This window comes from Equus przewalskii, chromosome 11 (assembly GCF_037783145.1).
Source record: "Equus przewalskii isolate Varuska chromosome 11, EquPr2, whole genome shotgun sequence".
NCBI lineage: Eukaryota > Metazoa > Chordata > Mammalia > Perissodactyla > Equidae > Equus > Equus przewalskii.
This window is the reverse complement of record NC_091841.1, coordinates 19,907,876-19,979,964: the sequence shown is the minus strand read 5'-3', so window position 1 is coordinate 19,979,964 and position 72,089 is coordinate 19,907,876. Positions and strand designations below refer to the sequence as shown.

The 72,089-nt window shown below is 37.6% G+C and overlaps 3 protein-coding genes and 1 pseudogene across 3 annotated transcripts in view; 3 read left to right on the top strand and 1 right to left on the bottom strand.

The window, feature by feature from the left end:
* The window catches only part of LOC103567027 (olfactory receptor 9Q2-like), a 945-nt gene extending 704 nt beyond the window's left edge, over positions 1-241 (top strand). Inside the window, exon 1 of the mRNA XM_008543621.2 lies at positions 1-241. This exon is cut by the window's left edge and continues 704 nt beyond it. Coding sequence (XP_008541843.2) covers positions 1-241 — 241 coding nt within the window.
* Positions 242-21,927: 21,686 nt separating this feature from the next.
* On the top strand, positions 21,928-23,031 carry LOC139074646 (olfactory receptor 10Q1-like; annotated as a pseudogene).
* Positions 23,032-31,423: 8,392 nt separating this feature from the next.
* LOC103560507 (olfactory receptor 1S1-like) lies at positions 31,424-32,428 on the top strand. Its single transcript, XM_008534637.2, has one exon. The coding sequence runs from the start codon at positions 31,424-31,426 to the stop codon at positions 32,426-32,428; it is 1,005 nt and encodes a 334-aa protein (XP_008532859.2).
* Positions 32,429-48,485: 16,057 nt separating this feature from the next.
* LOC139074595 (olfactory receptor 10W1-like) lies at positions 48,486-49,430 on the bottom strand. The gene has a single exon (XM_070566052.1). The coding sequence runs from the start codon at positions 49,428-49,430 to the stop codon at positions 48,486-48,488; it is 945 nt and encodes a 314-aa protein (XP_070422153.1).
* Between the last annotated feature and the right edge of the window lie 22,659 nt (positions 49,431-72,089).

Genomic DNA, 72,089 nt, shown 5'->3' with positions numbered 1-72,089 from the left:
CAAGACCTTCTCGACCTGTGCCTCCCACCTCACTGCTGTGGCTCTCTTTTTTGGGACCCTTATCTTCATGTATCTGCGAGATAACTCAGGCCAGTCCTCAGAGGAAGACCGAGTAGTGTCGGTGCTGTATACAGTGGTGACGCCAATGCTCAATCCCCTCATATATAGTCTGAGGAATAAGGAGGTAAAAGAGGCTGTTAGGAAAGCCCTGAGCAGGTCAAAAACTTCTGGATGGCCGTAGAAGGACTCTTGTCAAATATGTCTGTCATTCCTTAATTTCCCCATCCTTTCTGTCTTTCCTCAAATATCACCTACTTGCAGAGATAAGTAGGGAGACAACCCTACTTAAAATTGCACCCGAACTCTCTAGCTCCACTTTCTGATTTATTATTCTATGTAATATTTGTCACTCTCTGATGTACTATGTTTTACGTATTTGATATTCTCTAATTCTCACCAAAAAAGTAAACTACATGAGAGTAAGCATTTTTATCTGTGAGATTCCTTTCTGTTTGCCCAATGCCTACCAAAGCACCTGGCATATAAGAAGCACTCGATAAACATTTGTTGAATGAATGAATTAATCTCAAGTTCCAGTGTCTACCTTTAAGTTCCAACTTCCCCAGTCCTCAGTTTTCCTATCTGCCAAGTAAGTTACCTACCCTATAGGACTATATTTTTGAGAATCCAATGCGTGAATGGGCAGAGACCATGTCTGTCTTGTTCACTAGTATCTGTTGAAGGTAGTGCATTGTCCAGCATAACAAATACTTGATGAGTGATACAAAAATACTTATAAAATCAAAAAGCTGTCTACAAATGCAACTAATGTTTTGATCCAAATGGATTTTCTAAATCCCATCATTATTTATTCTTTCATTGTTTCCCTTTTTATTGTTTCTGTATTTTTTTTTAAGATTTTATTTTTTCCTTTTTCTCCCCAAAGCCCCCCGGTACACAGTTGTGTATTCTTCGTTGTGGGTTCCTCTAGTCGTGGCATGTGGGACGCTGCCTCAGCGTGGTCTGACGAGCAGTGCCATGTCCACGCCCAGGATTCGAACCGACGAAACACTGGGCCGCCTGCAGCGGAGCGCGCGAACTTAACCACTCCGCCACGGGGCCAGCCCTGTATTGTTTCCGTATTTTTTAAATTAATGATAATTATAATAGATAGAAACATTTATTATGAACTTATCACCTTCTAGGAATTGGGATGTTCACTACAGGAATTATCTGATTTAATTCTCACAGCCCTATGAGGCATGTTCTCTTATTATCCCTGCTTTACAGGTAGATGAGGCACCTGAGACTTAGAGAGGTTGAGTAATTTTCCCAAGATCAGCATGCAAGTGGCAGAGTCAGGCTTCTACCCTACTTGAGCCTGAGCTCATAATTGCCATACACACAGTCAGTCTCCTGCTGCCCACTACATATAATCACTCAGTCTGGAATTTATTGTTGTTGCACTTTTATTTTTCCTTTTACCTGGTGAAGAAAAGATAAAAGTGCAATCTGTAAAGGTAGGAGATAGTCAACAATAATTATTTTATGCACCTGATGCACTAGTATTGTGTAATGTGAGAGTTAGTGTCAGTGTGTGTGTTCATATAGTTGTGTGTGAGAAAATGAGGTGTGTAGATTAAATCAACGGCAGCATCTGAACTCTAGGAATTTTCATTTTAAGGACATATGACAAAAATTTTAGAAAAGAGTCGAGTGGGCTTGTTTAGGAAAAGATATAGGGATAAAACATCACTTATGGCCAAGAGATTTGGGTTCACACATCAGCCTTTGTTTGTGTTTGTACAAATCACTTAAAAACTACAGAACAGGGTGAAGCAACTCCACAGAGTGCATCTTTGGGGCCATTTTTCAAATATTAACTACCATGAAAATGTTCCCCTGACAGATCAACTTCTGTAGTAGGTGATAGAGGCATTTGTTGTGTAGAAAGAGCTGAGAATTTGGTACCAAAGTGTCCAGTCTGTCACTTCTTAGCTGCATGGCTTCAGGTTTGTTGGCCTATCAGCTTGCTTTCTCAACTGTGAAATAAAACTTATAGAGCATTTACTCTTGGCCAGATTTTATATGTATCTCATTCATTCTCATGATAATTTGGTGCACATGGGAAATGGAAGATGCTAGGTGAAGTTCTCTGAACATTAATTAGTGCTATTATGGTGGTTGTCACAGGCTCCATGGCCCAGTGAGCATCAATGGCCAGAGGGACCCATAGCTGATCAGTAAATCTCTTCATTTCAGAACTGTCTGGAATAGCCTCTCCTGGGCTGAGATCAGCCTTGATCCAGACACCTCCAGTAATGGAGAGTTCACTAATAATTTTTAAACTTAACTCAAATTAATGTAAACTTAAATGTACACTTAAACTAACATCAGGCCCTATGCTAAAACCTTTACATGAATCATTTATTTTAGTCCTCCTGACAACTTAAGTTGAAAGTAATTATTATTGACCTCATTTATCAAAAGTAAGAAATAAGACCCAGGGAGGTTATGTAACTTGCCCAAGTTATACAGCAACAAAGTGGTAGACAAGGCAAGATTTAAAGTGTGTACTCTTAAATAATATACACTCTTCTGCATTTTTCCCTATTTCTCCCAGGCCCATTCTCAGGTGCAATTTGCTTCAGAAGTGTCTGGATTTTGGCTGCCTTCTTGGTCTCAATGTTGGATATGTCTGTGCTTGAGTGGGTGCATCTTCTGGCCTGACATAAATATGAAGTTCATGAAACTCACCTTTGCCCTCTTGTAGGTCAATGAGGAGGATCCAGGAGAATTCCCAGTTCCCACAGAAACAGCAAGATAGGTTAAGATGAACTATTGCCTTCTGAAGATCTTCCAGAGCACTCTTGAGTCAAACCTTCCTCCAGTACGTAGTTCATCAGTATAGTGTTCCAAGTAGTCATAAATCTTGTCTTCATGTCTTCTTTTCAATTTTCAGTGATCACCTAAGAATGCAAAATTCCTTTCCAAATGCTGATCATTGTTATTTCTTACCATCTAATAGCATTAAAACATATATTGTATTATTTTGTGCTATCATCTATCAGTTATTTAAAAAAAATTTTTTTTGAGGAAGATTAGCCCTGAGCTAACTGCTGCCAATCCTCCCACTTTTGCTGAAGAATACTGGCCCTGAGCTAACATCCGTGCCCATGTTCCTCTACTTTATATGTGGGATGCCTACCACAGCATGGCTTGCCAAGTGGTGCCATGTCCGCAACTGGGGTCTGAACCATCGAACCTGGGCCGCCAAAGCGGAACATGTGCACTTAACCACTGTGCCATCAGGCCATCCCCAATCAGTCATTTTTATATTATTTATCATCTCATAAGATACCACTCAAAGGATGTGTCTGAAGTCCCTCCTGATTTGCTAAGACTTTTTAAAAACAGTCCTTGACTTTTAATTTTTGAGACATGTTTGACTACTGTTCAATCTCTTTGCTTGTGATTGGTCTATTCAGAGTCTCTATTTCTTCTTGGGTCAGTTTTGGGAGGTTGTATAAGTCTAATAATTTATCTGTTTCTCCTAGATTGTCCCATTTGTTGGCATATAGTTTTTATTTGTACTTCTTATAATCCTTTGTATTTCTGTGGTGTCTGTTGCAATTTCTCCTCTTTTCTAATTTCATTTATTTGAGCCTTCTCTCTTTTTCTTAGTGAGTCTGACTAAAGGTTTGTCAATTTTGTTTATCTTCTCCAAGAACCAGCTCTTAGTTTCGTTGCTTCTTTCTACTGTTTTTTTGTGTTTCAATTTCATTTATTTCTGCTCAATTTTTATCTCCCTTCTTCTGCTGACTTTGGGCTTTCTTTGTTCTTCTTTTTCTAGTTCTCTTAGCTGTAGTTTAAGATTGCTTATTTGAGATTTTTCTTGTTTGTTAAGGTGAGCCTGTATCACTATGAATTTCCTTCTTAGGGCCACTTTTACTGCATCCTGTATGAGTTGGTATAGTGTATTTTCATTTTCTCTTGTCTTCCGTTACTCTTTGATTTCTGCTTTAATTTCTTCAGTGATCCATTTGTTGTTCAGTAGCATGTTGTTTAGTCTCCACATATTTGTGACTTTCCCAGCTTTTTTTTGTAGTTGATTTCTAGTTTCATAGCATTATGGTGAGAAGTGATGCTTGATATTATTTCAGTCTTCTTAAACTTATTAAGGCTTGACTTCTTTCCCAACACATGGTCTATCTTTGAGAACGTTCCATGTGCACTTGAGAAGAATGTGTATTCTGGAGATTTTGGATGGAGTATTCTATATAGACTAAGCCCATCTGGACTAGTTTTTCATTTAGTCACCATTTCTTTGATGACTTTCTGTCTTGTTGATCAATCCATTGATGAAAGTGGGTGTTAAGGTCCCCTAGTATTATTGTATTGTTGTTAATGTCTCCTTTTAGATCAATTAATTGTTGCTTTGTGTACTTTCATGCTCCTGTGTTAGGTGCATATATAAGTGTTATGTCCTTTCAGTGGAGCGTTCCTTTTATCATTATATACTGCACCCCTTTGTCTCTCTTTGTCTCTTTTATCTTGAGGTCTACTTTGTCTGATGTAAGTATGGCAACCCTTGATTTCTTTCATTTGCCATTAGCTTGGAGTATCATCTTCCACGCCTTCACTCTAAGCCTGTGTTTGTCTTTAGAGCAGAGATGCATTTCCTGGAGGCAGCATATTTTGGGGTCTTGTTTCTTAATTCATCCAGCCACTCTGTGTCGTTTGATTAGAGAATTCAATCCATTTGCATTTAGAGTGATTATTGATATATCAGGGCTTAATGCTGCCACTTTATCACTTGTTTTCTGGTTGTTCCGTATTTCCCTTGTTTCTCGTCCTGCATATCTCAGACTGCCAATTCAGTTTGGTGGCTCTCTAGGACAGTTTTCTCAGTTTTCTCTGTATTTATCATTTGTGTGTCTGTTCTGATTTTTTTTCTTTAGTGGTTACCATGAGGTTTGTATAAAAGATCTCGTAGATGAGATAGTCCATTCTCTGATAATCTCTTATTCCCTTTTCTAAGCAGGTTTCATACCTTTCCTCTTACCCTTCTAAGTTGTTGTTTTCATAACCTATTTCATTTTGTGTTGTGAATTTGTGGTTAAAATGAAGTGATTATATTTATTTTTGATGTTTTCCTTTCCTTTATCTTTAAAGTTATAATTAAGTGTTTTTGCTAGTCTGTTCTGATAGAGAGCTGCAATTTTCTGATTTTGTCAACCTATTTATCTCCTTGTTCAAGGCTTTGTAAACCCTTTCTTCATTCTTTTTCAGGTATTGTGGGCTTCTTGACAAATCTTGGTGGGGAGTGGGGGGGGTGTCTTGTGGCAGTGAACTGTCTTAGCTTTTGTTTATCTGGAAAATTTTTTATTTCTCCATCATATCTGAAGGATATTTTTGCTGGATATAGGATTCTTGGCTGAAAGCATTTGTCTTTCAGAATTTTTAATATATCATTCCATTCTTTCCTAGCCTGTAAGGTTTCTGCTGAGAATTCCACTGACAGCCTGATAAGGGTTCCTTTGTAGGTTTTCTCCTTCCTTGCTGTCCTTAATATTTTTTCCTTTTCATTGACTTTTGTCAGCTTTACTAATATATGCCTTGGAGAAGAATCTTTTACATTTATGTAATTAGGATTTCTATTGCCTTCAGTTACATGTAATTCCAGCTCCTTTTCCTGGTTTGGGAAGTTCTCAGCTATTATTTCTCTTAACAAGCTCTCTGCTCCTTTCTCCCTATCTTCTCCACCTGAGATATCTATAATCTTATGTTGCATTTCCTAATTGAGTAGGGTATGTCTCAGAGAATTTCTTCATTTCTTTTCAGTCTTAGTTCTCTCTCCTCCTCCATCTGAAGCGTTTCTGTACCCCTATCCTCTAGATTGCTAATTCTATCCTCCATAATATAAGCTCTGTTATTTAAGGACTCCAGATTTTTCTTTACCTCACCCATTGTGTTTTTCATCTCCAATATTTCTGATTTTTTTTCTTTATAGTTTCAATCTCTTTTGTGAAGAATTCCCTCTGTTCATTGATTTTGTTCCTGATTTCATTGAACTCTTTCTGAATTCTCTTGTAACTCATTGAGTGTTTTTTGTGATAGCTGTTGTGAATTCTGTGGCACTTAGATTGTAAATTTTTGTGCCAGATTGATTTCTGGCTGTTTGTCTTTTTCCTTCTAGTCTAGAGTATTAATATATTTCTTCATACCATTTGATGTAGTCAATTTGTGCTGTCACGTAGTGATAATATTTGATCTCAGGTTCCACCTGCTGCCACTGTAGGGGGGAGCTGTATAATCTGAGCCCACCATGATCCCTGTCAGCTGTGCCTGTCCAAGCCTGGGCCACTCCTTGGGACCACAGCAACCCTGTGGGGTCTCCCACCATATGTGAAAGCAATCACATGGGAGCTCAGGGCTGCTACTGTTTGCTCCCACAGTCCCACTGAGACACACTCCCCTCTTCAGGGCTGCAGGTGTACTATGAGCATTCAAGAGAGCCAGGAGCTCATTTGCCCAGACTCACAGTTCTGCCACGACTTGTTCTTAGGTTACGTGAGCCTTTGTGCTTGGTGGGCAGGGCCTCCCCACTGGGTCTGAGCCAGAGCCACTCCCTGGCACCACAGTGGGACTGTAAATGCTTCTACTGGACAAGAGAAAAATCACACGGGGGCTCATGGCTGCTGTTGCCTGCTCCCAGAGTCCTGCTTCCCCCTTCAGTGCTGCAGGGGAACTATAGGCATGTAAGGCAGCTGGGACTTTGTTCACCTGGGCTTGCAGCTCTGCCAACATGTACTCCTAGGTTTCATCAGCCTATGTGCTTAGTGGGGGGGCCTTGCTACTGGGGCCAAGCCTGAGCCATTCCCTGTTAACCTCATGGTCCTGTGGACTCTCCCACTGGATAGGGAAGTGATCATGCAGGGGTTCAGGGCTCTTTTCACCTGTTTATGCAGTCATGCCAAGGTGCAATCCTGCCCTCAGGGCCACAGCAGTGATATGAGTGCTCCAGCTGGGACAGCATTTGCACATGTCTACTGGGAGGCCTGGGGGCCAGAGAGTGCTCACTTATCTCCAACACTTCCCCAAGGGGTAGTCCATGAACCTTAAGATGTATAGCTACGCTGGCCTCTTAGGCATCCTGATGTGCTGTGTGGGTATCCTCTGCTGTTCAATGAATGTCCATTTAGTTGTAGTTCAAAGAGGGAGAGATGAAGGGAACAGCTCACTCTACCATTTGGCTGACATCCATGATGAGGACTTTTAAGATCTATTCTCTTAGCAACTTTCAAATATACCCTACAGCATTGTTAACTATATTCATCATGTTGTGCAGTATAGTCCAAGAACTTATTTATCATGCAACTGGAAGTTTTTATCTTTTGATAACGTTTACCCCATTCCCTGACAGCTCCACCCACTCTGGCAACCACAAATTTGTTCTTTGTTTCTATTAGTTTGTTTTTTTAGATTTCACATATAAGTGAGATCATACAGTACTTATTTTTCTCTGACTTATTTCCTTTCCAATACAATGTTCAATAGAAGTGATGAGAGTGTAAATTCTTGTCTTCTTCTTGATCTCAAGGGAAATTTTTTAGGCTTTCACCACTCATTATGTAGATTTTTTCATAGATGCCATTTATCAGATTAACGGATTTCCTTTTGATTCCCAATTTGTTTAGTTTTTTTTTTTTTTTAATCAGGAATGAATTTTGGATTTTCTCAAAAGATTGTTCAGCATCCACTAGGATGGTCATATAATTTTATTTTGTGTTTATTAATATGGTGATTTACATTTATTGCTTTGGGAATGTTAAAAATTCTTGTATTTCTAGGATAACTTGCACTTGGTCATAGTGTAGTATTCTTTTTATTATCAAAGAAAGTGGAAGATGTTCCTGAGCACTCTTTGTTGGTTAAAAAGTTCACAGATGTGTTGCCTACAGCTCTGCATCTGCCAGTTTTAAAAGGAATTTGTAGTTCTGAGTCATCTAAATTCCTCTATTAAAAAGATTATATACAAAGGCATAAGCAGTGGAAGGAAGATAGAGAAGGCAAAGAAGAAATTTGAGATGTTTTCATCTTCTGAGAAAAATTTTCTGAAAGAAGCAGTTTCCATTTGAATCCAACCCTCAGGATGCAGGACTGGTCAAGAGATTACTAGGGATGATAGCTGCCTGCCTGCCTTGAAGAGAAAAAATCAGAAAGTCTGAATTCAGGAGTGATGGTTTGGCGCCTGTGGTATTTGAAACAGTTGATCCCTCCTTTTTCCTGGAATAATTTTATTTTCTTCCTCAGTCTTCCTGACACTACTTTACTCTGATTTTCTACATCCTTGGCTTCTGATCCTCAGAATACATTGCTGGTCCTTATTTCTAAATGTTAGAGTCACTCAGGGCTTAATCACATGTGTTTCTCTCTCTCTCTGAAGTCACTCTTCAGGTAATTTCATCTAGACCCATGGATTTAAATACTTATTTTATTTAAATAAATACTTTGGGCCCCTGGCTACCTCCATGACTATGTCTACTTCTCCCTTCCTTCTCCCTAGTCCGATCCACTTACTATTCCTTGAGGAGGCCAAACTGCTTATTTTATTCAGTTCTCAACTCAAATACCTGAGAGAGGGCTTCCCCAACTCCTGGACCTCTCTACCTAAAATAGCTCTTCCACTCTATGTTACCGTCCATCCTCTGATGCTGCTTTACTTTTCATCATAGGACTTATTGCTGCCTCATATGATAGCCATAATTTATTTATTTGCAAGTTCATTCTCTGTCTCACACACTGTGAAGCAAGAGCCAGGCTAGAAATAATACTGTCTCATTTCCTTTTAATTCTCACTAGGTATTCAAAAAATATTTGTTTAGTGAATACATAAAAGAATATTTGCTGACACTGTATACATTAGGCATTAAAAGTCATTCTAACCCAGTGTATGGACTTTTTTGGTTTATTTTACTAGCCATGTCTCTTGCATTTGTGTCTCCTACACTTGGATGTCAGGGGTTTCTGTTAATTTATTCATAAAACCACAAACCAGCTTTTCTCAGGTATGGCTAACACAAAAGAACAAGTATAGCATAAAATTTAGCTGACTGTACTTTGCACAAAATCTTTATGCTCTCTAAATCCAATGACATTAATTATTTACTAAATATTGTCCTTGCTTAGGCAGTCTTGAAAATCACTTAAATTATTTTTGTGTCAGTTTCTGTCTTTAGTTTGTGAGTGCACAGAGGTCATGGACTGTGAATTATTCATCCTTGTAGTTCCAGGGACAGACTCAGAGCCTGGCAAGTAGAAAGTTTACAATAGTTGTTTGTTGAAAATGACAAATAGGAGAATGATTCAGAGAAATAGAAACATCTACGTACAGATTTATGCCTCTCTTCTGTGAAAACTTGTCAAGGTTTTCATAAAAGTTTGTGGTCTTCTAGTTTTTTAACCAATTGTCTTTGGTATCCCAAACTTAATCCTAATTGACTTTCCCAAACTTAATCCTAACTACCTTTCTCAGGCAAACTCCTAACTAACATACAAGCATATTCCTAGCCAAATCAGCTCCCCTTTTACTCACTGCTGATGGAGCTTTACCTTAGAATGGATATAACCTCCTGTGGAATCTACTAGTCAGAGGTAATAAAGAAGCACCGACAATCGATTTAAACCAAATGACCTGGTTCTAACCATGGCAGTTCTAATTATATCAAATATGGGCTGATGAAACCAGAATAAAGAGAGAAAAGTAAACATCTTCTCAATCAGTGTTAATGTAACTGAGAAGATTCTGGCACCATGTTAAGCATGATGGCTTAATAGGCAAGACAGGTTATTTTCCTTAAAATAGGAAAATAGAAAAATTCTTCATAAAATGACAGTTACTGTAAAATGTTAAAGCAATACAGGATATAATATGAATCACTCTATCCCATGAAAAAATCCACTATTTTGGTTATATTCCTGTGTAACAAATCACTTCAAAATGTAGGGACTTAAAACGATGAGTCATTTTATTGTTATGTCTCACAGTTCTAAGAGTTGACTGGACTTAGCTAGGCAGTCTTCACTTGGGGTCTTGTGTGCCTTCGGTCAGAACTGAGTCTGGGATCAGTTGAGCATTCACTCACTCGTATGTTGGGTGACTGGCTGGGAAGACTCAAAATCTGTGGGCTGTAACAGCTGGCCTCCTTGGGCATATCTCTTTACCTCTATGTTATCTCTCCACATGGTCTCTCCAGTATGGCAGCTTCAGAGTAGTGAGACTTCTTATATGGTAATTCAGGGTTCCAGAGGTGCATATCCTGAGAGAAAAATGCCAGAGGAAAGCTGTATCGGATTTTCTTAGATAGGCTTGGAGATCATGTAACACCATTTCTGGGCTATGCTATTCGTCAAAGCAGTCCCCAAAGCCCTTCAGGTTCAAGGGCAAAGACATGGATTCCATTTCTTCATGGGGAAGTGGCAATTTTCTTCAAAAGTGTGTGGAAGGGAAAATATTGTGTCCATTTTTGGAAACTATCATCTATCACAACTACTGATAATATTTTCTTGACTCTCCATCACTTTCTACATATTCTGTTTTACATAAATAGATTTTATTGAGACGTACCATTATAAAACCTTCCTTGTTCATGTGAAATCAATTGTTATATTGCAGAAAAAGAAACCGAGGTTAGTAACATGGCTTGTCACACAATGAGTTATCTGCAGAGCTGGAGCAGATACCAAGTCTCTCAATTATAAAGCTAGGAATCTGCTACTCCATGTGGAATATTGAAAGCAGACCTCTGTGATGTTTCATGTTGGAACATCATGGGTGGAATAGGGTGGATTTTGAGGCACTTGAGGAAGACATGTCTCTTAAAAGGCTAGTTTGGTAATCCATATAAAAGCAGGTGGAGTGAAAACTCAAATGAAGCATAAAGGTGTAAGAATTAACATAGAAAAAGACAGGTGGCTGATTGTATATGTCCTCTTAACAAGACTGGATTTTGTAAGTTTTGAGAAGAATAGAGGTCAGCTTAGACTGGGGACAAATAAACCTAGTTTGGTAGGGCAAGTAGATTGGTGTTGGAAACGAGAGAACAGTTACAAAAAAAGGAACACTTTTTCTTTTTTGAGTGTCTATGATATACCAGGCACTAAGGTAGTTGTCTAATATGCATGTCCATTTAGCCGCAAATAGCTTTGAGATCTGGGGATTATTATTCCTATTTCACAGAGCAAGGAGATGAGTTTCAATGTTTTAATAATTTCCCTTACATCACAAAAGTGGATCACAACATGCTGAAAAGCCAGGATCTAGAACCAGATCTTTTCTCTATGCTGAAGTGCAATTGTCAGAGAAATTAGATTCAATAAGTAGTAATAGTTTGCTCCAGGTCTGGAAAAATTTAAAAAGAGGGTTTGGACAGGGAAGAAGAATACACACTTGTGGTTAACTTCAGAGTATTTATAAGGAAGATGTCTGATTCATCAAATATATCTCCATCAATCAGTAGGCATCTAGATTCACAAAATCCCGAAGCTGGACTGGACTCACAGTTCATGCGATTCAGGGATTCTTTATGGCATCAGGGTCACCTTAGGGGTATTTACAAAATACAGTTGCCTGATTCCTTCACTAGAGTCTGAATTAGCAGATCCAGGGTAGGATTTGGAAGAAAAGTAGTCAAACCTGATTTGTAGCCTTTTCTCAGCCTCAGAGAAGTCTGAAGTTTGACCCTCAGACAAAACCCCTTTGCTACTAATTCAAGTATTGTATAGGTGTACACTGCATCCAAGATGTATGACAGTCCAACTGAAATAGCTTCGGTATGAGTCAAGCACTTGTATCTGTTTGTTTAAATTGGTTATGGAGAAATCTACAAGTGATGAATAACCTGTATTTGCTGAGATGCAGCTGCACCAGAAAATGGGTGCTAGTCACGTAGCCCTAAGGGGGCTATTGATAAGCAAGGCACGATGCCTATGGGATCCCAGAGCTGAAGTTTCCCTGAACTGAGGTGGCCCACACCCATTGAGCACTCTCTCTCTCATGACCATGCACATCCCAAGCATGGACTGACAGGATATTTAGAAGGCATGCCAATGAATCATGAGAGCTCTACCAATTGTCACTGTGTATGTTGTGGGACTGTTGAGTATCTTTTCTTAAATCTTCCTTAAAACTTGATTCTTGATGTGTCTTGTGAGTATAGTTGCCAGCCAAAACCCAAGACACCACAGCTGGTCAAGCAGAGAAGGCATTGCAGGGTCTGAGGCTGTGAATTTTGAAAAAGTTCCTCCAAGTAATTCTGATGTACATCCTCAGTTGGAAACAACTGGGATGAAGGGCTTCATTTTATAGATGGGAAAATAAGCTCATGAATCTCGGCTAACATGCCTAAAGTCTCACAGCTACCTGGGGACAGAGTCAGAACTAGAACTGATGTCCTCTATATACATACTCTCTGGTTTTCCATTGAAATACATTCCATTTATATTCATTCATTTTGGTTGTTATTTGGAGGTTGGGCGTTCTAACTAGTATCATTGATTAAAAAAAGAAAGCCCTGTGATTCAAAGCATAAACAACACACATCACATTCATTTTACTTTAAATTAAAACGTACAAATAGGCATTTATTCATCAACCTTTTGATATAAAGTCAAGAGATTTACTTTGAGTTTGTGCTGCCTGAAGTAAAAAACTTTCTTTTCATGCATCATGTATAATTTTAGTTGTAGCTTTTGTAACACAGAGTGAACATTTAGACCCATGTCAAATATGAGTGTACCATTATTCAAAATTTTATCATTTTTTTCTTGGTCTTTTATAGTGGTCTGGCTCACATCCTATTTCACAGAAATTTTTAGCAACTTGTAAGTATCAAGTATTTCTCAAACATTCAATTATTAATTTTCATTAAATACCTTTATATTCACAATAACATCGTGTCAGATTTTTAATTTATTTAATAAAATTACATAATTACAAAAATGAATACAAATAGTATAAGTAGGTTTGAGGGAAATTCAACCAATGTAAAGGCATACAACTCAACTTCTGGTTGTAGGAATGCTCAGATATTTTAGAGTATAAGCTATAGGTCTCTTGTGTATCACGAACATCATTTAGTATGTTGAACAGAGGGATTGAGGAGCAGTGATTAATCTGACACATCAGTTAGTGAGGATTAGTTAAGAGACTTTCTACTACATTTCGTTTGGAACTAACTACCTAAAGAATATCTAATTGGTCTTAATTTTTCTATTGGTTCTGTTCTGTTTTCAGTCAGACAATGAAATCTTCTGCATCCTCTTTCTGTCTTGTTGCATCGGGCACATCATGAAACACAATGCTCAACAAAAGTGATGCTAGCCTTTCTATGTCATCATGTGTACACTTGGTTGGATTTTTTTATTATGTAAATGTGAGACTCTGTCTTTAATAGAACATAAACCTCATTTAAACTTATTTTCAGAAATTAAATATATACTTTTCTCTACTTATGTTATTTTACCTTATTTGTTTGCTCACATTTTCCTTTGTTTTCAGCCTTTTGCTCTCTGTAGTAATTTGCTTTTTAAAATCCGATTTTTTGGAATGGACATGCTGAGTTTTAGTCTACTGATAATGGTTATTCATAAATAGACATTTGAATAGATATTTCTCTAATTATCCACATCTATATGAAATATTTCTTGGATCTTTCCTTACATACATTGAGGAAATCACTATTTCATTTTTCTCTTCCTTCTCTATCAATTTTCCAATGACATAATTTGTGATTTTAAATATGCATAACTAGTCTAACTTTCGTATTTTATATTTTTTTCTTCTACTTTTAACAATATTTGCATTAACTATTTAGTGTTAAGTGCATATTTTACTATTTGATTTTTCAAACCAATTTTTTGCGTTACAACTTTCCCAATCTAGAATTATATATTCTGATTAATCACCTAGGAACCCAGAGTCTTTGTTGTATAATTTTTAATTAAACTTATTTCCTAAGCCCTTGTAAATCTGAGAAAGTCTTTCTGTTGCTTTTAAACATGAATCACAAATGCTGGGCATAGATTTCTTTCACAGGAATTTGTTTTTCTTAAAACTCTGTAGACATTGCTGTGTCGTCTCTTGGGTTTTTGTATTGAAAATAAAGTTGAAGTCTAACTTGCAGAAGTGCTTAATTTTTACAAATTTTTGCTATCCCAGATGCTTAAAAAAACTGTCTTATTCACCTGATTGTTCTAATGCCTATATCAATTCTGCTATTGCATTTTTAGTTTCCTTGTTGTCTTTTCTCATCTCAGGCAGCTCCACTTTCATTTATACCTGACTCCCTTAAAAGTTCCTTTCCTGTGAATCTGTCAAAGTACTAAAGTTTAGGTTCATGTTTGAAAATTTAGAAAAACATATTCAAATGAGAGGAAATATATAAAGAGTGAACATCAGCATGGATTGGAATAAAAAGTGCCTAGGTTTTTTTTTTGCAAGACAAGCAAATGCATTTAATATAACACAGCATGAAAAAAGTTCATTGAATTGGGATTTCAGACTCCATGTGGCAATTAAAGTTTAAGAAATTTGTTGTTCAGGTGATTTTCAAAGGAGCATAGACACCATTATCTGAAAAACTATAGAGACAGAGCTCTTTCCAACTGCATATCTGTCTGAGACTGATTTGCTTCATCTTCTCCAACCAAAAGAACATATCACAGCAAATCAAATGCAGGAGCAGATATAAGAATCCAGCTCCCTTCTATTAAGCTGGACAGCAAGTAGAGTCCCATAAATGTGAAATGTTCCCCTTCTCGCAGTAATTGCTTTTGTTTCAGAAAGTAGTCATTTTTTATAAAATATGTTATTATTGTTAGAATGTAATTGTTTGACATTTTTAAATGGATTAATAAATGTTCTCACTTTTTTCTCGTTAATTACCTTATTGTGGTCATAATAGCTTATAACATAGTGAGATTTCAGTTGTACATTATTGTATGCCATACACCATATAAGTATGCCGCTTCACCCCTTGTGCCCACCCTCCACCCCCTTCCCCCCAGTAACCACTAATTTATTCTCTTTGTCTGTAAGTTTGTTTATATTCCACATATAAGTGAAATCATATGGTGTTTGTCTTTCTCTGTCTGGCTTATTTCGCTTAACATGATGCCCTCAAGGTCCATCCATGTGGTTGCAAATGGGACAATTTTGTCCTTTTTAATGGCTGAGTAGTATTCCATTCTGTATGTATACCACATCTTCTTTATCCAATCATCCATCGATGGGCACTTGGATTGCTTCCACACCTTGGCTACTGCAAATAGTGCTGCAACGAACATAGGGGTGCATAAGTCTCTTTGAATTGTTGATTTCCAGTTCTTTGGGTAAATACCAGTAGTGAGATAGCTGGGTCATATGGTAGTTCTGTTTTTAATTTTTTGAGAAATCCCCATACTGTTTCTAACGGTGGCTGCACCAGTTTTCATTCCCACCAGCAGTGAATAAGGGTTCCCTTTTCTCCACAACCTCTCCAACGTTTGTTGTTTTTTGTCTTGGTGATTATAGCCATTCTAATGGGTGTAAGATAGTATCTAAAGGTAGTTTTGATTTGCATTTCCCTGAGGACTAGTGATGTTGAGCATCTTTTCATGTGCCTATTAGACAACTGTATGTCTTCTTTGGAAAAACGTTGGTTCATATCTTCTGCCCACTTTTTGATTAAGTTGTTTGTTTTTCTGTGGTTCATTTGTGTGAGTTCTTTATGTATGATAGAGATTAATCCCTTATCGGATATATGATTTGAAAATATTTTCTCCCAGTTGGTGGGTTGTGTTTTTCATTTTGATCTTGGTTTCCTTTGCCTTCCAGAAGCTCTTTAGTCTGATGAAGTCCCACTTGTTTATTTTTTCTTTTGTTTCCCTTGTCTGAGTAGACATGATATTCAAAAAGATCCTTTTAAGTCTGATATCAAAGAGTGTACTGCCTATATTCTCCTTCAGAAGTTTTATGGTTTCAGGTCTCAACTTCAAGTCTTTGGACCATTTTGAGTCCATTTTTGTGCATGGGGAAAGATAATAGTCTACTTTCATTCTTTTGCATGTGCCTGTCCAGTTTTCCCAGCACCATTTATTAAAGGCTTTCCTTACTCCAGTGTATGTTCTTGGCTCCTTTGTCAAAGGTTACCTGTCCATAAATGTATGGTTTTATTTCTGGACTTTCAATTCTGTTCCATTGATCTGTGTGCCTCTTCTTGTACCAGTATCATGCTGTTTTGATTACCATAGCTTTGTAATATATTTTGAAGTCAGGGATAGCAATGTCACCAGCTTTCTTCTTGTTTTTCAGTCTTGCTTTGGCTATTTGGGGGTTTTTTGTTGCCCCAGATGAATTTTAATATTATTTGTTCTATCTCTGTGAAGAATGTCATTTGGACTCAGGTTGGGGTTGCAGTGAATCTGTAAATTGCTTTAGGTATTATGGACATTTTAATTATGCTTATTCTTCCAATCCATGTGCATGGAATATCTTTCCATTTCTTTATGTCATTATCAGTTTCTTTCAGTAATGTCTTATAATTTTCTTTGTATTGATCTTTGACATACTTGGTTAAATTTATTCCTAGATATTTGATTCTTTTTGTTGAAATTGTAAATGGAATTGTTTTCTTGAGTTCTTGTTCTGTTGGTTCGTTATTTGAGTATAGACATGCCACTGATTTTTATAAGTTGACATTGTACCCTGAAACTTTGCTGTAGTTGTTGATTATTTCTAATAGTTTTCCAATGGATTCTTTAGGGTTTTCTATATATAAAATCATGTCATCTGCAAACAGCAAGAATTTCACTTCTTCAGTGCCTGTTTATATTCTTTTATTTCTTTTTCTTAACTAACTGCTCTGGCTAAAAAACTCTAATACTATGTTGAATAAGAGTGGTGAGAGTGGGCACCCTTGTCTTGTTCCTGTTCTCAGAGGAATGGCTTTCAGTTTTTCCCTATTGAGTATGATGTTGGCTGTGGGTTTGTTACATGTGGCCTTTATCAAGTTGAAGTACTTTCCTTCTATACCCATTTTATTGTGAGTTTTTATCATGAATGGATGTTGGATCTTGTCAAATGCTTTCTCTGCATCTATGGAGATTATCACGTGGTTTTTGCTCCTCATTTTGCTAATGTGGTGAATCACGTTGATGGATTTGTGAACCATCTTTGTGTCCCTGATATGTATCCCACTTGATCATGGCATATGATTTTTTTCATGTATTTCTGTATTCAGTTTGTCCATATTTTGTTCAGAATTTTTGCACCTATGTTCATCAGCAATATTGGCCTGTAATTTTCCTTCTTTGTGCTGTCCTTACATGGCTTTGGTATGAGGGTTATGTTAGCCTCACAGAATGTGTTAGGAATATTTCCATCTTACTCAATATTTTGAAATAGTTTGAGAAGGATGGGAAGTAAATCTTCTTTGAATGTTTGGTAAAATTCTCCTGAGAAGCCATCTGGTCCTGGACTTTTATTTTGGGGGAGGTTTTTGATAACTGTTTCAATCTCTTTACCTGTGATTGGTCTATTTGGATTCTCTATTTCTTCTTCATTCAGTCTTGGGAAGTTGTAAGAGTCTAGGAATTTATCCATTTCTTCTAGATTTTCCCGTTTGTTGACAGTTTTTCATAACATACTCATAATCTTTTGTATTTCAGTTCTATCCATTGTAATTTCTCCTCTTTCATTTATAGTTTTATTTATTTGAGCCTCATCTCTTTTTTTCTTAGTGAGTCTGGCTAAGGGTTTGTCAATTTTGTTTATCTTCTGAAAGAACAAGCTCGTGGTTTCATGGATCATTTTTGTAGTCTTTTTTTCTCAATTTTATTTCTTTCTGCTCTAGTTTTTATTATTTCCCATCTCCACTGAGTCTGGACTTTGTTTGTTCTTCTTTTTCTAATTCTGTTAGGCGTAATTTAAAATTGTTTATTTGAACTTTTTCTTGTTTGTTAACATGGGCCTGCATTGCTATAAATTGCCCTCTTAGGACTGCCTTTTGCTGCGTCCCATATGAGTTTGTATGGTGTGTTTTTGTTCTCATTTATCTCCCAATATTTTTTGATTTCTTCTTTTATTTTTTTTGACAACCCATGGGTTGTCCAGTAGCATGTTGTTTAGTCTCCACATTTTTGTTCCTTTCCCTGCTTTTTCTTGTAGTTAATTTCTAGTTTATAGCATTATGATCAGAGAAGATAGTAGATATGATTTCAATCTTCTTAAATTTATTGATGTTTGCATTGTTTCCCAATATATGTTCTATCTTTGAGAATGCTCCATGCACACTTGAGAAGAATGTGTGCTCTGCTGTTTTTGCATGGCGTACTCTCTATATATCTAAGTTCATCTGGTCTAGCTTTTCATTTAATTTCACTATTTCCTTGTTGAATTTTGTCTGAATGATCAATACACTGATTGAGGTACCCTACTATTATTGTGTTGCTGGTAATATCTCCTTTTAGGTTTCTAATAGTTGCATTACGTATTTTGGTGCTCCTGTTTTGGGTACATATATATTTATAAGTGTTATGTCTTCGTGCTATTGAGTCCCTTTTATCATTAAATACTGCCCCTCTATGTCTCTCTTTGCCTGTTTTATCTTGAAGTCTACTTTGTCTGATATGAGTATGGCAACACCTGCTTTCTTTTGTTTGCCATTAGCTTGGAGTATTGTCTTCCATCCCTTCACTCTGAATCTATGTTTGTCTTTAGGGCTGAGATGTGTTTCCTGGAGGCAGCATATTGTTGGATCTTATTCTTTAATCCATGCTGCCATTCTGTGTGTTTTGATTGAAGAATTCATTCCATTTACATTTAGAGTGATTATTGATATATGAGGGCTGAATATTGCTATCTTATTGCATGTATTCTGGTTCTTCTGCATATCCTTTGTTTCTTGTCCCATGTATATTAGGCTATCAATTTGATTAGGTAGTTTTCTATGTTGGTTTTCTTCATTTTCTCCTTGTTTATCATATATGTCTCTATTCTAATTATTTTAGTGGTTACCATTAGGTTCACATAAAAATTGTCAAAGTGATATAGTCCATTTTCTGATTGCCTCTTATTACCTTAGACTACACTGATTCTGTCCCTTACCTCTTCCCCTTCTAATTTATTTTTGTCATATCTTATTCCATCTCATGTTGTGAGTTTGTGGTTAAGGTGATGATATAATTTTTATTTTGTTGTTTTCCTTTCCTTTATCCTTGATCTAAGAATTAAGTGTTTACCAACCTGATCTGATGGAGAGTTGCTGATTTCTGATTGTTGCATGCCTATTCATCTCCCTGCTCAGGGCTTTGTAGCCCTTTTCCTGTTTTCTTTTTTTTTCCTTTCAGGTATGAGAGCCTTCTTGAAGATTTCTTGTAGTGGGGTTCTTGTGACAATGAACTCCCTTAGCTTTTGTTTATCTGGGAAATTTTTTATTTCTCTGTCATATCTGAAGGAGATTTTCACTGGATAGAGAATTTTTGGATGGAAGTTTTTGTCTTTCAAGATTTTGAATATCTCATTCCACTCTCTCCTAGCCTGTAAAGTTTCTGCTGAGAAATCCTCTGAAAGCCTGATAGGGATTCCTTTGTAAGCTATTTTCTTCTGCCTTGCTGCCCTTAACATTTTTTCTTTGTCATTGACTTTTGCCAGCTTTACTACTACACACTTCACAGTAGTTCTTTTTACATTAACAAAGTTGGGAGTTCTGGTAGCCTCTTTTATATGGATTTCCATCTCCTTTCCCAGGTTTAGGAAATTCTCTGCTATTATTTCTTTGAACAAGCTTTCTGCTCCATTCTCCTTTTCTTGCCCCTCTGTAATACCTATAATCTTTATGTTGCATTTCCTATTGAGTCAGATATTTCTCTGAGAGCCCCTTTATTTCTTTTTAGTCTTAGTTGTCTCTTCTCCTCCCTCTGAAGCATTTCTATAGTATTGTCTTCTAAATTGCTAATTTGGTTTTCCATATTGTCAGTTTTGTTGTTTAGGGATTCCAGATTTTTTTAATCCCATCCATTACGTTTTTCGTCTCCAATAATTCTGATTGGCTCTTCTTTAAAGTTTCAATCTCTTTTGTGAAGAAGCTCCTGAATTTGTTAATTTGTCTTTCTGTCTTTTCTTGTAACTCATTGAGTTTTTTAATGATAGCTATTTTGAATAGTTTGTCATTTAGGTTATGGATTTCTGTGTCTTTGGGGTTGGCTTCTGAATACTTGTCATCTTCCTTCTGGTCTGGAGATTCTCATATTGCTTGATGGTGTGGATTTTTGTCACCACGTAGCATTATTATCTGGTTGCTGCTACCATGTGCTTCCACTGGGTGAGGATCAGGCACTGTGTAATTGGGGTCCAGCATGATCTGGGGATCCCAAGCTCCGGCCACTGGCTGCTTTTCTCACTGTGTGATGCTCAGGCTGATGGCATATCTGGAGCACTGGGCAGGGGAAGGGGTGTTCTCCTTCCCCTCTGCTTCCCTCAGCCTCTGCTTCTCACTCTGTGTGGAACTCTGAGTGATAGTAGGACTTGAGTGCCAGGTGAGGTAAGGAGCACTTTCTTATACCTGCCTGAGTCCCTCAACTGATGCCTCTATCTCTGCATGGTGTTCTGGGCACTCAAGGGGCTCCACCTGCCACTACCTCTTTCTCTGTACAGTGCTCCCCATGATCATGTGGCTAGAGTGCAGGGCTGGGGTGCTAGGTGGGACTAGAGCACCTCTCCCCAGCTGAGTCACTCCTCTAACTAGCCCCTCTCTCACCATGCTACTCTCCTGGTGAACATGGGCCTGGAGCATGGAGCTGGTGCACGGGACAGGAATAGAGTGCCCTGCCCCAGCTGAGCTGCTGATCTAACCAGCCCCTCTCTCACCACACCACTCTCACAGCGAATGGGTGGCTGAGAACAAGGCTGGAGCGGCAGGTGGGAACGGAGACCCTCTCCCCAGCTGTGCCCCTCATCTAGCTTTGGGTCACCTCTCTCCACAGAGCTCCTGCTGAGAAGCTTCACTTTCTTCTAGAGGATACAGCCTCACAACCACCACCTTCATATGGCTGCATGGGTCTCCTAAACATCTCTTGTGTTGTGTGTGTGTCCTCTGTTGGTGTTTGAATGTCCCTGTAGTTGTATTTTACAAGAGAGAGTCCAAGGGAAGAGCTCACTCCTCCATGATGCTGACATCACTCAAAAAGTGCCTAGTTTAATATGGACTAAAAACTAGCTGAAAAATAGGCAACTCATGAATAAATTATAGTATAGCCATAAACTAGGATATTACAAAACAATGGAAAGAACAAAGTCTCACTACACAAAGCAGCAAGAATAACTTTTGAAGGCATAATATTGAAGCCAGTTACAATAAAGTACGTACTTTATTGTTACACATATAAATTGAAGCTCAGTTAACCTGATCTTCAGTGATAAAAGTCAAAAGAGAGATAGAGACAGAGAAGACTTGAAAGATGCTTGTAGATTACTGCAATTGTTCTATTTCTTAATCTTTGCAGTGGTTATACTGGCATATTTACCATATAAAAAATAAATCAAGCTGTACACTTAGGATTTGTGAACTTCTCTGTATGCATGCTATATTTCAGTAAGAATGTTTACCCAAAAGGTGAACAACACATCCATTTATCTCGTTTTGAAAATATCTACCACTATACCACTCTTTAGTTTAATTAAATACAAGCAAAGGATTAGCTTTTTTCCATTGGATTTAAAATACCAGAATAAAAAATGATATTTCTCCAGGAGCATCTACATGTCTTTGTCACAGAAACTTCTATAGATGAGTGTCTATCTTATTCAAGAAGATTTCCACAGAAAAATATACCATACCTTCTATCATGAAATCATTCCAAGCACTGAGACTGGAAACTGGATACTAAATGGGTAATTCCAAATCAAAAGTAATATTTAAAATTCCTGCTACCCTTTAGGCAAGAAAATAACTCAGTAATGGAATATTCACACTTTTTTGTTCCTCTTTGGCAGGAAATATGTTAGGAGCCCTGTCTTCAATCAATCCAGCCTCACTGAGTTGTGTTCTGAGTGTTCACAGCTGTCACTGAATTCCAGGTCCTTCTCTTCTACCTACTCCTCCTCCTCTACATGATGATCTTTTATGGCAACACAGCCATCACGTGGGTGGTGTGCACACACAGCTCCCTTTGCACCCTAATGTATTTCTTATTATCCAATTTGTCTTTCCTGGACAGCTACTACACCTCTGGTGCTCTTGATGCTTTCTAACATTATTGGGGCCCAGAAGCCCATTCTGTTCACTGGTTGTGGGGCCTAAATGTTCTTTTTTGTCACCCTTGGCAGTCCTGATTGTTTTCTCTTGGCATTCATGGCGTACAATTGCTACATGGCCAATGGCCACCCACTGCACTACACCCCCATCATGACCCAGAAACTGTGAATCCAGACAGTGTACAGTGCCCTTCAGAGAAAGGAAGCTCACATCCTTAAAATGTTTACTCTGTCCTTCTGTGAGCACCACCAGGAAATCAACCACTTCCTTTGTGATGTGCCTCTGGTCCTGCAGCTGGGCTGGCCTGCCCTGAATCTGTGTGCACCAGGCCGTCCTCTATGTGGTAGGCTTCCTTGGGCTGACTTGTCCCCTTCCTGCTTATCTGTGTCTCCTACATATTCATCACCCCTGCCATCCTGTGCATCGTCTCTGCTGAGGGCCACCGCTAGGACTTCTCCACTTGCTCCTTTTACCTACTGTGGTCTTGCTGCAGTATGGCTGTTGCAGTCTGGTCTACTGTTGTCCCCAGACCGATACCTCAGGGGATAAGGACTGCCAAATAGCCTTGGTCTACACCTTTGTCACTTTTGTCAACCCCTTACTCAACCCCCTTATTTGTACTCTGTGCAACAAGGATGTTAAAGGTGCTCTGAGGAATGACTTCATCAATAAAGCAGCCTCTGACACCAGTTTAAGGCTTAGAGGGACTGGGGTGGGCGCCTGTCATTTGCCATAATAATAAATGCCAAACAACAAATACACAATTATTATACTTTATCACACTTTGCAGTTGATATTTCTCTCTACCATATTTGTCCCTTGCCCACAATTTGCACTCATTTTCTTGAAGTGCTTTGAATAAAATTTGGACAAAACATTCAATGCAGGAGCTCTGGTGTCCTAACCATACTTTAAAGATCACAGCTCACCATGGTCACACCCAGGGCAATTGTTCTATCAAGAACTTCCCCATACACTCTGGGAATAAGGGTTGATACATTTAGACATCTTGCCTCTTGAGGAGGAAATAATATTAGTTTATCCTGTGAAATGTACCTTAAACAATGACTATTAATACAGACATATGTTTTACTCAAAGAAATATATTATTGTTTTAGATTTCAATGTATGGCAAACAATAGCTTATTTAATGCATCAATTTCCTTCCTTCCATATATCCCAACTGGTCACCTTCATTTTCTTTCATTTTGCCATGGCAAGAAGTGGTCAGGAATTGGCATTCATTGACTAGTCATCTACTGTGTGCCAGTCATGCTAGAGTACAGAAAACTGCCCCTGGTTGATGCCAACCCTGCATGCATGAACCATTTATGCTTGTGACTTTCACAATGCCTCTGCTGTTCCTCCTTCCTCACCTCTTCTTGTGCCTTCATAATGGCTGCTGCTCGTAGATCCACTGAGTAGGTGGTGCCACTATTTCTCCCACCCTGTAACGATAGCTGTGACATCTTCCTATAGCTGTGCTCCAACCACAGATAAAGGCTTCTGTCTCTGGCATTCCCAGCTAAACACTTCTCATTTGTGTTAAACCTTGACATGGGTTTAAGGTGTCTCAGAATGCTAAACCTTCTCTTTTATACCCTGAGGAACAATGAGGTGAAGTTGGCTCCAGAGACAGTTCTTAACAGGAAGCACCTTTCCCAGAATGACTAGAGGAGGGGACAACCCGTTAGGCATGGGTCTGGATCCAGCCCATAAAACTGACTTTAGCAACTCCTAACTAAAGGAAGAGAGTAAGAGTGTCTGCCAGTGGATATTAAAACTGATCTAAAAAATTGGTATAACCCTTCTGAATGTCATATAGCTAAGTATATCAAAGACCTAGAAAGGTTTATGTTCTTTGATTCAATAATACTTATTCTAACCTCAAAAAATTAACAGCCAAACAAAGCTGAAAATATAAGGTTCTTATATTTATAAAATCAAACTTATTAAAATCTAACGTCCAATATCAGATATATAAAGACAACATACTTAAAATCATATTTAAATTAATATTTAATGATAAAGAGCAATATTTATCATTATAACTATACATGATAGAAGCAAGGTAGAAACATTTATTTATAATATGAGCCCAATTTTGTAAAACTACACACAAAAAAATGATGAATAGAAATATAACAAAAAGTTAATGGTTATTGTCTGTGGTTTGTCGAATTAGAATAATTGTTTTCTTCTTTATTCATTTATGAATTTTTCCATGTTTTTTCAAATAAGACTGTGTTACTTTTATAACTGGAAAATGATAATTTCTAAAAGGAATCTAAGACTCTTGTAGATTTATTTGGCACATAAATCTCCCATCTTCATGGCAGGATCCTCCTCCACTTTTCATATTTTTCCTGGATGAACACTTTTTGTTTTGGTTTCTTCTGTTTCTGTTCAAAACTATGTTTGATACTTTTAATGTTTTAAGGAATTTCACATGAGGATAGGGATAAGGAGAAGAATCACAAAGTGTTAATTGTTTTACGAATAGTCATGGGTTTAACAATGTATTTGAAATGAATTTGCTTCCACCTAAATGTTGAGGAGAGGAACAGAGCTCTCTACTTGGCAAATTGCTTATCAACATATCTAGGCCAAGTCACGTCAGAACATAATGAATCAATTAAATGTACACACTATGCTAGGCATTGTCTGGAATGCCAACAAAAGGAAAGTTTTCAAGTGCATTTTCATGCTTTCTTTCACTTCTATTTAATGTCACAAATCATACATAAAATTAACCGAGAACTCTCAAAGAAGAGAGTGAAATGTTACTCTGTTGGGAAGAAGGCTGTCAAGAGTTTATCAGTTCTTTCAACCGACTTACTGGGCTTTGCCTGGGTATATTCCTGTACATATTTTAGCTGAATAGATTGAATTCCTCCTTCTTCATGTAATTCTTAATGTAAACCCTTAATATAAGAGTCTTTCTATGTAATTATTACATTTGGGAATTAGAACATTAAGTGGAATATCAGCACATCATGAATAAAGTTTATTAAAAGTTTGTCATTTTAATCCCTGAATGGTATTCCATTGTATGAATATACCATAATTTGTTAGTCTAATTTCTTTATCCATTGTGAGCTTGATTTTATTTTCTCCTCCACACTCTTTTTTCTTGGTCTTTTTATGCTTGACATATGGAATAGGTACTCACCACTAGATGGTTTCTCTGACTGACCCCCATATTCCAGTTCTTCTCTGCTCCCATCCCTCACTGTTCTAGAGGTTAACACACCCATGTCTCAACCAAGCCTTTTTATAGGTTTATTTTTGTCAGAACCCTTGGTGATTTTATCAGTGTTTATCTCAAACCAGCTAAGAAAGGAGGTTGGGATTGTGGAGCTTCTAAATCATACTCCCTAGGATGCTGGTCCCTCTGGAGTAAACAAAAGAGAAGCTGATATCTATTGAGCCACTAACCATATTCCAGGGACAAATTCAGGTGTTTTGCGAACATCATCTCCAGTTTACTGATATGGAAACAGGAGCTCTAATGAGTTGAATGACGTGCCTAAGTTTACACATCCGTTAAGTGGCAGATCTGGGGTTCAAACTCAGGTCTGCCTCATTTCAAAGTCCCTGCTCTTTCTACTACATCAACCTGAAATAATATCAACCAGAAAGAACCGGACTAGGAATCACTCATGTGAGTTATTGTTTTGGTTATGACAAAACTAACCAACTGATGTTAACCAGTCACTCATCCCTCTGAGGATCAAGTTACTCTATTGTGCAATTAGTGATGTTCTTGTTGACCTTTGTGGTGTCCTTCAGCTCTAGATTCTATGACTCTGTTCATGGAATTACTCTACATTCTGTAATTTATGAAAGACTATGTGTGTTCAGTAAGGAACTGGTAAATGCAAATCCAAACACCTTCTCGACATTGAAAGTGTGCCAGGATCAGACCCCAAGTTACAAATTTACAACCTTCTTTCTTATTCTTTATACGAACTTTAATCTTATCAACACTGGTCTCTTTACTGAACCCAGAACTTGCCACGCATGATCCTACCACCTGGCCAGTGCTCATACCATCCACCTGCTTAGAAATCCTTCTCTGCATCTCCTCACCTATATAAATCATTTCAATTTTTGAAGCATGGCTCTATTTCACTTCTTCTGTGAAATATTTACTTGGTACCCCAGTCTACATATAGTTCTCTCTCACGTGAATTCCTGTGCTATTCTCTCTACCATGATTAATATCTGAGAGCAACCATTGCACTTGTCTCCACCTGCCATTAGAAACTATATGTTCTTTCTTCTTATTCATGTCTTATATCTTCAAGACAACTGTGAGCTTCTAGATGACAGAACCTGAACGTTAGCACTCATGAGTTCCACATAATACTTAGGCTAGAACAGGATATAGAGTTAAGACTATATAATGTTTCATAAATAAACTCTGAGCAGATAAAAATGCGGTCAGAGGCTCAAGAGAATTTTCCAAGTCCTTCTCTTTAGATAGGGCTAACACTCAAATTCTATCTCCACAATGTCACAGCATGGTAGGGAAAATGGGCTCCCCATTCTTGAAACCTTGAGCCAGAGTAATTCCAAACTCTGGAGGAAAGACTATAAAGAGCAATTACAACAACCACAGCTCAAAAGGTCAGAGTCACTAAGAATTCATTCTCCTCAGGGAAAAAGTTCTGGGTCTAACAGAAAACAACCCAGATCAGCCAAAGTGTGAGTCAAGAGTGAAGAAATCGAAGAGTGAGTGATGGGGGAGGGAGACGAAGAGTGTCAATCAGATCCTCAGAGCCAGCTAAAGACTTAAGGACTTGTTTTGCTAACACTTGTATTAGTTTTCCTAGAGATCAAGACTGGTCACCGCCTTGAAAGGGTCTCAAAAGGACAAAAAGCAGTACGGGGGGAGGGGCACTTTAGATATTTTAAAGGTTTGTGGCTCTTCAAACCTCAACCCTAAAAATCTTACTCCATCATATTTGATTTCATGGAAAATGACTGAGGATAAAAGATCCTTAAGGGGGTTCCTGGGCAACAATGAACAAAAGATTGAGCAAGAGCTGCTCTACACTGACTAGACTTCTACGTTCCTCCTCAGAGTAGTTTCATTCTCTAGGAAGAATAGAGGTGCCACACTATACTAAAGAATCTAGAGATCATGAGAGGGCATGCATAGATCTGGGTAGCACAAGAAGTAATTTGCATTGGGCACAAATCGTATATTACCTCCCTCTTTCTAATGACTGCTTACCTGCCAAACTCTGCTACCTCTTTCCAAGATCTGCCAGCTAGCAGACACTCACAATGAACATATATGCCAAACCTGCCCACACAAAGTTTCCCTCTCTTCTAGATTCAGATTAATAGCCATATTGTGGAACATGGTCCCTGAGTTCCTGTGTGGCCACCAAGGGGCCAGATGACACAACCCAGAAGTTCAGAAGAATCAAGTCTTCATGGGGTGAATTTTGACTGATGAGAAGCAAGAGATGAGAGGGAACAGGGCATATACATATCCCTTCTTATCTCCTCCCCGAGCTGCTCCTGGCTGTGATTTCTTCTTCCAGAGGAGACCCACATGTTGTGTGACCATATCTGATAAGTAATCTCTGGTTCTTCCATGCTTATGAACAATCACCTTTGCAGTAATGCATTTCTTTGCATTGTTTTGCATCTAGTCTAGCCTCAATACCCTCTATGGCCCTCCTCCTTATCTCCCTGGAGTTTTAGCTTCCAAATAAAATGTCAGGATTTAAATTCCTGCTTCAAGGTCTGCTTTTGGGAAAACCTGTGCTAAGACAGCCATTGTCTTAGTTCCTTCAAGCTGCTGTAACAATATACCATAAACTGAGTGGCTTATAGACTACAAAAATTTATTTTTCCTGGTTCTGAAAGCTGGAGCCTGAGATGAAGGTGCCAGCAGATTCGGTATCTGGTGAGAACCAGTTTGCTAGGTCAAAGATGGCCATCTTTTTGCTACGTTCTCACATGCAGAAAGTGCAAGGGAGCTCTATAAGGCTTCTTTTATAAGGGTACTAATCCCATTCTTGAGGGCTCTGTCCTCATGACCTAATCATCTCCCAAAAGCCCCACCTCCTAATACCATATGAATTGTGGGGGTGGGGTGGTGGCGACACAAAACACATTTAGACCACAGCAGTAGTAGATGAAAGAACTCATAAGTATGTTTCATGGACGAGTTTCAGGATTCTGATTCCACCCAATTTTCTTCCTAGCTGTGAATAGATATATAGATAAAATGGCTTGCCTTTTCTTTCTTCTCCATTACCCATTTATTCTAAACATTAGCTGTGAATGACTACACAGTTGGCCCATAGATTAAGCAGTTTCCTATTGAGGAGTGGGCAAGTGTTCTTGAGAAAAAACTGCACTATATTATGTGGCACATGTAAGCATTAGAAGAAGGGATCTATTGATTTTGGTTGTGTCTCTAGCTATACAGCCTCCCTTGCTCCTGTCCATCTCAAGTTCTGTTTTTCCAGCCTTCCCAATGTATCCGTGAACCACTCAATATTATTTCAATAGGTTTCATTTAAATTAAAAATCCAGAATTTATTTTTTTTGTTTGCAACTAATAGTCCTGAGTGCTGAATCACTGGATCTCCAGATTCCCTTCCAAAGCTAACATTCATTCAAGTGGTACAGAAAGCCAGGACTTATCCGCTTCCGGATGGCATCTCTTTTGAGTCATAATCCATAGTGCAGGAATTTAATTCAATTCTCAAGGTATTTACTGAGTTTTCCTCACTTCTAGTCCCTATAGCGGAAATGGAGAAGGAACTCTCAAAATGCTTACTGTCTCACTGGGAACCTAAGACACATAGCAAACAACTCACTTGCTATGAAGAACAATAACCAACTATGTTACAAAACAAGAAATCACAAGTAGGAAGAGCCACTTGAAGATGAACAAGCAAACAAAACAACAGAGCTGCCCGTCTATTCACCATTTACCCTACTGGATGTGAAAACAACTGTCTGTCTTGAGGAAAGCACTTCAGGGATATTATCCCAAAGGAGTAGCTACATGTCCCATGTGAGCCCAGCAACATGACTCTCTTAACTCTGGTGCTGCAGAAAAGAGTCTGGTTCTGAAAAATATATAAGAGCTACTCTCATTCTCCTGCCTGCTACACTATCAACAACAAGTTAAGCTATTGGATCCAAATTCCTTAGCTTCCTGAGATCTTACTGTCTTTCAGAGGTGAGCCATTTTAGACTTTAGTGCTGCTCTTAATCAGTGAGGCAGGTGACTCACAGAGAAATTTGTGTGGGACTGCTGGTGGGGAGAGAGGTAGGACAGGGAAGTGAGATTAGAGATTGTCACTCAAAAGTATACACTCTCCCATTCTGATCAATCCCAAACGACCCCATAGCTTAGAGATCACGGAACCCTCTAACATCAGTCTGTATCTCGCCCTGAGGTGTACATATAGATGCTTGCCATTCCTTTATCTCATTTTAGTTTTGCCTTGGAGTCTCCCTCTACATATAAGTTTTCCCCTCTCTCTGATTTGTAAGCCAAGATTCTCAGGGGCAAAGGGACCTCAGTGCTACCACTCCAGTCTCCACTGCCTTCAGTTTTCCAGAATGCCAGAGGTAAAGGTTTCCTGTTGTTTTGACCTCTTCTTGGAAAGAAAAGCTATTTGGGAAATTGGCAATCTCTAATCATTGAGAGACAAGTGGTTTTGGAGATAAGTAGAAGAGAGAGAAAAAAGTGAGAGGGAGATGATGCAAGGAGAGTAGAAAGACAGGAACCAAAACATCTTGACTCTCAAGCCAATATTCTTTCCAATAAGCCACAAGGAAAACCACACTCAGTCCACTATCCTTCCCTGCCTCTGGGTGACACCTTGAGTGGTCCCTATAGTTTTCCAGTCACTTTTAGTTTTAATAAGTTTTACCTTGATACTAAAGACCCACTTCCATGTATTCAAAAGCCATCACAATTTACAACTTCAATTTCACATCCTTCAAATCATGTGTTCTCCCTCCTGAGCTCAGGAATCTTGGGGATGTACAGTTGTAGAGAAGAATAATGGGAGTGGGGAAAGGGGAAAAAGTTCTTCAAGTATGTTTCCATGGAATAGTAGCAGTTGGTGAGTTATGTGTAACAGGTGTGCTCTGCCATGAAACTATTTTGGATTCTTCAGAGGCCTTCTTTCGGGGACTGTCCATTAAGCATTTCTCTGACAAGGGCAATGAATTCGCTCCCTCATCTCATTATGATCACACTTTCATAAGGGAGCCAATCTATAACCGCTTACTGCTACAGCCTCCTCCACTCTAGTAGGCTACTCCTTGGTTGGAGTCTCAAAAAGTTAGCTTGAGCACAAAGATCTCCTGTAGCATTTACTTGGTCTTTAGGAAGCTCACTTTTTCATACCATTCTATGTATGATGATGCAGGATTGCCTTACCATGCTTTCCTCATGTCCCTGCCATAATGAACTAATCCAGTGAGCCTCCCAGCTCTAAAAGTGAGAGTCAAGTACAAGTCTTTAGGTTCTTAGGTGTCTGCAAAACTTTACCCATTCACCTAATATCTAGCAGTGAATGAAATAAGATTCTTTTCTCCTTTTCCTGTACACTTTCTCCAACAGCAGTTCTTTTGGAGCTCTCCCCCCAAATTTAGTGGGAAGAAGCACTCACAAAATAGTGTATTACTATAGGCTTCCCCAAACTCATCAGTTTAATGACTCCTCAAATTTGAATCCTCTTAGATTTAAAGGATGAAGGGGAGTGGTGGGAAAGGTCTTAGGACCAGCTTGTTCATTTTTAAATAATTTCTTCAGAGGTAACTAGCATCTTTAGAATATGGAGTACATCTTGCCTTTTACCCTCAATTTGGAGCATTGCACTACATTTGGAGCCAACTATAGAAAACACATTCAGAATCATGTCAGAGTTTAAAACTTGTTCATTGAGAAGTATCTATCTTGGCTCTGTGTTTTCTTTCTAACACATTTTATGAATCTCTGCACTGCTGATGCAGTTCCTTATTAAGTGGTCCTTTTTCATTCTTCATTCCCCTTCAGCCTGGAAGGAGTGCCCATCTCCCTGCAATGGCTGTAGATAAATGGCACCGTATTGGGCTTCATGTTGGGGTATGAAGATATGTGTTCTTTTCTTCAGATCAGCAGAAACATGCATCAAGGAAACCAAACCACCATCTCTGAATTCCTCCTCCTGGGACTCTCCAACCAACCTGAGCAGCAGCAGCTCCTCTTTGTGCTTTTTCTAGGTATGTACCTGGTAACTGTGGCTGGGAATGGGCTCATCATTCTGGCCATTGGCTTGGATTCTTACCTTCACACCCCCATGTATCTTTTCCTTGCCAATCTATCCTTTGCTGATATTTCATCCATTTCTACTTCAGTCCCCAAAATGCTGATGAATATTCATACCAACAGTCAGTCCATCTCCTATGAGAGCTGCATCACACAGATGTACTTTTCTATTGTGTTTGTCAACATTGACAATTTCCTCTTGGGAGTCATGGCATATGACCGTTTTGTGGCCATCTGCCACCCTCTGAACTATTTGACCATCATGCAACTCAGGTTCTGCATTTTTCTCACAGTCGTTCCATGGGTCCTCAGTAATATTGTTGCCCTGACACACACCCTTCTGCTCCTTCACCTGATCTTCTGTGACAGCAGTACTCTCCCACACTTCTTCTGTGACTTGGCCCTTCTTCTCAAAATGTCCTGCTCAGACACAATGATAAATGAGCTTGTATTGTTCTTCGTGGGCCTATTAGTCATCACCTTCCCCATTTCCCTCATCTTTTTCTCCTACATCTGCATTATCAGAGCTGTCCTGAGAATTTCATCCACAGAGGGAAAGTGGAAAGCGTTCTCCACCTGTGGCTCTCACTTGACAGTTGTATTGCTCTTCTATGGGACTATTGTAGGGGTTTACTTTTTCCCTTCATCCATGCTCCCTGATGACAGAGATAAGATTGGCGCAGTACTATTCACTGTGGTAACACCCATGGTAAACCCTTTCATCTACAGCCTGAGAAACAAGGACATGAAAGGTGCCCTGAGAAAGCTCATCAATAGGAAGAGCTTTCTCCTTCTTATGCCCTGGGCATCTACATTTCTTTCATCCCAATAACCAGATGGGTGACTCTGCCTAGAGTTTGTGGCATAGTTGTGATGTTTCAGCTTTTGATTAATTTTCAGAAATCTGCCTCCTATTCCAACCTCTGAGAAGCTGAGGCTTTTGCACATACCTCTGGTCTGGGAAACAAGAACTCTAACCCCCATACTAAGTCACAACAATAACTCACATCTTTATAGCCTACATTACTACAAATTTTGATGCAAATTGATTATAACTTAGACAGTAATAAGTGCATGTTTTACCTACAGTCCAGCTTTTGCAGGTTTGAAGACAGGTTTTCATTGAATCTAGATTTACCTAGGTCAGATTTTCTCAAAGTTTGTTTTGCCAAGGTACTATTCTGTGAGATGTTTAATAGTTGTAAAAATGAAGGAGCCAATGTTCAAATTGTTTTGGGTAATTCTGAGTTAAATGAAGCAAAATGTCTTACCTAGACAACTTTTCAGAGCCTTTACTACAGTACAAATCTCCAGAAAGTTCAGATGGCCTGCAGCATTTCTCAAAACTAAACTTGTTCAATCATACAGAATCTGATTCATCACAGAGTGTTCATGGGTCGAGTGTTGTGCAAAACACATTTTGGAACGTATTTCAATGGAAAACCAGAAAGAATGCATATAAAGACATCAGTTCTAGTTCTGACTCTGTCCCTAAGTAGCTGTGAGACTTTAGGCATGTCAGTCCATATTCTTAAGCCTATTCTCATCTATAAAATGAAGCCATTGGTCCCAGTTGTTTCCAACAGAGGCTGTACATCAGAATTACTGGGAGGAACTTTTTCAAAATTCACAGCCTCAGACCCTGCAAGGCCCTCTCTGCTTGGCCAACTGCAGGGGTGTTGGGTTCAGCTTGACAATGAAACTCCCAAGATATGCCAAGAATCAAGCTTTCAGAAAGATTTAAAAATATATACAGGACAGTCCCACAACACACAAGGACAGCATGGTAGAAGTCTCATGATTCTCAGGCACAGCTTCCTAATATCCAGTCATTCCATGCTTGGGATGTGCATGGTCATGAGAAAGAGAGTGCTCAATGGGTGTGGACCACTTCAGTTCAGGGAAACCCCACCTCCAGTATTCCTTAGGCATTATGCTTTGCTTATTGATAGCCCTCTCGGGGGTAGATGACTAGCACCTATTTTCTGGTGCAGCTGCTTCTCAGAAAATACAGGTTACACATCAGTTACAAATTCTTCCATAACCAATTTTAATAAACAGGTACAAGTGCTCGAGTCACTTCAAAGACATTTCAGGGGGACTGCCGTGTATCTTGGATGCAGTGTACACCTATAAACATCTTGAATTAGTAGCAAGGGGGATTTGACCAAGGGTCAATCATCAGACTTCTCTGAGGCTGAGAAAAAGCTACAAACCTGGTTTGATTACTTTCCTCCAAATCCCACACTAGATCTACAAACTTGAACTCTAGTGAAGGAATCAGGCACTTGTATTCTGAAAACAACCCTCAGGTGACCCTGATGTGCTAAAGAATCATTGAACCACATGAACTGTGAGCTCCAGTCCAGCTTTTGGACTTTGTGAATCTAGAAGCCTACTGATTGGTGGTGACGTCTTTCAGACATCTGTCTTAAAAATATTCTGTAGTTACCCACAAGAGTGTGTTCTTTATCCCTTACCCAAATCTCTTTTTAAGTATTTCCATATCTGGAACAAACTATTACTTGTTATTGAATCTAATTTTTCTAGCAATTGCACTGTAGCATAGAGAGAAGATCTGGTTCTCAATATTGTCTTTTCAGCATGTTGTGATCCACTTGTGTGATCTAGGGGAAACTACTTGAGCATTGAAACACATCTTCTTTACCTGTAAAACGTGAATAATAATCCAATGTCCCAAAGGTGTTTATGGCTTAGTGGATATGTATATTATACAACTACAATAGCACTTGGGATATCATAGACACTCAAATAAAAAAGGTGTTCCCTTTTTTGTAAGTGTCCCCTGGCTTCCAAATTCAATCTACCTGCCTTACTAAACTAGGTTTATTTGTCCCCAGTCTAAGATGACTTCTATTCTTCTATAAACATAAAATTGCAACCTCTTTATGAGGAAATATACAATTAGTCACATTCCTTTTGCTATGATATCTCAAACTTTTACACTTCATTTGTTTTCATTCCACCTGCTTTTATTGGGATTGCCCATCCAGCCTCTTAGCAATCCTGCCTTCCTCAAGGACCTCAAAATCCACACTATTCTACTCACAGCTCCAATATGAAACATCACGGAGCTCTGCTTTAATTATTCCACGTGGAGTAGTAGACAGTCCTATGTTTCTAATTGAGAGAGTTGGTATCTGGTCCCGCTCTGCAGCTAACTTGTTGTGTGACAATCCATGTTACTAACCTCAGTTTCATTTTCTGTAATATAATACTTGATCTAATATGAACAATGAAGTTTTTATAGTAGCATGCATCATTAAAACCCATTGATGTTAAACAGAATAGGCTGAAAGAGATGCATGGGAAGAACGTTAAGAAAATATTATCAGTGGTTGTGATAGACTGTATTTTCCAAAAACGGGCACAATGTTTTCCAACTCACACTCCCTTGAAGAAACTTGCCACTTCACCATCAAGAAAGGGAGTCTGTGTCCCTCCCTTTGAACCTGGAGGGCTTTGTGGATGTCTTTGCCTAATAAGATAGCCAAGAAATGATGCTACATGATTTCCAAGACTATCTAAGAAAAGCCAGTACAGCTTCTACCTAGCACTTCTCTCTCAGGACATGTACCTCTGGAGCCTTGAATTGCCATGTAAGAAGTCTTGCTACTCTGAAGCAGCCATGCTGGAGAGACCATGTGAAGGGATCATGTAGTTTTAGAGAGAGATGCCCAAGGAGTCCAGCTGTTCCAGCTCACAGATCTTGAGTCTTCCCAGCTAGTCACTCAACTGTGAATGAATGAATGTTCAGCTGATCCCAGCCTCAACTCTGACTGCAAGCACATGAGACTCCAAGTGAAGACTGCACAGCTGAGTCCAGTCAACTCCTAGAACTGTGAGAGATAACAATAAAATCACTTATTGTTTTATTTTAGTTTAGTTAATAAATTTATTATGGTTATTTTAATTAAGGTAACATTGGCTTATAACATTAAACAAATTTCAGGTGTACTTCATTATACTTCTATTTCTGTGTAGATTACATTATGTTCGCCTTTCAAAGGCTAATTACCATCCAGCACCATATACATCTGCCTGGTCATTCCTTTTCCGCTCATCCCTCTCCACTTCCCCTCTGGTAACCACCAATCCAATGTCTATCTCTATGTGTTTGTTTGTTGTTGTTGTTGTTACTTTTATCTTATATTTATGAGTGAGATTATACAATATTTGACTTTCGCCCTCTGACTTATTTTGCTTAGCAAAATATCCTCTAATTCCATCCATGTTGTCGCAAATGGCAATTTAATCTTTTTTTACTTTTTAAATTTTTTTTTTTGAGGATGATCAGCCCTGAGCTAACATCTGCCAATCCTCCTTTTTTGCTGAGGAAGACTGGCCTTAGCTAACATCCTGCCCATTTTTCTCTACTTTATATGTGGGACGCCTACCACAGCATTGCTTGATGAGTGGTGCCATGTCTTCACCAGGGATCTGAACCGGGGAACCCCAGGCCACCAAAGCAGAATGTGCAAACTTAACCACTGGGCCACCGGGCCAGCCCCGGCAATTTAATCTTTTTATGGCTGAGCAGTATTCCATTGGATATATATTCCACATCTTCTTCAATCATTCATCCCTTGATGGGCACTTATGTCATTTCCAAGTTTGGCTATTGTGAATAATACCACAATGAACATAGGGGTGCATATATCTTTGTGCATTTGTGTTTTCATGTTTTTTGGATAAATACCTAGCAGTGGAATAGCTGGACCACATGGTAGTTCTATTCTTAATTTTTAAGGAAGCTCCATAGTGTTTTCTATTGTGGCTGCACCAGTTTGCATTCCCTCTAGCAGTGTTGAGGGTTTTCTTTTCTCCACATCCTCTACAACGTTGTTATTTCTTGTCTTGTTAATTATAGCCATTCTAATGAGAGTGAGGCAATACCTCATTGTAGTTTTGATTTGCATTTCCCTAATGATTAGTGATGTTGAACATATTTTCATGTGTCTATTGGTCATCTATGTATCATCTTTAGAAGAAATGTCTGTTCAGAACTTCTGCCCAATTTTTAATTGGATTGTTTGTTTTTTTATTGTTGAGATGTATGAGGTCTTTATGTCTTTGCGATATTAACCCCTTGTCAGATATATGGTTTACAAATATCTTCTCCCAATTGTCAGGTTGTCTTTTCATTTTGTTGAGGGTTTACTTTGTTGTGCTGAAGCTTTTTAGTTTGATGTAGTCCCATTTGCCTATTTTTTTTCTATTGTTTCCCTTGCCCAGTCACACATGGTATTTGAAAATATGCTGCTAAGAGCGATGTAGAAGAGCACACTGCCTATGTTTTTTGCTAGAAGTTTTATGGTTTCAGGTATGACATTCAAATCTTTAATCCATTTTGAGTTAATTTTTGTGAATGGTGCAAAATAATGCCCTACTTTTATTCTTTTGCTTGTGACCATGCAGTTTTCCTAACAGAATTTACTGAAGAGACTTTCCTTTTTCCATTGTAAGTTCTCAGCTCCCTTGTTGAAGATTAGCTGTCCATAGATGTGTGGTTTCATTTCAGAGCTCTCAATTCTCTTCCATTGATCCATGTGTCTGTTTTTGTGCCAATAACATACTGTTTTGGTTACTATAGCTTTGTAGTATCTTTTGAATTCAGAGAGTGTGATACCTCCAGCTTTGTTCTTTTTTCTCAAGATTGCTTTGGCTATTCAGAGTCTTTTATTGTTCCATGTAAATTATAGGATTCTTTGTTCTACTTCTGTGAAAATGTCAATGGAACTTTGATAAAGGTGACATTGAATCTGTAGATTGTTTTAGGAAATATGGACATTTTAACTATGTTAATTCTTCCAATCCAAGGGCACAGAATATCTTTCCATTTCTTTGTGTCCTCTTCAATTACTTTCAACAAAGTTTTATAATTTTCATCGTGGAGGTCTTTCACCTCTTTGATTACATTTATTTCTAGGTATTTTATTCTTTTGTTGCAATCGTAAATGGGATTGTATTGTTCATTTCTCTTTCTTCTACTTCAATTTTAGTGTATATGAACACAACTGATTTTTGTATATTGATTTTGTGTCCTGCAACTTGCCTGTATTCTTTTACTATTCCTAAAAGTTTTTTGGTAAATTTTTTAGAGTTTTCTATATATAAAAGCATGTCATCTGCACATTGTGACAGTTTCAATTCTTCCTTTCCAATTTGTAATAAACTTGTATGCCAGTTGGAAGTTTACCTAAGAAAGTGTATTAGAATTGAGTTTGAGACACAAAAGACAATTGATTAAGAAAATAGAGGATCACAAACTTTTATGAAAACCTTGACAAGTTTTCACAGAGGATAAGTGTAAATCTGTACCTAGATGCTTCTGTTTCCTTGAATCATTCTCCTATTTGTCGTTTTCAATAAACATCTATTGTAAACCTTCTATTTACCAGGCTCTAAGGTTGTCCCTGGGACTACAAAGATGAATAATTCACAATTCACATCCTCAAGGCAAACTAAAAACAAACTAAAAAGAGAAACTGACACAAAAGTAATTTTAAGTAATGTTTAAGACTGGATGAGCAAAGACAGTATTTAGTCAATAATTAATGTCATTAGATTTAGAGAACTCAGAGATTTTGTACAAAGCACAGTCAACTGAATTTTATGCTATACTTATTCTTTTCTGTTAGCCATGCCTCGTAAAAACCAACTTGTGGTTTTATGAACAAATTAACAGCAACCCCTGCCATCTAACTGCAGGAAACACAACTGCAAGAGAAATGCCTAGAAAATCGAATCTTATATAAAGTATCTAATATAGTTAAACTAGTAGAAACAGAGAGTGGAATCGTAGTTGTCAGGGGCTGGGGGCAGAGAGAAATAGGGAGCTGCTATTCAATGGATATACAGTTTCAGTAATACAAGATAATAAATTCTAGAGATTTGTACAACATTACACCTTAGTTAACAATACTGTATTGCACAGTTAGAAATTTATTAAAAGGGTATATCTCATGTTAAGAGTTCTTACTACAATAAACAATAAAGAAAAAGAAGGGAGCATGGCAAGAAGCAAGGCATCCATTTTGCTGACGTGGATCACAGCTCAGGGGGCAAGGTTTTATAGCAAGCAACTTCGTTTTTCGCTGTCTTTCTGATTCTGGCAGAAGCGGTGAAATGCTGGGACTAGAAATTGTTCCTGGAAGCTTCATCTACTTTTTTAACCATTCCAACATTTTTGGAAACCACAGAATACATGATAATAAACACTTTACGCTTAAACCAAATAAAAGTAGCTAATCAAATAAAATCATATTAAATATACAAGAAAGAAGGAAGGAAGGAAGGGGGGAAGAAAGAAAGAAAGGAAGGGAGGGAGGAAGGGAGAGAGAGAGAGAGAGAGAGATTGGGAGAGAGAGAGAGAGAAAGAAAGAAAAGGCTGTTGAATTCCTAAAATTCTCCAAGCAGGAAATAGGATGATAAAACTACTCAACTGAAGACAAGTGCTGTCCTTCGTGAAAAAGGAAAGATGGCTCTAGGGGCAGAGCCATGAGCCTAGAGAGTGGTGCCTTGGACCACAGTGATACTTTGGGTCCAGAGGGTGGGGCTATGAGCTACAGATGATTATTTCCACCTTGAAAACTAATAGAGTTTTCCTTCTTTGATTTCATAATTGGTTAGGACCAATAACTCTTTTATTTCTTCTATTTTCTCTTCTTTTTTTGGTCAAGAAGATAGTCCCTGAGTTAACATCTGTGCCAGTCTTCCTCTACTTTGTATGTGGGACACTGCCACAGCATTGTTTGATGACTGGTGTGTAGGTCAGCACCCGGGATCTGAACCTGCAAACCCCAAGCCACCAAAGCAGAGTACACAAACTTGACCACTATGCCACTGAGCCAACCCCAATTTTGTCTCTTTTTGAATGGAAATATCTGTAACTGTTATCCTATGCCTGCCCCATCATTGCATTTTGGGAGCAGATACCTTGTTCTCTAGTTTTGCAGGTCCACATATGGAGAGGAATTTGCCCCAGCATGGTTCATACTCAGTGTCTCATCTAGAACTTGATTTAGATGGTTTAGATGAGGAGGTTTGGTATTTTTGAGCCAATGATATTTAGGCGAGATTTTGGACTTGAGTTGATGCTGTGATGGATTGATGTTTTGGGGGATGTTGGGGTAAGATGAATGTATTTTGCATTTGTGATGTGTTATTAAATAAAATTGTCAAGAGAAAATTCGTATAACTTTACTTGATATGTATATTTCATTGAGCAGCAAACAAGCTTCACAAACAAGGAGACTTCAAATTGAAAGTGGTTAGAAGCTCAGAGGCATGTTGTTACACAATGGCTCATAAAGTGACAATGAGGAAGTTGTTTAACTTTTACAACGATTTGTTATTACAGTGGGAGTTTCCAGATGACAAAGGATTGGGTAAAAGTGATTATCTTATACCATTTTAAGAAGATAATTTAAATTTCATTTATGATTACCAGAGGCATTTACAAGGAATCATCTAAGTTAAGTTTCACTTACATTCATGAAATAAGCTAGATTCAGTGTTTATTACATAGCCATTCTGGTTTTGTGTGCTCGGAATTTTCAAGCCTTGTTTCAATTTTATTTTATTTTAATGCATTGAGCCCCCACCTGCTTAGGTTCTTAATAGTGATATGGCTGGGCATCAAAAACAGAGAGAAAAAAAATTTACTCTCACATAGGGGAAAAAAAACCACAAGAAGACAAACAGTTTCTCATCAGAAAAATGGGAGCCAGTAGACAGTAAAATGACATCTTTAAACATATAAAAGAAAAAAATATAATTTCCTATAATTCTATATCCAGAGAAAATATTCTTAAAATTAAAATAAAAAATGTAAAAGACTACTTCTAGAATTCCTTTAAAAACTATTGTCTATTTAAGACAAAAATGCCACCTATGATGGAATGTATAAGTAGAATGTTACAATAAGAACATAAATATGGAGGGAGAAAATAGAATTATATATACCAAAGTTCCTACATATTTACTGCAGCAATATCATAATAACTCATGGTAGGCAGTGATAAGAATGCGTCTACAAAATATGATACAAAAAATACAGCTAAGGAGAGTGATGTCAGCAACATGACAGAGTAAGTGGTTCCCTCTCTCTCTCCCCCTTCAAAGTACAACTAAATGGGCATTCATTGATCAACAGAGGATACTCACACAGCACCTCAGGATGCCTGAGAGACTCGTGTTGCTATACATTGGAAGGTGGATGGACTACCCCTGGCGAGGAGGTAGAGGTAGATGAGAACTCTCCAGCCCCAAGACAGCCCAGTACCCGTGAGCAACTGCTCTCTTGGCTGAAGCACTCATAGTACCACTGCAACCCCAAGGGTAGGTGTGTGCCTCAGTGCAACTGTGGAGACAGGTGACTGCAGCCCTGAGCCACTCATTATTGCTCTTTGGACCACTGGGAAAATCCACAGTCCCACTGAGACCCCAGGGAGTGACTTGGGCTCAGATCTGGTGGGGAGGCCCCAGCCACCAAGCACAAAGGCTGGTGTGACTTAGGAGCAGATGTAGCACAGCTGAGAGTCTGGGTGAACAAACCCCTAGCTGCCTTAAATGCCCATAGATTTGCTGTGGCCCTGAAGGGACAAGTGAGACCCAGCAGGACTAAGAGAGTGGGTAGTGACAACCCTGAGCCCCAGTGTGATCATTCCTTTGTCCAGGAGGAAAACCCACAGTCCCATCATGGCCCCAGGGAGAGACTAAGCTTGGTCCTAGTGGAGAGACCCCACCCACTAAGTTCAAAGGTTGGTGAAACCTAGGAACAGACAGCAGTGTATCTGCAGCACAGGCCAAAGTGTCCCTGGAACCGCAAACGTCCACAGTAGCACAGCAGCTCCAAAGGAGCAGTATGACTGGTGGGACTGTGGAAGCAAGCAGCAGTAGCCCTGAGCCCCTGTGCGATCACTCTCTCCACCAATGGGAGAGTCCACAATTCCACCACAGTCCCAGGGAGTGTCACAGGATCAGACCCAGTGGGAAGGCCCCATCCACCTAGCACAACAGCTGGTACAACCTAGGACCAGAGGGCGGTGGAGCCACAAGTCTGGGTAAACAAGCTCCTGGTTGTCTCAAAAGCCTATGACACTGCTGCAGTCCCCAAGGGGGTAGTAAGTTTAGGCAGTCTATGGGAGCAGGCGGCAGCAACCCAGATCCTCCATGTGATTGTTCCCAGAGTTGGTGGGAGATTCCACAGGGTTCCTGTAATACAAGGAGTGGCTGAGACTCAATCAGGAACAGCTGATGGGGACCCTTATGGGTGCAGATTACAAGCTCCTGCCCCCTCCCCCAAATGACAGCAAGTGGAATCAGTAACCAAATTCTATCTCTATGTGGAGGCATAAATCCATGGCATTTACCAGTAGGAAAAAATACATTAAATCTCCAGAACAGAAGGAAAATGACAAGTACCCAGAAAACAATCCTGAAGACTCAGAAATCTATAACTTAAATGACAAAGAATTCAAAATAGCTATCATTAAATACTCAACAAGTTAAAAGCGAATACAGATAGACAATTGAACTAGTTCAGGAGCTATGTCACAAAAGAGCTTGAAACTATAAAGAAGAATCAATCAGAAATGTTGAAGACAGAAAACACAATGGATGAAATTAAGAAAAGTCTGGAATCCCTGAACAGTAGGGCTGATATTATGGAAGACAGAATTAGCAGTCAGGAAGATAAGAATATAGAAAGGCTTCAGATAGAGGAGGAGAGAGAAGTAAGACTAAAAAGAAATGAAGAAACTCTCCAAGAAACATCCAACTCAATTAGGAAATACAGCATAAGGATTATAGGTATCCCAGAGGGAGAAGAGAAGGAAAAAGGAGAAGAAAGCTTCTTCAAAGAAATAATAGCTGAAAACTTCCCAAACCTGAGAATGGAGTTTGAAATCCATGTGAAAGAAGCCAATAGATCCCCAAACTTTGTCAATGTAAAAAGACCAACTCCAAGACATATAGTAGTAAAACTGGCAAAAGTCAAAGACAAAGAAAAAGCATTAAGGACAGCAAGGCAGAAAGAAATAATCTACAAAGGAACCCCATCAGGCTGTCAGCAGATTTCTCAGCCGAAATCTTACAGGCTAGGAGAGAATGGAATGATAAAGTCAAAAGTCTGAAAGACAAAAACTGTCAGCCCAGAATACTCTATCCAGGGAAAATATCCTTCAAATATGATGGAGAAATAAAACTTTCCCAGATAAACAAAATTTAAGGGAGTTCATTGTTACAAGAAATCCTTAGGAAGGCCCTCATACCTGGAGGACAAAAAGGAAAGGAGTTACAAAACCCTGAGTAAGGAGATAAGTAGATAGACAAAATCAGAAAATTGCAGCTCTCCATCAGAACAGGTTAGCAAATGCTTAATTATAACATTAAAGGGAAAGGGAAAGAAAAGACCAAGAATAAATAAAATTTTGTCATTTTAACCAAAAGCTCACAACCCAAGAAGAGATGTGACAATAACAACTTAGAAGGAGAAGAGGAAAAGGATGGAACTGGCTTAGTCTAAGGAAACAAGGGACGACCTTATGGACTATCTCATCTATGAGATTTCTTATACAAACTACATGATAACCACTAAACAAATAATTAGAACAGAGACACAAATTATAAATAAGGAGAAAACCAAGAATACCAGCATAGAAAACTACCTAACAATTGGTAGTCTGAAATACATGGAACGGAAAACAAAGGAAATGCAGGAGAACCAGAAAACAAGTGATAAAATGACAGCATTAGGCCCTCACATATCAATAATCACTCTAAATGTAAATGGATTGAATTCTCCAATCAGAAGACACAGAGTGGCAGGAGGGATTAAAAAACAAGATCCAACAATATGCTACCTCTAGGAAACAGATCCCAGCCCCAAAGACAAACACAGATTCAGAGTGAAGGAATGGAAGACGATACTCTAAGCTAATAGTGAACAAAAGAAAGCAGGTGTCACATACTCATATCACACAAAGTAGACTTCAAGACAAAACAGGTAAAGAGAGACAAAGAGTGGCAGTATATAATGATGAAAGGGACACTTCACCAAGATGGCATAACACTTATAAATATATATGCACCCAACACAGGAGCACCAAAGTACAGAAAGCAACTATTAATGAACCTAAAAAGGAGATATCCACAACAATACAATAATAGTACGGGGACCTCATCTTCTAGAAGAAAATATAGGCAGTACACTCTTTGACATCGGTCTTAAAAGGATCTTTTTGGACATCGTGTCTTCTTGGACAAGGGAAACAAAAGAATAAACAAGTGGGACTTCATCAAACTAAAGAGCTTCTACAAGGCAAAGAAAAACAGAATTGAAGCAAAAAGACAACTCACCAACTGGGAAAAAATATTTGCAAACCATATGTCTGACAAAGGGTTAATCTCCATAACATATAAAGAAATCACACAACTCAACAACAAAAAAATCAAACAACTTGATCAAAAAATGGGCAGAGGATATGAACAGACATTTCTCCAAAGAAGATATACAGATGGCCAATAGGCACATAAAAGATGATCAACATGACTGATCATCATGGAAATGCAAATCAAAACTACACTAAGATATCACCTCATACTTGTTAGAATGGCTATAATAACCAAGACAAAAAATAACAAATATAGGAGAGATTGTGGAGAAAAGAGAACACTCATACCCTGCTTGTAGGAATGCAAACTGGTTCAGCCGCTATAGAAAACAGTATGGAGATTTCTCAAAAAACTAAAAATAGAAATAACATATGACCCAGACATCCTACTACTGGATATCTATCCAAAGAGCTTGAAATCAGCAATTCAAAGAGACTTATGCACCCCTGTGTTCATTGAAGCATTATTCTCAATAGCCAAGATGTGGAAGCAACCTAAGTGCCCTTCAACTGATCACTGGATAAAGAAGATATGGTGTGTATATATATATATAGATACACACACACATATATATATATACACACACACACACGCAATGGAATACTAGTCAACCATAAAAAAATGACAAAACCGTCTCATTCACAGCAACATGGATGGGCCTTGAGGGTATTATGTTAAGCAAAATAAGCCACATAAAGAAAGACAAACACTGTATGATTTCACTCATATGTGGAAGATAAACAAACACACGGACAAAGAGAGCTATTTAATGGTTACTGGAGGAAGGAGGGTGGTCAGTGGGCACAAATCATGGTGAAGAGGTGCACCTATAAGATAAGTGACAAATAATAATGTACAACTGAAATTTTACAATGTTGTAAACTATCATAACCTCAATAAAAATATAGCTATAAAGCTGATAGAATTTTAAAAAGTTCTATAAATTCAAAAAGAGGCTGGGAAGGAGAAACCAAAGAACAAAGAAAAGAAACGATGAATAAAAAACATATGGGAAGATGGTATGTATACACTCCAATCAAATTGGATTAACAAGAAAAAGTATGAACTATATGCTTTTTGCAAGAGGCACACCTTATGTATGAGAAAATATAGGTAGAAATTAAAGGGAAGAACAGCACGTTTCATGCAAATGTTAATCATAAAAAAGACAACGTGGGTAATTTAAGATCAGACAAAGTGGGTTTCTGGACCAGGGATATTATCAGCAAAATAAAAAAAAAAGAACATTGCTTAATGATAAAATGGTTAAACCGTTAACAAGATTATAACAATGCTAAATATGTACACATATAATAAATACTTCAAAATACAAGAAACAAAAATTGTCAGAACTAAAGGGAGAAATTTACAAATCTGCAGTCACAGTTGTGGACTTTAACCCACTTCTGTCAGCAATCGGTAACACAAGTAGAAAAACTACATAAAGAGATAGAAGATTCGAATCACACTATTAGCTACATTAACCTAATTGACTTCACTCAACATTTACAGGATGCGTATTCTTTTCAAAGCACATTCTTTTCACATGATATATCACAATAAAACATATGTTGTGTTATAAAAAAAATCTCAACAATAAAAATTACAATCCAGACTCAAAATTCTGGCTCTTGTATTTAACATCAGTTCCCAATTTGAACCATAGTAGACACTGCCATTAAAAAAGAGGGGGAATAGAAGGCACATAGTAGTCACTAGTCCATAGCGATTCTGAATTTAATTGGGCACATTGTCAGGGTCCTCTACTAGCAGTAAGGAACATTCGTTTATGACAGCCCAGTTATTCTCTCTGGGGCTGGTCTCCTAATCCTTTGTGATCTGTAGATATTGGCTCTACTCCCTGGGTGTGTTCTGTGAGAATTTCTTCCACTTATACAAAAATTGGCACATGTTTGCGCTGAGTAGCTTTCTTAGCTTGCTTCCTCTCTGTATAAAGTTGAGATTCTAGAAAAGAGAGTTTGCCAAGGGCAGTCGGGCCTCTCACTCAACATAGTCTTTCCTTTCTTAATTTATGGCATAGTGTCTCATGATTCAAACAAGGCAAGCTCCAATGTGCAAGTGCTTATCAAGCCTTTATTCTCACCACATTTGCTGATGTCACACTGGACAATTCAAATTCAGAATCTTTGTGGGAGGGTTATACATAAGGGCATAGATAGCAGAAGGCAAGATTCTTAGGTGGGGGTGCTCTACAATAATAATAAACTTCAAAAGGAAGAAATACAATTATTTTTATTTACAGATGATTTGATCTCGTAAATAGAAAATCTTAGAGAATTTGCAGATGACTAGAACTAATAAGTGAGTTTATCTAAGTCATGGATACTAGGTCAATGGATACGTTTGTAGTAATTTTATATACTGATAGAAAATAACTGATAATTAAAATAAGAAAAACATTTACAACAACATTAAAAAACTATTACAACCACTTACATATAAATTTAATGAAAAAATATGAAATATATTTGTACAGAAAACTATAAAACAGTACTAAGAAACATTAAGGAGACCAATAAATAAAGAACACACCAAGTCTATGGATTAAAAGTCTCAATATTAATATATTAATTATATTCAACTGATCTTTAAAGAATCAATGTAGTCGAAAATAAGATCTCCTGACTTCTGTTTATAAATTTTAGAAAGAAATAAAAATGACTCAGGATAGCAAGATAATCAAAGAAATGAAGAACAATTTTGGAAGGCTTATGCTGTTAGATTTCAAGACATAATAAAAATTTACAATAATTAAGACCCTTGATACTACATAAGGATAAAAAATTTATTAGTGGACCAGAATAGAGGTTTGAGAATTAAACACACACACACACACACTTCAATTGATTTTCCACAAAGGTACAAAACGAATTCAACAAGGAAACAAAAATATTTTCAATAACTGGCACTAAAACAACTATATATAATATGGAAAATATAAACATTGACCCTTAGTTTATATACATGTAAAAATTAATTTGTAATAGGTCACAGACATAAATGTGTTAGCTAAAACTATAAAGTTTTTAGAAGAAAGCATAGGAAAATATCTTCACAAACTTGAGGAAGGCAAGCATTTCTTAAATAGGACCCAAAAGTCATTAACATAAAGTAAAATTATGATATATTAGACTTCTTTTAAAAAATAATTCTGCTCATCAAAAAACATCAATGAGAAGTATAAGTCAAAATTAGGAAGAAAATGTTAACAATAAAAATATCTGAGAAAGGGATTACATCTAGAATATATAATAAACTCAGAAAAGTTAAGCAACCCAATTAAAATTGGCAAAATCTTAAAGTACTACTTCACAGAACAAGATATCCAGACAGCCAGTAAGCCTATGAAAAGATATTCATTATCATTTTATCAGGGAAATGCAAATAAATGTTGCCTCTGAAGTTGGAGTCACTGTATTCAAATTTCAAATTCCAACTCCATCACATATTGCTACGTGACCTCACATCAATTACTTAAACTTTCTGTGACTCAGTTCCATCACTGGAAATAGGATAATAACAGTCTCACTTCATAGGAGTTTTGAAGATTAAGAGAATATATATATATATTTATTGTGCACAGTAAGCACTTAATTAATGTTAAGCACTTGAAACATAAATTTAAGTTTGCATAATATTCTTTCATACAATAATTGTTTCGCAAATACTTTATTATGGGGAAATTGGATTGTTAACATATTTTTGCATAAAATGCTGTAATAATAAATCCTATTCTGATTATTCTGTTTGCCCTCCACACTCAGCATTCTTTTCTGCCGTGTCCTGTCCCAAAAGGCTCAATTATGAGAACTGACTCATTTAGTCTACTCTGCCTTCTTGCTTCCAGTTGGGTTTAGCCAACTGGAGACAGGGAAAAAATGGGAGGGTAAGTAGAGAGAGATTGGAGTATTTATCTTCCTGCTTTCTCCTTGCATGGCCATAGTTCTGTCAATAGTTGCTTTTTTTTCCCTAAAGCCACATTTGCTACCAATAAATCTAGCTCTCATTTGTCTCTGATAATACTGTACTCTCTTATGCCTGTGAGGTCTAGGGGTCATAACAGCTTCCGGCTTTTGCTAGTGTGTCAGTACACTGCCACCTATAATTGGTTCCCTTATTCATACCTCTGCATATAATCCCTTTATTATTTTTTCAGTTAAAATATATTGAATGAATCATCTGTTTCCAGCTGATACCTGAGATGCAGTCTTATATTTGTCACTTTCTATCGGGTTGCACTCATTTGTTAATTTCTCTTCTAGAAGAGAAATTACTGAGTAAAATGGTGGAGACATTTTAAAGGTCTCTGGCACATCCAGCTAAGTAGTATTCAGATAATTTATACATTTTCTTAAGATCAGTTTTAACAGCAGCTGAGAGAAATCCCAGTTGCATGTGGATTTGAATGAGCTGGAACAAAATCCTTGCCTGATAGGTTATATTCTCCCCTAGTTGTTCTGGAAGAGATAATTCCTAGTAAGACATCTTCCTAGGATCCCCTTTATCTCACTGTTCCTCAGGGTGTAGATAAGTGGATTGAGCAGTGGAGTTCCCAATGTGTATACCAGCGAGATGAACTGATCTTGCTTGGGGTAGTAGATGGAGTTGGGACGCAGGTACATGAAGGCACAACAGCCATACTGAAGCAGGACCACAGTGAGGTGGGAGGAACAGGTGGAGAAAGCCTGGTGGCGGCCAGCTGCTGAGTGGATCTTGAGCACAGCGACCATAATGAAGGCGTAGGAGGTGGTAATGAGGAAGAAAGGTGCAGCAACAGCTAGTGTGGCTGCCACCAGCACCGATTGCTCATGGATGTGGCTGTTGGCACAAACAAGATGCATCACTGGTGGCACATCACAAAAGAAGTGCTCAATGCTCTGAGCCCGGCAGAATGGCAGAGAGAAGATGAAGGCCACAAGTTGTAAGGAGAGGAACAAGCCAATGACCACAGAGGCCACAACCAAATGAATGCAAAGAGTTAAAGTCATGATGAGAGGGTACTGCAAAGGGTGGCAAATAGCAACATACCGGTCATAAGCCATGGCAGCCAAGAGGAAGCAATCGGCACTGCCAAGTCCTATGAAGAAAATCATCTGAGTGGCACAGCCCAGGAGGGTGATGGTCTTCTCTGGCTGAAGGATGTTGGCCAGGATATGAGGCACCACCACAGCAGTGTAGCATATTTCTACTGCTGAGAGGCTGCCCAGGAAATAGTACATGGGTGTGTGTAGGCGTGCTTCTGTCTGGATGGCCACCAAGATGAGGACATGCCCACAGATGATCAATGTATAGGCCAGGCTGACTCCAAGGAAGAACAGTATACACACCTCTGGGTTGGAGGGATAGCCCAGGAACACGAATTCCATCAACAGTGAGCGATTTTCCCAGGCCATTGAGCTAACAGCTTTTCTCTGCTGAGAGTTACAAGAATGAAAGATGAATCAGACTGACAATATATCAGTTCAAACTCTGAGCCATGATATAATCTAATCAGAGCTGGAATTAGAAATGAGAAGAATTAGAACTAATTTTTTTTCTTCCCCTTTTACCAAGTGTCTTTATGTAAATATTTACAACTTAATTTCTAACTGCTAAGAGTTGGGCTAAATTATATAGAAATATTTTGAGGAAAAGAAGAAGAGGAAATTTGTGGAATTCAGAGCTATTTTCAGTAGAAGTGGATTGAAAATTAAATTCTTTCAGTAAATTCACAAGAACATGTCAAAAAATTCTTGAGACCAGGGGTCTTAGGTGAGAACGAGAAGCTATTCATTCCTTCTTTCATTCATTCATATATTTATTTACATACAATGCCTCCTGAGGTATTGACTCAGGGATATGGATGTAACACTGAAAAGCTAATGATATGATGGAAAATGAAGAAAGAAAACAATGCACATGGGCAAAGAGCTGACAGAGGGCTGTGATTGACAGTGTCAGGGATAAGCCTCAGCAAAAGCCCTCCTGACTTCTGAGTTTTCTATCCATATCAAGTCAGGATAAGTGTAGGACTTGAATGAAGCAGAGAGTTTTATCATAGGGTTCCTCCAGGCTTGTGGGGGTTTGGAAAATATGGAATCATAAGCTGTGGGAGATCTAAGAATCCTTCCTGTGTGTTTTGGATGAATAGGAAAGCCCAAGCCAGTCTCCATTTATTTCTCTTCTCTTCTAAGGAGCTAAAGTGAAATTCAGGGCAAGCCATCTAGTTTTCTTGAAAATCTTCTAATGAACATACATAACTCTCAAAGAGCATTAATTCCACTTCTTTTCCAAGACCAACTCATATTCAAGAAAGTGGAAAATAGGAAATGAGTAACCTTGTTTCAGCCTGCTCAATTTTAATATTTATTATGAGCTTTGAAGAAGAATCTTCATTCAGAAGCATGACTTCCAGTAAAAATCATTCACACAGACCCACCTCAGTGTCATAAGCATAAAAAGAAATGCGATTAGAGGCTGTCCTAAATATTAAGAGCACTTAAGGTATGAATGGCTCTCTGTTGCTTTTCTAACAGCTAACAAGCACCGTCCATTTTGTTCATTCTGTTTTCCTATTCTAAATTTCAATAATGCTTTGAGTTATTTCTAATTTCACTGAGAATATTCAACATTGTATTATAATATGCAGATGAGGGGTAATGTATTGATGTGAAATCAGTTTTGAAATTAAATGATGTGGTTTGAATAATCCTGCGATGTTAGGAAATATATAATTTCCCTGAGCCCCAGTTTCTGTATTTGAAAAATGGAGGTAATATTTTACTTTGTTATAAGGGTTGTTGTGAGGATTAAATGAGATCGTAATGTAAAATATCTACCACAATGCCTTCTCCATTGTTATAGCGGCAAAATAACAGATAACCATCACTATTATTTGTAAGTTCAAGGACAGCCATCCTTCCTTATTTATATTTTTATCTCTCTATACCACTAAGCTTAACATTGTACAAATTATAGATATTCAATAGATAAATGTTGTATGGATGAATATACTGTTAAAACATAAATAATACACTTTTTTTCACTTTTAAGATTGTTTCATAATCAAATCTCTTGTTCAAGAGCCCTTATGGAAAACAACTTCACTTCCAAAATTTGGGCTCCACTATGGAAAAAATCCTGTCATCCATGGATACGTCATATGGAAGACTACAGCAAACAGACATCTGAAGCTAGTCTACCACCTATATTATGATGAAGAACTTTGAAACCTGTATGATAACAATGACTTCTGAGAATTTTATTATAGTCCGTCACACTCATATCATCTTATTGGTGCTCCCCAGGATTTATACTAAAATATTTATAATAAAGTTATCCAGGATCATGAATTCTTAGCACTGGAAAGGATCTCAGAATTTGCCTAGTTTAGTCTACTATTGAATACTTGAATCTGCAATACTGTATCTGAACAGCAAGTCATCTTCAATGCCTAGAGAAACTCATTAGTTCCTGACTTGCTTGCTCCATTGCTGGATGACACAGTTCTCTTAAATTTCCTTCTTGTGATGGCTGAAATGTGCTTCTGTGCAACTTCTACGTATTCATTCTGTTTTAAACAGAAATGGGGCATTTTGACATGAAATACTTCAAGAACAAAAGAACTCTTATCATACAGCCTCAAGTTTTCTTCCAAATTTCCTTTTGCTATTACTCACATGACATAGTTTTAATGTCTCACAATTTTAGCTCTGGAAATGCTCTCGTTTTAAGTACCTTACTTAAATGTGTACTATATGGGACAGATCGAAGGAGTGGTTGACTATAAAAAGATCTGCGTATCACCACTCTGTTCATTGGAAGTCAATTTCTTAAATCTAATCAAAATCAGATTAATTCATGAGCTTGCGTTTGATTGTTTTGATAGTCTTCTCTTACTTGGACTGACATGCAGCTCCCTGGATGCTAAAGCTCTAATCATTTTTTTCATTTTTAGTGAAGCAGAACATGCCCCATCACTCTTTTAACATTGGTCCATTGCTCAAGTCTATTGAGATTGACATTTAAAAAAATCTTTAATCTGTGAATCCACATGTTAACTATCCTTCCTGAAGTCACTCACATTTATTTTCTATTAATTAAGTGCCAAGCACCACATACAATGATGATCAAAATAGCACAGTTGTGCCCAAGTGGCTATACATCCAATTGAGAGAGAGACCCTGTTAGTTAGGCAGCCTGACATGTATACAAAATTAAAACTGTGGTTGAGTGTTGTAAATAAAAATAGTGTGTTATAAGACTGTGCAACATGGAGCTATTGCATAGTTTGCAGTTACTAGATTTTGAAAAGATTTCCTAAAGGAAGAAATATTTAAGTTCAGATCCAAAAAGTGGAAATTAACTAGAAGAAGAGAGGTAGGCAAAGTAGTGGGGTCCATATTCTGAACAGAGGAACAGTGTTTTTATGGTTTCAAGAGAGTGAAATACTGTATCAGCATATCATCAACCTGCTATTGCAGGTTGTTACTAAATATATTGCATAGACAAAGACAAGATTACAGCACGCCAACATCATCCCCAGAAATCTGACCCAGGCTGGCATCTGTTCATATAGTCACACCCATCTCACTGCCTTCAAGTCACATCCCACCTCATATACTCATCTTCCTTCTTACTTATCCAGCTGCCAAGAATGCCATGAAAAACATAATCAGTGTATGTTCTCGAAATCCACAGTCTAGGCTGGAGCAGCTCTCTAATTGTCTAGTTAGCATTGTGTTGAAAAAGAGGGTTAGTGGATTTGGCAATAACAGACCCAAGGTAGAATATCAACCTATCATTAACAGCATTGTTGCCTGAGCAGATCATCTAACATTAATTTCTGTTTCTTCATGTTTAAAAGGTGTCAATGGTAATACTTACCTAATGAAGTTGTGATGTTGATTAGATGAGACAAAGTATTTAGAAAACTCGGTTTGTTGTAGGAAACCTATTAAGTTGCATAACAAATGGTAATTCTTCCCTGTTTTTTTTTAATTTATTAAGGGGATGATAATAATATCTGCTTCATAGCAGAGGATTGAATGAGGTACCTCATGAGAAAAGGGTTTTTATTAACCCTTAAACCTTTTCTAAATTTATATTAGTCATTCTCTCAATATTTTTTACACTGAGATTAGTTACTATCATTTTAATCAGAATTGCATTTCCAAGTGAATTGAGAGAAACACCATAATTCGTAGGCTTAACTGGTTCTGAAATCCTGGAGTTTCTACTTGTAAAGTCATTACCTGCTTTCCTATCTCAGTGTCAGCAATTGCCTGGTGTATTGTAAATCTAGAAGGAGGTAGAAAAACACTTTCTCTTACCTTTATCATGAGAAGAGAGGGGAGTATACTGAGCCAGCCTTCTCAGTTATATTCATGAAAGACAGGACCTATCAGGTGATATCTGACTGCTCTGGTGGATAGAGAAGGGAGGAGCACGAACCTGGAGAGAGTACCCAGTAGGATTGAGACTTTATGTAACCTTCCCTAACAAAAAACCATGGAAGGAGTAAATTGTTTTGCTATCTGGGGTCTTGTCTCACAAGTTCCATCTCCCAGAAGAAGGTAGCATGGTGATTGCTGATCTTCTCCCCTGCTACCAGATGATTAGTCCAAACGAAAACTGTCTGTCTACAAGGCATCCTTTGCCAGTGGAAGGTCTGGAGTAAGCTTGTCAAAGTACAGATCAGCATTTAACCCTTTATCAACATTCTCAGTGCTCAAAATAATTTCCTGAGAAATATGAAGTTCCCTAATCTAAATCATTTGACCCTTCTGTTTCAGGGAGTTTACTCCCACCAGACTGTCATAGTTGAGTTCAGACAAAGTCTCAAATTATTGCCCTGGAGAGCTGAGACCATATTTTATGTTTCATCTAGCTTCCATGGGACCTAGCATAGTGCTCTTTACTTAAATGAGCCTCAATGAATACTTACCAAGTGCTTCACCTCATCCATGGCATCTTTCTCTGTTTAACTCTCCTCAAGTGGAGACATTCCCACAGGTCTTAGCAAATTAGCTTATTCCTTGAAAAAGTGTTGGTTGGTCATGTGTATATACATGTTTATATGTCTGTATGTGAATACATGCACCCAAAATCCCATTCATTCAAAGGCAGGTCCTCTGTGTAAGCCTAGAGTGATTAATATAGTAATTTTTTAACCTTTCAAACATTTTTTTCCAGTTTTATTGAGATATAATTGATATATAACATTGTATAAGTTTAAGCTCTATAACATAATGATTGAGTACATGTATATTTTGTGCAAGAATTTCCACAATACGTTTAGTTAACATCTGTCACCTCAAGTAGTTAGAATTTTTTCCCTGTGCTAAGAACTTTCAAGATTTACTCCCTAAGCAACTTTCAAATATACAAGACACTATTAAATATAATCATTATGTTCTACATCATATCCCCAGAACTTATTTGTCTTATAACTGGAAGTTTGTACCTTTTGACTACCTTCACTCAATTCATCCACTCCCCCGACCCCTTCACCCATCTGATCTCTGCTTCTGAGTTTGGTTCTTTTAGATTCCACATATAAGTGAGACCATACAGTATTTGTATTTCTCTGCCTGATTTATTTACTTAGCATAATGCCCTCAAGACCATCCATGTTTTTTGATGTGTGTGTGTGTCTATGCAGGACTGTCAGAACCCAACAACCAGGAAGGACTGAGCTACCTGAGATGTTCAGGGACTTCTGAGGTATTTTCAAGGCCTAAAAGTGAAGGAAAAATGGAGTGGAAAGGGTAGGAAGCAAAATACATAGTGTCTACCACGTGTCAAGCATTATATAATTACAATAACTAAGTCTTACATTGCATTTACTATATTTCACACATCTTACTTAGATTAACTGATTTAATCCTCACAACAATCCTAAGAAGGAGGTACTATTTGTATCCCATTGTCATATTATATTATTTAATCCTTATAAGAACTCTGCAAAGTGAGTGTTATCCCTATTGTACATGTAAAAATCAAAGGTAAAAAAGATTGATGGAATTTGAGTAGTTTGCCTAAGAATAGATGTGGCAAGCAGCTGAGGTAAAGTTTGCTTGACTCTAAAGCATGTTATTTTTCCTCTACATCAAGCTTCATACAGCCACATTGCTCTTAATTAATCTTTAGAGAAAGTAAAATCTGACATTTATGACAAAGATGATCCATGATATTGCTTTCAAGGCCACATAAAGTCTGACCCATACTGACTTTTAGCCTCCTCTTGACTCTTTGTTCCAGCAACTTTGTCATTCTTGAAGTCCCTTCTCATCATGCTTCTCCCACCACTAGGTCTTTGCACCTGCTGTTCACTCTGCTTGGAATGCTCTTTTTCTTTTCTCTTTACTGAAGTAGATCCTTTGTCTTATCCTCCATCCCAGTTCTATTATAATTTCCTCATGGAGGATTTCCTTGACCCTGGTCATGTCAGGATCAAAGCACTTTTTGGAATGGTCTTTTGGAATCTCATGCACCCCTCTATCATTGCAACTATCACTGCTACAATTTTTCATGTATTTGTGTGCTGTTTGATTAACTTCTATCTCCCCTAGTAGTGTGTAAGCTCAATGAAGGCAAGGACCAAGTCTCTTTTTCCTCAACTTGTATGTATATTGTATGTATAAGAAAAGGGTTTTCCAATCTGGGCACTGTTGACATCTTGGGCTGGATAATTCTATTGTAAGGGGCTGTCCTTTACACTATAGTATATTTACAGCATCCTGGATTCATCCAGGAGCTCCAGCCCCAACCCACTGGTTGTGATAATGAAAAATATCTCCAGACATTGCCAAATGTTTCCCTTGGAAGCAAAATTACCCCCAGTTAAGAACCACTTGAAAAACATAGAAGACACTCAAAACTATTTGTTGAATGATTGAATAAATAGCTCAGGATTCAGGTCTGGAACTCTATGGCAGTGAGTCTTTCAACTCAAGATAAAGATCAAGAGGTTGGTAGGTGAATGCAGAATTGTAGCTAACTGGGCTGCATGTGTTTAAGTCTTCTTTCCAACCATCTAAGAAAGTCTGATGCATTTTCCTCACTGTTGTAAAGATATTTCAGTTAAATAAATTAGGAATGGTTGTCTAGAATGAGAGCATCCTTTTATCATATCATTTCTAAGGAACCACCAACAAGTCTTCCTTACTAACCTTCATTTTAAACAATACAGATTAACTCCTGTCTGTATGAAAATATTCTTTGGAGGCAAGTTGTCTGTGTGGATCCTTGTTTGGGGAAATAATGGAATAAGTGAATGGTCTTAAAGTTAAGAAGCTAAGACCTACCGGAGGAGTGGTGAGTTGGACAGAGGACTTATGATTGTGAAAATATACAGGATTCTTTCCACTCTCTTGAATAATTTTTCTCTATGATCTGCTACATCTAGGAGTAAAACTTTGCATTATACAGCAATCACGAGGTTACGATGCTGGCCTGCTACTTCCTGACTTCAATAAGTGTCTAAGGAATTTATTGTGGAATAAGAAATTGCATTTCATTATTGCAAAAGTCACTCATCACAGATGAAGGAAAGAATTCTGTTACTATATGTGTACATGTGAAAAACATAGCATATATAATAACTCTATATACTAGATGATAAAAGACTTTTCCTTTCTAAGTTGCGTGAATGAGAGAGTGGTCCTGCAAGTTTTTGTTTGCTAGATACGTATATTAGTTTGTTAAGATTGCCATAACAAAGCACCAAAGGCCAGATGGATTAAGCAACAGAAATTTATTTTTTCAGTTATGGAAGTTAGAAGTCTGAGATTAAGGTGTCAGCAGGGTTGGTTTCTTCTGAGGCCTCTCTCCTTTGTAGATGTTCACTGATCTTTGTAGATGTTCTCCCTGTATCTTCACATTGTGTTCCCTCTGTATGTATCTGTGTCCTAATTTCTTTTCCTCAGAAGGATACAACCTTGGAAGGACCTTGGTAATATTGGATGAGGGCCCATTTTAATGACCTCATTTTAACTTAATTACCTCTTTAAATATCTTATCTGTAAATACAGTCACATTCTGAGGTATAGATTTGGCAGGGGAACAAAATTCAGCCTATAACAATATGTAGGTGTTAAAATGGGATTAAACATGTCAAACCAGGGAAGTTTCTTCTTCACCTTTTTTCCATTAGGAAATTCATCTGTCCACAAGTATCTTTATTTTCCATGCTACGCGCACGCACACACACACACACACAAAATGAAAAATAGTAGACCACAAGAAAACAGAATATGCTCAGACTTTGGGATGGCCTTGACCTCTGTTTGCCTCCTGGTTACAGCTACACAGTAAAAGCATAGGTGCACTGTTAGAGTCATTGCCCATAATCTCACCCATCCCCCTATTCCCATACATCATTCCTCAGAGGAAAAACAACACTTGAAGAAGTGGATTAAGGACATTTAGATATTCGATTAACTAAGAATGACTTTTTCATGTCCTATATTTTATAAAATATCTGTTGCAAAATTCTATAGTGACGGGCCAAGCACTTAACGAATGAATAATTTGTTGGTGCAATTATTCTACTTTTTCTCCATGATTTATGGGAACTCAATTTAATTAATCCCAAAGGGAATTTGAATGAAAGAAGTCAAGCCTACTGGCATAATTTCCTTCAAGAAAATTGATATTTTTAAAGATCAAACTTAAAAACAAAAAATTAATAAATTCAGGAGGTTGGCCCTGTGGCGTAGTGGTTAAGTTCGCACACTCTGGCTCCGCAGCCCAGGGTTTGTGGCTTCAGATCCCAGGCACAGACCTAGCATTGCTCATCAAGCCCCACTGTGGTGGCATCTCACATAAAATAGAAGATTGAGACAGATGTTAGCTGACAGCCAATCTTTCTCACACACACATACACAAATTAATAAATTGAAGAATGTGACTGGGGATATCAATTATCAATGTAGAAAGATTCCTTGTAGAGTTCCTAGACATGCCATCTTCTCAGGAACTTTCATATAAGTTTAGACAAGCACAAAACAAAACTAAGAACTTCATAGAGAGAGGCTTCACAGAGGGTCACTGGGGATGTGACCTCAACATCTGAAAACCTAAGGATTATCAACAGGATCAAGGAGGATCAGTAAAAATGAAAGTAAATAAGCACTGGGATCTTAATATAAGTCAATGTTAAAAGAAGATTTGATATGCAAATGTTTGATACATAAACTTTGGTTTACATAGAGTGACTGGATGTTTGTTTCAAATGGACATTTCTCCATTCTTTGTAGCAGCTCTGACTGGGTAGTTTTGGGAATGGAGCTTTCCCCAATTTCCTCAATCCCTGCCAGTGATTCTGATGCAGGAAGCCAGCTGACAGCCCTTAGAGATGGACTGCTCTATAGGAATTCAGGTTTGCACCAGAATCTGTGTTTATTCATTCCACTATTTCATATTACACACTTTTAAATCTTTCTGATAGCCCAAATTCCTATCTTTATTCAAGGAATTCACTGTCTGACAGATAATACAGTGAGTACTTTACTGGTACAAGCCTGAATATGTTCATCTATGTATTCCATGTTGACATGACACACATAAAAATTAATATAAGCTATCACATAAATTAAGAAATATAGTTTCATGATCACAAGTCTACTCTGTAGCACACCCAGGCATAAATTATATTTACTAAGTCAGGATTCCATAAAATTTTCTATTCACATTGTTGGGATATCTATAAGGCCCAAACCCTTAGTTACTTCTCTCACTCTCTTCTCTTTCTCTATAGATCTCTACATCTATCTGTTTCTATCATCTATCTATCTATCTGTCTATCTATCTATCTATCTATCTATCTATCTATCTCTGTATGTATGTGTGTATATAGTTGAAGAGGTTATCAAATAATTTTATGGGGGAAAATGTATAATTAGAAAATAATGAATTTACACTCTGATAAGACTCTATACACTTTACTGAAGAGTCATCTTATGCCAACTTAAAATACAGACTACATAATATGATGTATTAGAAGATTTAATATGAGCTTCCAGTTCCTTGTTATTAAGTCGTTCATCTGGATACTCCTAGAAGCAGATGCCAAGACAGGATTAGATGTATAAGAGATAGTGGGGTAAAAGCCTACCAGAGAGAAGGGGGAGGGATCCAGAGGAGACAGGGAGAGATGTTGAACTGTGATATAGATCTGACCCTCATGGAGGAGGAAAAGAGGGAAGTAGCGTTGGATAGGCAGAGTGTCAGACTCTAGGAGAATTTTACCCAAGCAAATGGGTTGTCCTCAGCCAAAGTCTCTGGACACAGGAATCCTGCATCTTGTGGGAATAGATTTGCTTTAGTATCCCTAACGCAATGTTAGTCAATGTTTTGCTGAGAGTAGAGAGTGGACATTATGGCCTGGCATGGATACAGTGCAGCAACTGGCCAATCCTCCCTGCAGCAGGGGTTCTAAGTGGTACATCGTCATGGCCACCTCATAAAGGAACTGGTGCTAAGATGAAAGTTACTATTATAATCAATAAGTTCCTCTTGTCCTTGCCTTGCGAAGTTTCTATGCTCCAAACCCATTGTTGTTCTGTAGTAAATTGGTTACTTCCCGTTTTCACAAAGTTCTTGATGTGGACTTTGACCTCTGAAGGTACAAAAATGATATTCCAAGGTTTATCACGATATCCCTAAGAAGAGGACTTTCTCTCAATAAGATCTGGAAAAGGTTGACATTTTCTTGTTCTTATTAATCTGTGAAAGATGATGGTGTTGGTAGTGATGATGAAGACCACCATGATATACCTTGGATATTACTTTCTAAGTCCATACTTGGAAACATAGGAGCTCAGTAATTTTTTTCTTTAATAATTATAATATTCTGTAGACTACAAAAATAGAGAGATACATGGTGAATGAAGGGAGACTTGTGGAAATAACACTCTTGGGAAATCATCCATTCTCTTCCAGTCATGGAAGGTTAGATTTTGATGGAAGAATGAATTGTAGGAAGCAAATATGGAGGCAGAAAGCCCAATAAGGGTATTTGTAGTTAAGATGAGAGCTAATGGTGGACTAGACTAAGAAGGTGGAGCTAGAGATGGTGTAACCATTCTCCTGCATTTGCACTGATAATTAACCATGTGTTCTGGTCCTGCCCAACCAGTTATTTATTCAGCAATCTATCCAGACTAGATTTGGAGACCAGATTTCAAATTCCTCTCTTAGAGGTTAGGAGACTGGCAAGTGCTAAGCAGGTATTAGAGTCCCTTTGGGTGGACAATGATAAAGGTAATGGCTGCATTTTCAGTAAAGAATTGATGAATAGAGAGGGAAACTGAAGCAGAAACCAACTATACAGAGCCAGTGATGCATAGAAGTCCAGCAGGTGGAAGGAAAACACATTAGGTTGATCAGGACAGATGCAGGAATCTAGATGGGCAGGCAGTTACCATTAAGATGATTTCCATCAAACAGGAGAATGGCTATCATACTGCTGGTGCTGAGGCAAGATTCCAAATCCAGGCGGACTGGTGAGTAATTGTCAGATAGACTTGATAGGTTATCACCAAGACTGCTCTTAAGCATGTGCAAAGGGAACTCTACTGTGGCAAGCTCCTTCTCATGGGGCAAGGACCTCTCAGGGCCAAGAGAACATGCCCATTCCAAGTCTGCAATGATCTCACCTCCCACTTCAAAACTATGTTCCAGGGTCCTGGGACCCTGAGCTTTCATGGCTGGAATGGGGCTCCTCTGGAAGTCAGTACACCCCAAGTGGGCATACACTAGCCCAAGGAAGGCCAAGGAGTAGTTGGTTGCAGAGGTATGTGGACAGGGCTTGGATTGTGAATGTATACACAGTGATCAATTGTCTATGTTTACCAAGTAAGTGGGAGGAGGTATTGGCCATGCTGGATCCAGAAAAAAATGCTAAATCTGAAAAAGGAGGGTTCTAGTAACCTTAGCTGTAGGTGAAGGAACAATTTGAGGGGGAACATTTGGCAGACATTTAACTCTCCTCCGTTACTTTTTAAATAACTTCCCTATTGTGGTCTTCCAGAATTTGAAGAAAGCATACATATTCACTCAAGGTACCATACAAATTTTATAGGCTTGATCATGTCCCTGCTCAGATATTACTTTGTGATAATAAAACCTGTTAATTTTTAATTTTTTCCCCTTATTGTATTTCTCTTTCCCTCATTCAAATAGTATATTTTGAAATCAGGAAGTGTGATACCTCCAGCTTTGTTCTTTATTCTTGGGATTCCTTTGGCTATTCTAGGTCTTGTGTTATTCCATAAAAATTTTAAGATTCTTTGTTCTATTTCTGTGAAAAATGTTGTTGTAACTTTGAAAGGGATTTCATTGAATCTGATTGTTTTAGGAAGTATGGACATTTTAACTATGTTAATCCTCCAATCCAAGTGCACGGAATATCTTTCTTTTCCTTTGCATCTTCAATTTCTTTCAACAATGTTTTATAGTTTTCAGTGTACATATCTTTCATCTCTTTGGTTAAGTTTATTTCTAGATCTTTTATTCTTTTTGTTACAATTGTAAATGGGATTGTATTCTTAATTCCTCCTTCTGCTACTCCATTGTTAATGTATAGAAACACAACTCATTTTTATGTTGATTTTGTATCCTGCTACTTGACCAAATTCATTTATTATTTCTAAAAGTTTTTTAGTGGATACTTTAAGGTTTTCTATATATAAAATCATGTCATCTACAGATAATGAAGTTTCTCTTCTTTCTTTCCAATTTGGATCCCTTTTATTTCTTTTTGTTGTCTGCTTTGGTTAGGACTTCCAATACTATGTTAAATAAGAGTGGTGAAAGTGGGCATCCTTGTCTGATTCTCGTTCTTAGATGCATAGCTTTCAATTTTTCTCCATTTAGAATGATATCAGCTGTAGACTCATCATATATGGCCTTTACTATGTTGGGGTACTTTCTTCATAGATCTATTTTATTCAGAGTTTTCATCATAAATGGATGCTGTATCTTGGCAAATGCTTTCTCTGCATCTATTGAGATGATCACGTGATTTTTATTCTTCATTTTGTTAATGTGGCACACGGAATGTATTCAGTGTTAGTTCCCTCTTCTCATTCTCATCCTAGCTGGCTCTGCATGTATGCCAGCTCTGTACCAGGAGCTGGTGTTACAAAGTGAATAACATGATTCCTGACTTTTTAATGGGGTAGAAACAGCCAGATCTACAAACTATTGCCCCAAAATGAAGAGTGCTATAACAAAAATGTGTCTAAAGTGTTATAAAATGATCACAAAAGCACTTAGAATATGCCAGAACACCCTACTATCAAGTTACTTCCTCTTGAGATTGGTTCATCAATTCTTGGATATTTGTCTTTGCTAGAGTTGCTAGATTTAGCCTAAATGCATACACATGTGAATCTGGTTAATTTATTTTTGAAAAAAGTTACTTTCTGTATTCCACTGATGCACCAAGAATGGCCAACTTATTGACAGAATGTCTTATCTATTCTAAATATTAAAAATCTCCTTTTGATTCAGAAATTCAGAAGTGTAGATCTGATTAGGATTGTACTACAAACACAAGATCAATTCTAATCTAGCTCTATTGATAATTATCTAGGTAGGCCTGCCGCTGGCCAGACCTTAATTCACAAGATGAAAACATTTTCTATCTCCCTTGTAGGCTGCTATTCTGCTCTGATGTGACAATGAATATGAAAGTTCTTTAAAAAGCATAAACTGTGTTGACATTTTAAAATCAGGCAATCTGAATCACTACTTTACATCGTCTATCTTATCTCTTCTTGGTTCATGCCAGCTATTCCCTCAGTAATATTGAATGTTGAAACTTTGATGTTCCTAATGAAAATGGCTTTATATTTGAGGTCCCCAAATAGATGAAAGTTCTATGACCCCTGAAATTCAAAAAGGGATCTATGATATTTGCACTGCTACTCTTGTAGCACACTCTAAATAAAAGAAAATTAAGAGATACAGCCTCCCTTTTGAGTCTAACCATCACTCCAACCATTTATCTGATTGCAATGAGCATGGAAATCTGGGTGCTGTAGAACAGCATAGCAGAGTGGAAAGACAGGTGGACTGGGAGTGAGAAGATCACTAGCTAACAGAGTGTCTATTGTCTAGTCATTTAACCTCTCTGGGCTTTATTTTCCTCATTTGTAAAATAAAAATGATTGGAACTTCTAGAGCCCCTTTCCATTCTAATTGACTATGATTGTATGTTTTCTTAGTACTTACAGTTGTCAGAGAAACATACAAGTGAGGGTACAGAAAAGGGAGTCTGGAAAAATTTCACACCCAGATTTTTGACCAGAAGTCCACACCCAGGAAAGCATCATGCTGGGGAAACTACTTCCCCACCTGTGGAGCTCAGCTGTGGAACATAACTTGGGCTTTTGTTCTTGCAAATATCAAGGCAGACACACAGATCAATGGAACAGAATTGAGAGCCCAGAAATAAACCCACACATTCATGGACAGCTAATATTCAGCAAGGGAGCCAAGAGCATACGATGGAGAAAGCACAGTCTCTTCAATAAATGGTTTTGGGAAAAATGGACAGCCACATGCAAAAGAATGATAGTAGACCGTTCCCTTACAACATGCACAAACATCAACTCAAAATGGATTAAAGACTTTGATGTAAGAGCCAAAACCATGAAACTTCTAGAAGAAAATATAGGCAGTACGCTCTTTGACATTGGTCTTAGCAGCATATTTTCAAGTACCATGTCTGACCGGGAAAGAGAAACAAAAGAAACAATGAACAAATGGGACTACATCAAACTAAAAAGCTTCTGCACAGCAAAGGAAACCATCAACAAAACGAAAAGACAACCTAACAATTGGGAGAAGATATTCACAAAACGTATATCAGATAAGGGGTTAATATCCAAAATATACAAAAAACTCATACAGCTCAACAAAAGAAAAACCAACAACCTAATTAAAAAATGAGCAAAGGATCTGAACAGAGATTTCTCCAAAGAAGATTTACGGATGGCCAACAGGCATGTGAAAAGATGCTCAACATCATTAGCTATCAGGGAAATGAAAATCAAAACTACCATGAGATATTACTTCACTCTGGTCAGAATGGCTATAATTAAGAAGTCAGGAAACAACAAATGTTGGAGAGGATGTGGAGAGAAGGGAAATCTTGTACACTGCTAGTGGGAGTGCAAACTGGTTCAGCCACTATGGAGAGCAGTATGGAGTTTCCTCAGAAAATTAAGAATAGATCTACCATATGATCCAGCTATCCCACTGCTGAGTATTTATCCAAAGAACTTGATAACACAAAGGCATAAAGATATCTGCACTCCTATGTTCATTGCAACATTATACACAATATCCAAGGCTTGGAAGCAACCTAGGTGCCCATCAAGGGACAAATGGATAAAGAAGATGCAGTATTTATACACAATGGAACACTACTCAGCCATAAGAAATGATGAAATCCAGCTATTTGTGACAACATGGATGGACCTTGAGGGTATTATGCTGAGTGAAATAAATCAGAGGGAGAAAGTCAAATACTGTATGATCTCACTCATAAGTAGAAGATAAAAACAACGACAAACAAACACATAGCAATGGAGAATAGATTAGTGGTTACCATAGGGGAAGTGGGTGGAGGGCAAAAGGGGTGATTGGGCTCACATGTGAGGGGATAGACTATAATTAGTTTTTCGGTGGTGAACATGATGTAATCTACACAGAATTCAAAATATATTACAATGTACATCTGAAAGCTATATATTGTTATGATCCAATGTTACTGCAATTAAAAATAAATAAATAGAACAGAATGCCAATTTTTTCTTCTTTACATTTACCACCATCTTATTTACTGCATATATTCAGTTATTTATTTTGTTTATTGTCAACCTCTTTCCTCAGTAATATAACCTTAAGGGAAATAATGATTTTCAACTATTGTCTATCCAAGAATCCTAAAACAGAGCCTGGCCCATAGTAGACAACAAAGACATTTGTTTAATGAACCAAATGTGTGGAATTCAGATTTATCTGCTGAGGAAAAGATGCTTAATGATGTCTTCGATATCTCCACTTTGCTATTTCAGAAGCAACTCAAATACACCAAATCCAATGGAACTCTATTTTTTGCCTCTAAATGTGTTTCTCCTTTACTCATTGTTGTATCAGTAACTGGCAGCAACACTAACCCAATGATGTTGTCATTCTTGAGCTCTGCCTTTTACTTACTTATTGCATCCTATTTACCAGTATGCCATTTAAATTTTACTTGCATGAAGACATCTATTAGAGTGTCATTTTCCTTCATTTCCATTGCTGTGTATCTAGTCATGCATCACCTGTTTCACTGCCATAACATCCAAACTGGTCTTTAACCCTTTGTCTTTGTGTTCCAGTCCCACTGGCCTTCCTCAGTTCTTAGAACACAGAAATTTCTGTCTTACACAAGATTTCTGCTCTTGCTGTCCTCACAGCTTGGAATGTTCTCCTTGCATCTCTCAATGTTACTAGCTCTGTCTCATTTTTCAGATGCAACCTTAAATCCCACTGTGCTGGATTTTACTATTGTCAACTTGGCTAATCTGAGAATTATGTTTCCCAGAATCCTTTTCCCTTAATGATTCTGGGCTTGAGCTGGCAAAAGGAGGGATACAATGAAGGTTTTGGAAATGGAAATAAAGTGGCAGCCATTTTTATCTGAAAGTCCTTGTGTTTAAAAATGATGATGACAGATGCGTAAGCAGGTGGCAGGTTCTAGTTTGTCCTCCCTTTCTTCGGCTCCAAATCTAGGTCTTTCCAACTGTCAGCTCTGCTGAGCATCAGTGGCTCCGGGCCCACCACTAGACACTAATGGGAGAGCAGGAGACTATAAACATGGTAGCTAACACAAAAGAAGACCTTTCCTTAGATCTCTTCACTAGTAAACCTTTAGCTGTCTCTCGTTAGTGGCTGGATATGCTTAACTTCTGAACTTCCCTTGAAAACTCCAACTTGATCACCTCATCAGTTTTTCAGCAAGATTAGTGAATAAATTTTCTCTAAGGCCTAAACTGTCCCTTTCAGGTCTTTGCTTCCCCAGTCCTTCCCAGAATTTTTAAAGATCTACCTCCCAAATAATCTCATATCCCCTACAAGTAATTTTGCCTTTTTATAGAAACCTGACTCATCCATCATTTGAAAAATTCATATTGGAGGCTGGTCCAGGGGTGCAGCAGTTAAGTTCACATGCTCCACTTCAGTGGCCCAGGGTTCGCCGGTTGAGATCCTGGGTGCAGACCTATGCACCGCTTATCAAGCAATGCTGTGGCAGGGATCCCACATATAAAGTAGAGGAAGATGAGCAGGGATGTTATCTCAGGGCCAATCTTCCTCAGCAAAAAAAAGGAGGAGGATTGGAGGCAGATGTTAGCTCAGGGGCATAGTCTTCCTCAAAAAAAATCATATTGAAAACATTCTCTTCTGTTAGCATCTATTGCAAATCCCTGATCATTTTATAACACTAATAACATTTAAAAATTATTTCTATATTTAGTCATTTCCTTGTCTCTCTCCCCTATGAAGCTGTAAACTCTATGAGGATAAGATCTTGTCAATATTGTTTTTCCATTGCATTTCCAGGGCTTAATGTGTAATAATGACTTGATAAGTGTATAAATTGATTGAACGCATAATTTGAAAGTTAGATTTAAATAAATTAATGTATGAAAGCAGACTATTCAGTCCTTATTATGTCCAATATTCATTCATTGAGAGAAAATTTTTAAATGTCATTACTTTTTTCAGAATCTATGCCTTTGAAAAGTGAATGTTTAATGACTATGGTAGCTTGCTTGCACGGTGTCTTTTGAGACTATTTTCCTGAAGAACATGTGATCATTTTTCATCTTTTTAGCCTCATTTCAACCAATTTTTCCTTCATGAAGGCTTTCTTGATTGCTAGTCTAAGAAGAATTGACCACTCACTCTTTAGTGCCCCTTTCTGTGCCCCATGTAGACATCTATCATTAGAGTTCTTGACTCTTTGTTTCACTGTTTTGGTTTCAGTTCTCCTGGAAGCATATCCTGAGACAAAGATTTCAGTACAAGTAGTTTCTTTGGTAAATAATCCCAGGAAACACAATCTAGGGAGTGGGAAATGATATAAGAAAGAGAAGGAAGCCAGTGAAGAGTGTACCATCGAGCCACTTACTACACTAAACAGTTGGAGCTTTAGGTGCCTTCAATGATTAGTTAGAAACTCTGGGTTATACCATTGAACATGCCTTAGAATTATCCCAGGAGAAGGGTAGGAAAATTTGGATACTTATTCATCAATTCCCTATCCACCATTGCTTGAATTGTTTTATTTATGTCAATTGGGTCAAGTTTGTTAATCTTGTTCATATATACTGTATCCTGATAGATTTTTTGGTTTACCTGTTCTAACAACCATTGGGAGAGGTATGATAAAGTGTCACACTATAGTTGATTATTTGCTTATTCTTTTTTTTTAAATTAATGTTTGCATTATATGTTAGAGCTATAATAGCTATTTATGATTGTTACATCATTCGCTTTGATTGATACCTTTATTATTAAGAAACATCTTTCTTTATCCTAAGAATAATTTTATAGCTAGTGTTCATCAGACTATGCTAAACACCCATAATTTTATTTTTTTGAATACATTACCTTATCTAATTGTAACAATACTACTGCAAAGTAAATCTCATTATTTTCTTAATTTTGAAGATGGAAGTATGAGGTTCAGGTGAGTTAGGTAAGGATTAGTGACTCCTAGGTAGTGAATGGTAGGGTTGATATGCACCAAATGCCAGAGGCCAAGCTCTATACGAAATGTTTTGCCGCCTCCTCAGAATTGCCTCTGCTGTTTGTACATGTCTCTAGTGCTACCATTATCCTACCACATCTACTATGCACATATTTCTCAGTTACTTTACTACAAAACCCCAAATACTGAGTTTGGACCCAATGGAGACAGTGAGTAATTGTAAACTGAACTTCTTAAAGTGATATTCTTACCTATTTAAAAGTTTATTGTCCTGAAAAAAGGAAACATGACCAGAAATACAATACTAAAGCAAAAATGGCTAAGATGCCTTGGTGCCTACGTGTCAGAAACCTTATTAAGGATATTAATTTATTCACTTATTCTACATGCAGTTTTTCTACCACATCTATACAAATACATGTAAAATGGGTGCACAAATGAGACTGTGAACAAAGTGCATGCGTGTGCCGCAAGAGGATACATACTCATTAAAGTGGGATATTTGCCAGAATTAAATGGAAAGTTGCTTATTTTTAATAATAATTTAAATATTTAATTCATGTTTTAGAAGATAAATTTATGTCTAATATTTTTCATTTATTTAGTTGAATGTTGTTCTAAGAGTCCTAATTTGAGAGTAAAAGTGGTATACTATTAAATAAAATTTTGTTTTTAAGAGGCACATTTTATCGAGAGATACATATTATAGCATCTTAGATGAATTAATATTTGTCTTGACTGAGGCATTTGATAGAACCAACATGCTCATATTACAATTTTCAATAGGATAATATAGCCAGAGTATAAGAAAAATGGAGGAAGAATAAAAGTATTATCCAATTTCTTCAGATATTACTGCGAACTTTCACACTATTAAAAAATTCACTGAAAACCAATAGTATTGTACATTTTGCTTCTGGAAATGCTTTGAAATTGTTAACGCTGGTATTTCATGCTTACTTTTGTTGATTTAAATTATCTTTTGTTACTCCCTCGTTCTTTTACCCTACTTTGTTCACACTAATTTTCTTCCCCATTTCTTCACAATCTGAAAAACTTCAAACATGTTCCTGCCTTGGGGCATTTGTACTTGCACTTCCCAGTATGGAATATTCCTTTACTCCATTAATGTCTTTGCTTAAATGTTACTTTATGATAGATTTCTTTCCTGACCACCTTTATAAAATAGTCGCTCTTTACTCACCACGTACACTGTCCTTTCAGTCTGTGTTACTCTTCACAATCCTTATGAACCATCACCTATTGTACATTTGTTTGTTCACTTGTTTGTTATCTGTCTTCCTCAGCTAGAATTTAAACTCCATGAAAGAAGTGGGTGTATCTGTCTTGTTTGCGACAAGATCCTCAGTAGATAAATGAGTGTCTATATCATAGTAGATTCTCAATAAATATTTGTTCAATGAATGAGCAAAATAACTAAGCTTTGAATCCAACCGTATCAATATGTTGAATCTTTAAACCACTGCTGATCACAGTGTATCATCCATAATATAAACATTTTAGATAGATGTATAGTGCATTTCAAGAAGGATAGCTAATTTTCTGCTTTGCTGAAATATTTTTATATACATTCTCACTCAATGTTTACACTCCAATGTTTGGACACAATGATTTCCTGGATCCCATAATCAAGAGAATCATCTGAAACAATCTCATAATTTTTACTTAGAAGTGATGTCTCATTAAGTGACAAGTAACATCAAACAAAGACTATTTAGTAAATCACAAAAACTACATTAAATATGAGATTTTTTAAAGGTTTAGTATCCTATTATAATTGAAAATTACTTCATACATATGAAACATGATTAACTAAAATGATTCTAAATATTGATATAGAATATAAATGTGACAATATCTGTCAATAATAAAGATAATGTACATTCAATATGCTCTATAATGCACAATATTTTGCTTTTAATTTTGATCCTCAGCGAGTTCTATACTCTACAAAAACTACCCACATAGATGTATACCCTTGTGCAGTTTCTTATCTTTTATAATAAGAGGCTTCAATATTTGTAAGATTGTGCTTAAATATTCTACTATTCTCATCCTGGTCCTTCTGAGGCAGTGTAATATAGCACAAATATTCACTTCTACCTACAGGGTGATGTTCCTCCTTCTTGGAACCATTTCTAATTATTATTTTAAATAATTATTTGACTTTAGAATTATTTTAGAGTTATAGAAGACTTTCAAAATCAGTACAGAATGTTGACAGTAACCTCATGGCAGTCTGAATAATGGCCTGCAAAAGATCATCCTAGGGGCCGACCTGGTGGTACAGCAGTTAAGTTTACACATTCTGCTTTGGCAGCCCAGAGTTCACAGGTTCAGATCCAGGGTGTGGACCTACGTACTGCTAGTCAAGCCATGCTATAACAGGCCTCCCACATATAAAGTAGAGGAAGATGGGCACGGATGTTAGCTCAGAGCCAGTCTTCCTCAGCAAAAAAAAAAACGAAAGAAAGAAAGAAAAAAGAAAAAAGAGGAGGATTAACAGCAGATGTTAGCTCAGGGCTAATCTTCCTCAAAAAAAAAAAAAAAAGATCATCCTAATTCCTGGAACATTCCAATGTTAACTTATATGACCTAAAAGGACTATATAGATCTGATTAAGTTAAGGATTTTATTTGAGATTATCTGGACCATAAAGTCACTCCCATGCATACATATAATGTGGAGCCAGAAAGATTTGACCACAGACAAAAGGAGAGTGGGCAATGTGATCTTGGAAGCAGAGATGAAGTGACGTAACCACAAACCATGGAATGCCAGCAGCCCGCAGAAGATGGAAGAAGCAAGAAATGGATTTTCCTTTAGAGCCTATGGAGGGAGCATGGCTCTTCCAACACATTGATTTTTGTCCAGGGAAACTGATTTTGGACTTCTGGATTCCAGAATGTAAAAGAATAAATACGTGTTTTTAGGCATCCAAGTTTGTGGTAATTTGTTATAGCAGCTCTAAGAAACGAACAAAACCCTCGCCTAATTTCCCCTGGAATGCAATCTTATATTACCATGGAATATTTCTAAAGTTAAGAAACCAGGACTGGCACAATATTATTTATTAAAATTCCAATTTTATTTAGATTTTATTAGTTTTTCCACTAATATCCTTTTCCTCTTCTGCATATAGTTGTCATGTCTCCTTAATTTTCTTTTGGTGTGTGAGAAGCTCTCTCTCTTTCCTTTTTATGATGACCTTGACAGTTTTGAGGAATACAGGCCAGGTATTTCATAGAATGTCCTTCAACTGTAATTTTCTGGTGTTCTCTTGTGATTTGAATGAGGTTATAGTTTTTAGAGAGTAATACCACTAAGACAAAGTGTTCTTATCGCATCATATCAATGGTACATGCTGTCAACATAAATTATCATTGATAATGTTATCTTTTAGCTCAAGTCCTAGATAAAGTATGTGAGATTTCTCCCTTTTGTAGAGTTACTTTCCCTCATTTTTCTATACTTTATTCTTAGAAATAAGTCACTAAGTCCAGCTCACACTTTAGGTGGTGAACTACGTTCCATCTGCTGGAGAAGGCAATATTTAAATAACCTACTTGAAATTTTTCTGTTAGCAAGATTTGTCTCTTTTCCCTCAATTATTTACTCAATCATTTATTTATATTAGTACGTTCTCATTTATTTATTTTATATTATGGGTAATAACCAATATCAGGTTATTTATTTTTTGCTCAAATTGTTCCACTTTCACTATTTACAGCTCTTTCAGTTTGCTCCTGTGTCCCTTTGAAATAGCTTCATCCTTTTGTTTTTTGAGTACTTCCTTACCTTCTAATACTATAGTGCTCTCAGTTCATCTTGTATTTTTCCTACCCAGTCACAGAATCAACTATTTCTACAAAGAGCTCTCCTTTCTTTTAGAGAATGGTATATAAAAGCCAAGATTTGGATGCTGAGGGTGCTTGCTGATACTGGAGTTTTACTTCTAGGCCCCCTTGGGTAGCTAAGATAAGAGGTATATATCTATGTAATCTGTATACATTCATAATTATACTTATTTCTCTACCTATCCATCATATCTATATTAAGTTCAACACTAGTACATACTGATGTCTCTGACTTTAACCTATTTCATCCCAACTTTCCCCTTTCCTATCTGGAACTTTCATCTCTGACAGTGAGAAACTTGGCTCTCAACAATCCCATTTGTTAATTTATTTCTGTGACTCCAATTTACAAGTAAAGCGGTTCCATAATTGTTAATCTATACCCTCATGAGAAACAACTTTACTAACTAAAGTACAGC

Bases quoted from the DNA above. Each gene is read 5' to 3' on its own strand.
- LOC103560507 (XM_008534637.2), top strand. From the start codon at position 31,424: ATGTGTTCTTTTCTTCAGATCAGCAGAAACATGCATCAAGGAAACCAA.
- LOC139074595 (XM_070566052.1), bottom strand. From the start codon at position 49,430: ATGGCCTGGGAAAATCGCTCACTGTTGATGGAATTCGTGTTCCTGGGC.